General features: G+C 50.5%; 1 long non-coding RNA gene across 1 annotated transcript; it reads right to left on the reverse strand.

Moving 5' to 3' along the window:
* Nucleotides 1-19,093: 19,093 nt before the first annotated feature.
* LOC125098342 (uncharacterized) lies at nt 19,094-37,113 on the reverse strand. Its single transcript, XR_007126801.1, has 4 exons — nt 37,017-37,113; nt 34,064-34,222; nt 33,774-33,954; nt 19,094-19,204 (listed from the first exon to the last, which is right to left on the reverse strand). It is a non-coding gene; the product is annotated as an uncharacterized LOC125098342 (long non-coding RNA).
* Between the last annotated feature and the right edge of the window lie 34,976 nt (nt 37,114-72,089).

Genomic DNA, 72,089 nt, shown 5'->3' on the forward strand with positions numbered 1-72,089 from the left:
TGGTTCCTGCCCTCTGAGAGCTCACAGTCTGGCAGGGGAGGCAGACAATGAATACACCACCAGTGAGTGAGCCCTGACACCTGAGGCGAGTGGGAAGTGCCCCAGGGAGTGATGAGGAAGCCAACTTTGGGTGGTCAGAGGGAGCCCCACGAAGAAAGGCCATGTATACCGAGACCTGAAAGATGAGAAGAGGCTGTGCAAAGAGCTGGGAAGAGTGTTTGGGGCAAAGGGGACACCAGGGGTGAAGGTCGTATGTCACTGCAACTCACCAGCCTGAATTGGAGAGACAGACAAAGGACCGTAGGAACAACAACAGAAAGAGCCAGTGTTTACTGAGCATGTACTTTGAGTTCTTTGAAGCCCTTTGCTTAAATGATCTCATTTAATCTTAACAATATGCCAAAGAAGTAGATGTATTGGTCAGAATCCTTTTGAAATGTTGGAGACCCGACTCAAACTGACTTAACTAGCCAGGGAAGTCCTACTGGGTCAGTGGATCTCTCTCTCACTCGTCTTTCCTCCTTCCCTCCGTCCTTCCCTCTAATTACTGGACTTTTTTTGAATGGAGGCCTCTCTCTCCCTTTGCAGCTGGACCTCTCTCTTCAAGAGGAAGCAGGGAGAGAAGGAAGAATTAGAACCACTGATAGCTCCACGCTCCTGCCATCCCACTCGGTGCCTCTAGAGGGTATGGAGAGCTGGGGTCTCGGGATACCTGTGTGTACAATCCCAGAAAGGAACCAGATTGGTTATCTGCTCACTCTTGAATCTGTGATGCGATTAGTCCAGCCTGGGCCTTTTTACTCCCTTTTACTAAGGATATACGGTAAAGGGCGGGATGGGCAATCCTATCAGAATTGTGTAGTCAAGTAGTGGAGGTGAGTAACTCCTTCAAACAGGGTGAAGGGGCTCCAGTTGCCAGAAAGAGCAGGGAGATACCGAGGGAGCACAAATGCACAAAGAGTAGCTATCACTATGACAGTTTAACAAACAAGAAAGCTCAGTCTCAGGGAAGTCAATAAATGACATTAATCAGCAGAGCAAAGCAGAACCCCAAATCCATCTCTGCCTGACTCGGGAGCCCCATACCGCTAGCCATCAGGCTCTTAAACACTCAACCAGCCCCTAAACCTGAGCCCCAGTGGGCTTCAGCTCAGGATTCTGACCCAGACAGGAAGACTTCTTAAAGCTCAGAGACCCTGGAAGCTCGAGAGAGTACAAACCCATTCTTTCTGATGGCTTTGATTCAAGGCTGCTTTGCTTTGCCTTCCAAGAGGTGCAGAACATGCTGCGGCAGGCAGTCTCCTGTTGTCTGAGCAGCATTGAGAGTGAGCATCAAAGAGAATAGAGACCACAGTGGTCGTTGCCAGGGGCGATATTAGCCAACAGTTATAAGACACATTAAGGGCACTGAAGTATGATCCGTTTGTCATTTGAACATGCTCTCCAGGAAAGTGCACCAGCCAGAACTCCCAGGCACAATGACAGCCTCTTCCCACCCCCTGGACCTTCCCCTGGGCTCCATCCCAGCAGCCTGATCCTCCTTCTACCCCTCCTGCCAGTCCCAATCTGTTCACTTCATTTAAGGGGTGATTCACAGCCATACAGCTCATCAAATCTGGAAGGACTTTAGGGAGCCTCTAGTCCAACCTTGTTCATTTAACAGATGAGAAAACAGAGCCCCAGAGAGTTTCAGGTACTGATTCAAGGTCGTTGAGGAAAAGATAGGCAGACCTCATTTCATTGTGCTTCATTTTATCGAGCTTCACAGATACTGCGGTTTTTACAAATTGGAGGTTGATGGCAACTGTGTGTCAGGCAAGTCTTGGGGGCCCTTTTTCCCACAACATTGGCTCGCTTTGTGTCTCTGTGTCACATTTCGGTAATCTTGCAAATGTTTCAAACTTTTTCATTAATATTATATTTTTATTGTGATTTGTGATCAGTGATCTTTGATGTTACCATTGTAACTTTTTTGTTGTTGGGGGGACCCCCAAACTGTGCCTACATGAGACTGTGAATTTAATCATCCATGCTGTGTGGATTCTGACCACCCCACCCACCAGCTGGCTATTGCCTCATCTCTCTCCCTCTTCTCAGGCCTCCCTAGTCCCTGAGACACAACAGTATTGAAATTAGGCCCATCAATAACCCTACAGTGGCCTCTAAGTGTTCAAGGGAAAGGAAGAGTCACAGGTCTCACACTTTAAATCAAAAGCTGGAAATGATTAAGCTTAGTGAGGGAGGCATGTTGAAGGCCAAGATGGCCAGAAGCAAGACCTCTTGTTCCAGTTAGTCAAGTTGTAAATGCATAGGAAAGGTCTCAAAGGCAATTAAAAGTGCTGTTCCACTGAACACATGAATGATTAGAAGGCAAAACAACCTCATTGTTGATATGGAGAGAGTTCGGTCTGGATCGGCGATCCAGCAGATCCAGCAGCCACAACATACCCTTAAGCCAAAGCCCAGTCCAGAGCAAGACCTAATTATCTTCAATTCTGTGAAGGCTGAGAGGGGAGGGAGCTGCAGAAGGAAAATCTGAAGCTAGCAGAGGTGGATCCACGAGGTTTAAGAAAGGAAGCTGTCTCCATAGCATAAAAGTGCAAGGGGAAGCAGCAGGGGCTGATGGAGAGGCCGCAGAAAGTTCTCCAGAAGATCCCCTCAGATAACTGATGAAGGTAGCTATGCTAAGCAACAGATTTCCAATGTAGATGAAACAGCCTTCCAGAAAGAATATGCCATCCAGGACTTTCATAGCTGGAGAGGAGAAGTCAGACCTGGCTTCCGAGGACAGGCTGACTCTCTCTCATTAGGGTTGAATGTAGCTGGTGACTTGAGGTTGAAGCCAGTGTTCACCTACTTTTCTGAAAATCCTAGGGCCCTTAAGAATTGTGCTAAATCTTTACTCTGCCTGTGCTCTATCAGCAGAACAACAGAGCCCGGATGACAGGCCATCTGTTTACAACATGGTTTACTAAATATTTTAAGCTCACCGTTAAGACCTACTGCTCAGGAAAAAAAAGATTCTTTTCAAAATATTACTATTTGTTGACAATGCACCTGGTCACCCACAAGCTCTGATGCAGATGTATGAGATTACTGTTGTTTTCATGCCTGCTTAACGCAACATCCGTTCTGCAGCTCATGGATCAGGGAGTGATTTTGACTTTCCAATGTTATTGTTTAAGAAATACATTTCCTGTGGCTGTAACTAGCATAGAGAGTGATTCTTCTGGTGCGTCTGGGAAAAGTGAATTGAAAACCTTCTGGAAAGGAGTCATCATTCTAGATGCCACCAAAAACATCCATGATTCATGGGAAGGGGTCCGCATATCAACACTCGCAGGACTCTGGGAGAAACTGATTGCTACCCTCCTGAATGACTTTGCGACGTTCCAGACTTCAGTGGAGGAAGTAATTGTGGATGTGGTGTTAATAGAAAGAGAGCTGGAATTAGAAGTGGAGCCTGAAGATGTGATTGAATGGCTGCAGTCTCATGATAGAAGCTGAACAGATGAAGAGTTGCTTCTTAGGGATGAGCAAAGAACAGGGCTTCTTAAGGAGGAAGTCTCCTCCTTGTGAAGATGCTGTGAAGATTGTTGAAATGACAACAGAGGATTTAGAATATCAAATAAACTGAGTTGATAAAGTAGCAGGGTCTGAGAGGATTGACTCCAATTTTGAAAGCAGTTCTACTGTGAGTAAAATGCTATCAAATGGCATCGCCCGCCACAACGCTAAGGAGAAATCATTCCTGAAAGGAAGAGTCCATCGATGCGGCAAACTTCATTGTTGTCTTATTTTAAGAAACTGCCCTGGCCACCCAGCCTTCAGCACCCACCTCCCCTATCAGTCATCGGCCATCCACCTGGAGGCGAGACCCTCTGACAGCAAAAAGGTGACAAACTCATTGAAAGCTCAGATGATAGTTAGCACTTCTTTTGCAATAAAGTACAGTTTAATTAAGGCACGTACATGGCTTTTCTCGATATACTGCTATTGCATACACAGACTCCAGTATAGTGTAAGCATAATTGTATGTGCATTGGGAAATCAGAAAATTCGTTTCTCTCGCTTTATTCCAATATCCACTTTCCTGCAGCCGTCTGAAACCAAACCCGCATACTTCTGCGGTATGTCCATCCAGTGTGTATTTAAATTACTGATCTCATTTGATCCTCATACAGTGACCCTGGCAAGTGGCTGTTAACTACCTCCCAGGTTTCTTATGGGGAAACTGATTCTCAGAGAGGCTGAGTGCCTGCTCAAAGTCACACAGCTAGTAAGCAGTGCTGGTTTTCAAACATATTCATTTTTTTATAAAAATCCAAGCTGTGCACCACGGTGCAGATCATTTGCCTGTGTGAAGTTTCTCTTCCCTCTGTTATGGCTCTCCTGTGTCTTCTGGACCTCTGCAGCTTACAGATGCCAGGCTAACCTTGTCATCTGGTTCGCAGTTACCCGCAATCAAAAGGAGGCCCAGAGGAAAATTGGAAGGTGCAAGGAGAGTAGGGGCCATTGGGTGTTCTTTCTCTCTTTCCCCCCCCCCAGCATATCCAAAAGGATATTGCTTCTTGCTTCTATGGTACTTCTCTCCATGTGTGGGGGGCTTCTGGCAACTAGAGGTTCAGCAGGGGCAGCAGCACAGACCACCCTGGAGCCAGTGAGAAGTGAGGTCCTGAGCCCCATTGGAAACACCTCATTCCTCAAGTGAGACCAGCTTCCAGAAACATCTGACCTCAGGCTGACTCATCTTCTCCTTTTACTCTGCTGGCTCTTTTAAGACTGTTATAGACAGATCCCTGATTCAAATCTCCTGCACTTGAAATCTCTCCTGCGGTTTTCCAAAATGAACCCTGAAGGTTACAGCACTTGGCCCCAGGAGTGATTGCAGGTAACAAGCCATCAAGAATGGGACTTCGTTGTCAATTGTCTGGGGGTGCTGATGACCTCATTACCAGTGAAAAATGGGATTCTGGGACTCCCTGGATGCAGTGGCATCTAGATTCCTTCAACTACCAAAATTCCTCAAGTGATGTGGTTGTGTGGGATGCAGTGCCAACTGAAGACAAAACCTTAGGTAGAGCCAGTGGCTGCTAACTTGAGGGTTATGGTGGTTTTCATGACTAAACACAAGGAACGTGGGGCTTGGGGTTACCTATGGCCGATGACTGTACCCAAGAGTTTAGAGATGGAAATTCACAGGCTCAGGGCTTTAAAGCATCAGTTCAAAGTCAGGTCATGGAACTAGGGATGTTCTATGATGACTCTTATGTTTGGGACCAGTAGATCAGATATAGATGAAATCAGACCCCAAATTCATTCATGTGTGGTCCAGAATTTTGGTATAAATTGGACTCACACTTTGGCAGTTTTCATGTGTAGAAGTTAGGGCATTTGTGGGGGAGCAGAGGGTCCCCGAGAATTGGCATGAGAATGCAAAAGAACCTGCATGTCTCCCTGAGGCCTTCTTTGTCATCAAGGCAGACGTTCCTCCGTTGTCTGAAGAAATTAACCTCCATTTCTTAAAGATCTTGTAATAACAAACGCTCATGGGCGGTAAACTCCAATCGCAACCCGTTTGACCTACTGGTTTGGCCTGTACGGACAGCAGTTCTAGCTCAGAAAATAGCCACGGATGACCACAGAATGAATAAGGAGGTGAATTTAGTCGCAGCTGCTCTTCAAGGTCAACACCACTCTAGCCCCCAGGAAAGGAAATACTGTTTCCGGTGCTGATTGCCCTTCATTGAGCTGGCAGATGCTTACCTCTCGGTACTAATTTGCAATCACACCAGAATTGGTTCACTTTCACCCAGAAGACAAGGCAGAGCTTAGCTTGTGTCAACTCTCCAGATCGGTCTTAACCTAGTCTGAGTCACCTTGGTCATTTTGGTGTCTCACGGAATGTCATGCTGATTTGCCAGGGGGATGACATCCTGCTGATCGGGAATGTTCATCGGGAGGTAGAAAGTACCATACGGGCCTTACTAAGGTGTGTGCATGGCCGGATGGATGGGAAATAACCCCATGGACATTCAGTGGCTTGTCCCTTGGAGAGGTTTCTAGAGTCCATTAGTATGTGGAATTTGGGGATATGCCATCCGTAAAGAGAGAAAACTGTCTTTCTTGCACCAACTGCCTTCACTCAGAATCACTCAGCAGCAGGTGGAGTCACCCACCAGGGAGTGGGGCGCACAGCAGGAAAAGGGGCTGCAGTGGGGCTGGGCTGCCATGCAAGATGATTTACCATCCAGACCTTTTATCCAAGAGATGTCATAGCACCTGAAGTTTATATGACAAAGAGGGATCGCTGCCATAGCCTCGCCCAGGAGTGTCCCTGAAAGGCAGAAATGAAGGGACCCTCTGTTGGAGACGGGAGCTTCAAGGAGCATTTCTGTCTGTTCACTTGGCTTGAGTGGACAGAGGGCCAGAGGCAGAAATCTCCCTTGACTCCTGGGCTGAGTCTAAAATTTGGCCCAATGATTAAGGAAATCACAAGACAGAAGTCCTGAAGACAAGGAGATTTGGCAGAGAGTTAGGTGTTTGGGTCTTTGGGGGTGGCAGAGTATACAAAGGACATTAATGCAAAAGCTGCAACCAATAAGCCACTGACAAGACAGCCATCCTGTGGACATGACCTGACTCGTGTCCTCAGATTCTCAGGAGCTTGTAGCGCTCCCAAGTGCCATGGTCATGCAATAGATGTTGAACAATATGGACTCCTTTTACCCTAGCCTAATCTAGCTGCAGCCACTCTGAGCCCAATTTTTCAATATCAGAATCTAACCCTGAGTCTTTAATATGGCAACATCACCTGGGATGACCAGCCAGCCACCTGGTGGCAGGTGGATTACTTTTATCTCTTTCACCAGAAGGGATAAATTAGAAACTCATGTTTCTGTCAGCTGCTCCATAACGATGGATCTGTACCTGACTTACTATCAAGCTGTCCTTTCCAACATTGCTTCTGTCTAAGGAATTGATTTTCCAGAACAAGACATGAACAAGTGGCTCATATCTGTGGAATTCATAGTGTGCCATGCTTCCCCCCTGAAGCAGCTACCTTGATTGAATGGGAGAATGGCCTACCGATGATTTGATGAGAACACCTTGCTAATTCTGCATGGGATCCTACAAGATGGGGTACATCATGTGAATCAACCACCAATACCTGGTCCTTAGGCCCAAGAATTGAGCAGTGGAAGGGGGAGTACTTCCTTTCACTGTTAAAACTAATTGCCCATCACAGAAACTTTTCTTTCTGTCCCCACAATTTGGGCTTTGATGGGTAAAATACAGTCATTCCCAAGGAGAGACTGTTTCCCCCTAGGAATCACGGTGATGGGGCCTTTGAACTAGGAGCTTAAGATGGCCAATCAGCCAATCTGGGCATCTCCTCCCTCTGAATCTGCAGGCAAAGAGGAGGGTTCTGAACTGGTTGGGTGATTGTTCCCGATTATCCAGAGTGACCTGGGGTCACAGCTATGGGAAAGAGGGCAGCGGCCTCTATGTTTGAAGCCCAGGGGATTCTCTGGGATGTCTCCAGTAGTAAAATGTGATGGAAAGCTAACTTTAACTCCATAAAGATAGGCCCACAGAAGACCCAGATCTTTTTAGGAAAAAGGATTAAATTACCCACAAGGTAAATAGCATGATCTGAGGGACAATGGACCAGGAAAAGGATGGTAGAAGAAGAAAGTTACAAATATTAACTATTGTCCTTGGTCAGTACAGGAAAGAAGGATGGTAGTAGTTATGAATATGTTTATTTCTGTGCTTGACAATTATATATATGTTAACTATTTGCTGCACACTGAATACGTTCCCTCAAAATCCCTGTGTTGAAACCTAATCCCCTGTGAGGGTATGAGGAGGTGGGGCCTTTGGGAGGTGATTATGTCAGGAGGGTGGCGTCCTCGTGAACGGTATCAGCACCTTTGTAAAAGTCAGCCCAAAGAGCTCCTTCACCCTTCCTCCATGTGAGGACACAGAGAGAAGACAGTTTTCTATGACCTAAGAAACAGACCCTCACCGGACACAGAATCTGCTTTGATCTTGGACTTTCTTGTCTCCAGACCTGTGAGAAATACATTTCTGTTGTCTGTAAGCCTCCCCCTGGTTCCCAGACTGTGGCAATCTTATTACAGCATCCCAAATGGACAAAAACACCACTTATGTTTTCCTGTTCTCTTTCTCTATTATTTCAAATTAGGATCTAGATTATAAGGATCTAATAAGGAAGGATCTACTTAGAAGGATCTTGACAACCACACTTTTTCCATCAACACAATATCCAAGTGAGACAGTGATGCAATTGGAATAAGAATCCTCATCACCTAGAGCTGGAAGAAGTGGCTGGTGGAATTTGGTGTGGCCCATCTCTGGAAAAGGATGAAGGATGTGTTCCTTTATAGGAGGGTTAATCATACTGGGTGGAAGCCTGAGGCTGCGGCTGTTATGCATGGAAGCTGTTGTTACTGAATATGGGTGGAAATGTTGGGATGCAGGCTGAGCAGGGAAGATGATGAACAGGGGATTTCCTGCTTGCTACCAGCTTCATTCCCACCTCCCCCCCCCCCCCCCCTCTAACCCATAGTCCAGGGATGTACCTCTGAAAACTACATTGCCCAGAATCCTTTGCCAGCAGCCTTCCTGTTACATTCAGCCAATGGGAGGCATCAGTGGGCCAGTAGAGGGCCAAAGGAGGAGCAAAGCTATTCTTCCATTCTCTCTGGTCCTAGCAGCTTCTCTGCAATGAGGGGTGACTATGGGCTCTGCAGATGTGTTCCGAACAGATTGAGAGTAAATTAATTCATCCAAGTACCCAGATACAAAGCAGTGAAACACAATTTCTGCCCTGAAGGAGCTTCCATTTTAGAGAAGAAGCCACTGAACTTTATGACCCATGAGCCAAATCCAGCCTGCCATGTTTTCATGTGGCTGGCAAGCTGAGAATTATTTTTAAATTTGTAAATTGTTGACCAAAAATCAACAGAATATTTTGTAACAGAAGAGAAGTATATGCAGTTTATGTTTTCGGATCCATAAATAGTTTTTGGAACACAGCCAAGCTGGCAGAGTTGAGAAGTTGCAACAGAGACAATATGGTTGAAAGCCTAAAATATTTACTATCTGGCCCTTTTCAGAAAACGTTTGCTGGTCCCTGACCCAGAGCGTGAGGCAGAGGGGAATGAGGAGGTGGGTTGAGAGCCCCAGTGTGAGGTGAGCCCTGCTGGAGCACAGAAGGAGGGGTCCACTTTGACAAGAGCAGTATCCAGGCAGAGGGACTGGCTGGTAAAGGCCAAGGGCTCTGAAACCCTACAGCCTGTCTGGAATGCTCGGTCATTAGTGGGTGGTGAGAGGTGATACAGGCAGATCAGGAGGCTGACAGGTCAGAACCAGACTGGGAAGGGCACTCAGCACACAAAGGCAGGGCAAGACTCCTTCTGGAGGGAGTGGAGAGACACTGCAGGCTATGGACTAGGCGATATTTAGGAAAGGTTCTAGCTACAGAATGGAGTTAGAGGGGAACTGATAAGCAGCAGGTACAGTGATTAGGAAAGCAACCTGAAGCAGGAGCAGGAGCTTGGGTTGTCCCCTTCTGCGCTGCCTTCTTCTAGCTGTGTGAACTTGGGCAGGCATGAACTTCTCTGGTCTTCCCCATCAGTCTAGCAGGGATCACAGTGGCCCCCTCTGAGATCTGTCAGGAGGATTAGGTGAGCAGATACATTAAAGGGTTTGGTTCTCAGTGAGTCTGAAAAATGGCTGTGGCGATGATTGTAATCATCATGGAACCGTCCTGGGATGTAGACCTCCTACCCCAACTTCTAGATGCTCCCTGTGGCTACCCCCTGCTAGGCTGCTCTTGACCATGAATCCTGAAGAATGGACAGAGCAGAAGAGCTGGTTCCTGAAGACTGAAGAAGGAAGGATCAGGAGTGGCTTGCGCCACTGTCCTGGGACTCAGGAGAGATCCTGGGAGGGAAGTTGTTGGTAGCAGTGAAATGCACACTGTTAGGTGGTTTGCCATGTTGCTTTCAGGCAGCAGGTCTCTAACTGGCTGTGGGAACTTGTGATGGTCTCCTCTGGAAAATCAGGAGGTTGAAACGGGTAAACACCGAAACTTTTACTAGCAGCTTCCAGGCACCCTTCACAACCTCCCAGGCTCCCCCAGACCTGGCTCTTGGGAGCCAAGTGCCCTGTTTCACCAACCAGGCCATGGATACCTCCAGCCCAGAGCCTGGCCTTCACTGTACCCATTTCCCTTTCCTTCATGCTCCCTGTATCTTGGGCTGGACCCCACTTGGGGGAGGTCTGCCCACAGGGCCACCTGGCCATGCAGTGAGGCTCCTCGGGTTCGTGAGAGCCATAACTCTGGGAACACAGGGCTGGGTGTGTGGGAGAGAGATAGTGGGGCCGATACTGCCATGGCACCCAACAACTGGTGGGAACCGAGTGCCCATCCCCTTCAGGAGGTGAGACCACCTTTCTAGATCCATCTCACTTCAGAGCCAGAAAGGGCATCAGACCACCCAGCCCCAGCCCTCCTGGTTCATGGATCTGCCGCAAGAAGTCCATGTCAGGACTTGAGCCCGGGGCTCTGGACTCCCCATCCAGTGCTCCTCCCACCATGCCCTTCTGCTCTCCCCCAATTTGTCCTTCACTCTCAGGCTGGTGTAGACACAGCCCCAGACAGCATCTTCCACTGTGGGCAGGTGTGTGTTTCAGTCATGGTGTGATGTCTGGTTTTTATTTAAATGAACCAGCATGGGGAGGACAAAATTACGACCCAGGAGAGATGAGAATGCCTTGTGAGCTGAGGTGTATCCGCCCCACCCCCTGACTCCCCTGTCAGCTCTGAAGCGAAACTCAAGGGCAATTAGATTTTACATATTTTCCCTTTTATACTTCAATAAATATTGCCCATGAAAACCAATTGGCATTTTCTGTACTTAATGCATAATAACTATTCTTATAAATCTAAGTTATTCCTATAAATCTGAATTAAAGGCCTCGTTTTCAATGGATCCATGGCATGTAATTAACAAAGCGCTAGCACGTCACCATTACTAATCTGTTTACTTCAGGCTAAACCTTTGTTTTCAAAAGAATTTTCTTTGCCGTGTGGGGGCGAGAGGAAGAGGGGAGCCCAGAGGACCCCAGACAGTTTCCAGGCTTCTCTGGCCATTGTCTGCCTCGTTCCTTACAGTGGCCTGCTGTGACCTTAGCACAGCCACTTTAGGACAGCCAGATCCCCCTCTGGCTCCAGGCCCTCCAGGTCAGGCCACTGAAAGATATGAATGGTGACCCAGTTAAGGGGCCTCTAGGAGGCTCTGTCAGTGGCCTCCCTGTCCCCCAGGCTGGAGACTGGTCATCACAGCCTCACACCTGCATTTCACATGGGTGTCCCTTCTGCATGCTCACATCTAGTGATCACCCAGTCTCTCTTCAGCCTTTCCCAGTCTTGTCTCCAAACAAGTCCCCTCCCTCCATCCCAGCTGTCCAGGCTCCGGGACAGGGGACTGCTATGTCACCAGGCTAACATTGAAACCAGGTTGGAGCTGTTCAGGAGCACCTTTACCACCTATGAGGCTTTGGGGAAGTGGCCACATCTCTGGTGCCTCAACTTTCCCTTCTGCACAATGGAGATGATACAATAGCTCATTCATCCCCTGGAGGGCTGTTGTGAAGATGCAAATGGGTTCATATGTGTAAGGTCCAGATGCCAGCTCTGGGCACACAGCAGGTGCTCAATAGATGCTCAGCTCTTCTGAGAAACCCTGATTAGTGTGGCAAAGAGGTGACCCACTGCAGCTGGAAGGATGAGCTCTCCAAGGCCCCTCCCAGCTCCCACTGGATGTGTTCCGTGTCTCAAATCCCATGTTACTGGCTCTCACTAATGTGGATTACACCTAAGATGCTGACATGTTGACTGAGATTTCCATGAGCCAGGCGAGGGCCCCACTCCAGAAGTCACTTTGAGTCATGGCTTAGTCCCCACCTCTTGACCTGCTGCTGGCCCGAGGACCGCCCTCTCCCTGCTGTCTGTCATTTGCTTTGCACTTAGTTCCCCTGTTCATCCAGCAAACACCTGCTGTGTGCTGGGCGCCGCCCTAGGAACTGGGGCAGACAGGTAAGGGAAAAGCAGACCTTGCCTTCCCAACCTCACAGTCTAGTCACACAAACAAACGTGGATTGGGGACATGATGCATTCCAAGAAGGAGAGGACATGATGCTCCAGGAAGTTAAAATGTGTGTGTGATGGTGATTCAGGCTAGCGGGGTTGGGTCTGTCCTCTCCCAGTGCTGGAGGGAGCAGCCCCTGGGGCTGGCAGGTGAGAACAGAGAGAGGGAGATGGAGGGTCCCTGTGGCAGAGGGCACGGGGCTATCCAGAAATGCCCCCAGTCTGCCACCATGATTGCTCCTGCTCCCCTCACACCGGAATGCCCCAAAGAGGACTCACAGGCCACCAGTAGCTGCCCAGTTTGGCAAAGGCGCTGAGGTCTTGGAGGGATAGTTGATTCTGCCATGTCCCTGGCCAGGATGACACCTGTCAACGGCTCACCTGTGCTGGGCTGGGATGAGTCAAGCCGGGTGTGGCCTCTCGTTTTCTCATCACAGGGAGGCCACCCCCAGCAGCCCTGTGCTCTGAGCTCAGGTAGTTTTCCTGTTCTACTTAACATCACTGAGAATTAAACTCTCTACCCCGACATGAGCTCGCTCCCCTGAGAACATTCGGGCTCAGATACTGATTAAATATGAAACGCGCCCGTCCTCTGAGCTGGAGTCAGGGAGGCACAAGCCAGAGCTGGAAGCTGTAATTACCAGCTGATTATGCAGTGTGAGTTATTAAAAGATAAAATAAAATGAAAACCAACATCCTCCAAATAAAAACAATTAACAACACTCACAGCTATTTCTGCTCAATTTAAAGGGACACGGGCTTTTTCTTCTTTGCTCCCTTCAGAGCTCACACCTCCACGTGTCCATTTGGGTCATTTCTGCAGCACCTACTCCACTCCAGGAGACACTGGGCCAGGGATGGGAGAGGCACAAGCCAGGCCATGTGCTGGCCTCCTGGGGCCCATGGTCCAGAGGGGGCCAGGGTCTTTCAAGGAAAAGTCATGCAGACAGTTACACCTTTGGATGGGGCCAACCATGCCATGATTAGGAGGTGATGTGGGAGGATTACAAGGGGGACTAACTCAGACAGGGGAATCAGGAGCTGACATTTTGGCTGAGACTCTAGGGGGCTAGTTACCTGAAGAGTGGGGAGCAGTGTGATCCAGGTAGCATAGACAGCATGTGCAAAGGTCCTGGGGTGAGAAGGAGCATCAGAGGCCTATAGAAGGCTCCTGGGCTGAGTGTGGTGGGGAGGGAGGACAAGGAGGGGACCAGGAACAGCCAGACCTTGCAGGGCCCTCACTGTCTTGGTGGACAGGGCTGTTTACGCGACGGTCCCTGATTAGCATGGAAGGGTATTAGGTGAGGGAATGGTCTGAGCAGTTTGGGGATTTCAAAAGATCCTCTGATTCCTCTGTGGAGGGTGGAGTGGGAGCAGGAGTCCGTGAGGAGGTGAATGGGACGAGAGCCATGCTGAGGGAATGGATGGCAGTGGGAGGATCAGAAGGTTTTTGGAAGAAGAAACACCCACTCTTGGGGTTGTATGGGTGTGGGCTGAGGGTTTTGTAGAGAGGATACCTGGGTTTCTGGATGAGGTGGCTAGTGGATGGAGTTGCCATTTCCTGAGTGAGAAGGACAAGGAGTGGGCTGGAGCATGTGGCTCTGAGCTGGGCAGAAAAAGGGGCTGGAAACAGCTGGACATCCAGGTGGCAGAGTGCAGGGGAGAGCCCAGTGGGAGACACCTTGTAGGCACCCCTGGGGGCAGCACCATTCCTCCTGGGGAGAGAGAGCAGAGCGGGGAGAAAGGCCATGACAGAGTAAGGAGACCATCCTCACTCCCCATCCCCACCAGCTATAGACAGGCAATGGCCAGGAGGAACCCCTGACTGCCTGGATCCCCACTTGGAGGAGGTGACATTTGAGCAGAGACATGAAGGGAGTTAGAGTGTGACTCATGAGCATGTCTAAGATGTATGGGCAGAAGGAACAGCAAGGGCAAAGGCCCTGAGGTAGAAACATACTTGGGATAATCTGAGAAACTCAGATGACTGGAAATTCCAAGGCCTGCCTAATGGAGGAGGCACAAGGAGGCTTTGGAACAAGGGAAAAAATCTCCGTTCCTGTCAAGGAGAGCATGGAGGAGAGTTCACAGAGGGCTACCAGGACAAGGCACTCTTGCTCTGTGACCTGAAAATGAGGAGAACGTCACACCTCTTCCTGTGTCTGTAAGTTACATGAGGGCAAAGATTTCTGCCTGTTGTATGCACTGCTGTCTTGCTAGCACTGGGAATGAATCTGAGACATAGTAGTGATTTGGTTAATACTTGTTCAGTGAATGAAAGAACAGGTGAAGGAATGAACAAATAACTTTAAAAGTTGTACTATGAGGTAGATTTTATCCTTAGGGCAGAAGGATTTTTGAGGAGGGAAGTGTCAGGGTCTGATTTGGGAAGATCTTCTGTCCAAATTCAAGGAAGCTAAGGGCTAGGGACAGAGATGAGGCGGTGTTGCCCTTGGGATGTGAGCTGATGGGTCTGGCCCAGGGCGGAGGTGGCAGAGGGAGCAGAAGGGGATGGGATATAGGGACACTAGGGGACCTCTGTGCATGCTTGGCCTTGGGCAGTAGGGACCTGGGGGCGGTGAGAGGCACTGAGGTTGGGGGCTGACTAGGAAAGCGGAGGAGGCTTGAGGAGATGGAGAAATTCAGAGGTAGCCAGGCTGTACTGGAGGGGCCTGGGGACATCTGGGTCACACAGCGGGTCCTGGGGATAAAGAACATGATGCTAGTGAGCTAGGACAAGGGCAGGCAGGGGAGGAGTAGGCCAGGAGGGGAGAGCTGCATCTCTACAGAAGGATAGGGAAGGTACAAAGGCTGCCCATTGTGGGGAAATGGGGGATGGTAGAGGCCCCACGCTCAGGCTGTGTGACCTCTGCCTGGCTCAGACTGGAGACAGCATGGCGGACCTTTCAGAGCTCTCCAAAGGAGAGGGAGAACCCAGGGTGTATGTGCTGGGGAGCAGTCCTAGAGAGGGGGTCAGACTGACAGCTCGCAGAGACCCAGGCAGTAAGTGGGCTTCTGGGGACGGGGCATTCTGGGGACCAAGCCTCAGGCGCAGCGACCTGCCAGGGTAGGTCCATCCCTATGGCTGTGCCCACCTGCCCAAACGGTGGCCATGCCCCAGCCAGGCTGGAAGCCCCTTCTCAGTCTATGGCCAATCCAGCCCGTCCTCCTGCCCAGTGAGAGCCCAACCTCGCTGGTGACATTTCAGGATTCAAAGGTGCGGCCTTTTGCCCTTGTGGTCAAGTGCTTCCTTGCTTTCAGCGCAGCTCTGCTCTCAGGCAGAAGGATGTCCCTGTCAATAGCTCTCAATATAGACGACTTATCCTGGCTCCTCTGAGAGCTGGCCCGGCCCCAGGAGACCATCCACCTGAAGACAGGCTGTCCAGGAGAGGGGGCACCTCCGTGGCCCAAGCCTACATCCATCAGCCTGGGGGGGCGCAGGGTCGGAGGACAGGGCTGAGCCGTGGACAGAGATGGGAACGGGGTGCACTGTTCTTCTCAAAGGCTACCTCTGAATTTCTCCATCTCCTTGTCACTGCCTCCTTGTCACCATGCCTCCCAGATCTGTGACCCTGGGCGGAGATCATTCCTGCAAAGACCTAAGGCCACAGAGCAGGTCAGGACCCCTGGCTCAGGCCCCAGGATGGGGGGCTGGTGGCTGTCTGGCTCTCAGATCGGGGAGAGGTGGGCAGGGGGAAGGCCGCCCCCACTGGGGCTATTCTGTGATACCTCCATAATGTGCATTTAACCCCCGAGCTCCCTAAACCCACCCCTGGTCCCATCCAGTGTCCAGACTTGTGAGTGTCCTGGGGATGGGCTCCCCTTCGGGCTCAGACAGTGTGAATACCACATGCTAGGCTCCACACCCCCTACCTGTGTTCTCCTTTCCCCAGGACCCCACTCCTGGATCAGGGAACAGGGAGGGGAGCGATCTGCCTGAGGTCACACAGCCTGGAGGAGCTGGGCCAGGTGGCAGAGGCCTGCAGCTGCCGCCATGGAGTCTGGCCCAGAGCGGGTGCCTGGACTGTGCCCTGTCCTGCCCTTTATGGAGCTGTCCTCATGCCCCACGTTATACCTTGGACCCACCAGGCCTCTGCTTCCTCGTTCCACTCTACCAGTGAGGAGAAAGAGCTCAATGGAAAGGAAGAGATTTGCATTAGGCCTGGGACTGGAACGGGGATTTGAACCCAGGTTTACTGCCTCTAAAGACTGAATCTTACTTGGGCCCCCTTTCCGTGACCCACTGGCTACCTTGGAGGCATCCACAGGAGGTAGTGGGAGGGGAACAGGGCAGGGTCAGCCCTGAGTGGAAGCAGGAGAGACCTGGGAGGTCCTGCAAGCTGCCCTCAGGCACCAGGACTCCCCCACTGGGCCTCCGGTCCCTGCCCGGCCCACCAGCAGCCTCCAGACCTCCTCTTGGTACTGCTTAGAGCTCTGGAGGAGCTATTCTGACCAGGAGGCCTATTCTGACATCTTGGAGGAGGATGGTGCATTCAGCTTCAGAGGCCAAGAAAAAGCAGAAACACTTGCCTCCCTGTTCTAAAACCTCCCTGATTTGGACCAGAACCATGCAGGGCAGAGGATACAAAGACAAAGGAGCCGTCATGAACATCACGGCCTGGCTGACATTCCCTTGCGCCTGCTGAAATGATGGTGTCCTTCCACCTGCTCTAGGGACAAGGGCACACTCCCTTCCCAGGGGCAGGGGTGGGGTGGGGTGGGGGTCAGCCTGGCCTGAGGACTCTGGTTGCCCTGGAAACAAGGTGGCTGGGAGGCGGCCCTGTGACAGAGGTCCAGAGTCAGGCTCCAGCCTCTAGAGCCAGGTGTCCCTAAGCCCAGGCAGGGTCCACCCTCCTCCCACCATCCCCCATGTCAGAACTCCCAGGGCAGAGGAGGTCACCTGGGCTCCTCGAACAGCTTCATCTGTCCCCCCCAGGTCCTGCCAGCAGAGATGAGAAGTGCAGAGCTGTGCTCAGTGCCTTTGGGCCAAGACCAGAGCTTCGGGGGCTGCCAACAGGCTGCTGGGGGTGGGCTCAGGGGCCAGAGACTTGGGCTGGGTCTGTTACTCCCTGGATGGAAGGGACCACTGATCCTGAGGCAGCGGGCAGGGGCCCCCAGCACCAGGGCGTGGAACCCGACTTCCCGCAGATGCTTCTTTCTCACAGGTTCGGCTCCAGAAACCAGGTCAAGGGTGCTGGCGGCTCAGCCCTCTCCTGCCTCCTCTGAGGAGGTGGGCTCCAAGCCTGACCTGTCATTGCTGCCCTGAGCAGGAGCTGAGGGAGTATCATCTGTCCTGCCGATGGCTCTTCTGTACAAGCTGACCCTGCAGAGCCACAGCACCCCATCATTTGGGCTGTCAGTGGTGGATATCGATTTGGGCAGAAAGCTCGTGAGAATTGGCTGGCATTATGCAGCGATGTGGGCCACACTTGCGCCCGCTGTTTAGAGTGCTTTCTGGCTAGGTGTGTGTTGCGACCATCCAGGAACTTGGGGTGGGGACACGCGGCTCCCGTGACGGCCCCAGCTGAGGGGAGCTTTCCAGGGACAGAGTCGAGGGAGGGGCTCAGGCTGAGTGTCAGGCTCCGTGTTGGTGGTCCAGTGGGGCAGCAAAGGTTGCGGGGGTGGCCTCAGGGGATACATGCTGGTTTCCCCTGCTCAGAGAGTTTTGTGTGGCTCCAAATGGCACAGTTTCCTCCTGGGTGACAGGCAGAGTCCTGGCCTGTGGCTCAGGGGTCCCCAAATCTGGAGGGTTTTGGGGGGTAGGCCTGAGGACTGAGCATTTGACTATCCAAATCCATGACCACTGACTGTGGGTGTGGCCATCTAGCTGACCACACACATTGCTCTCTGGTGTCAGAATCCCATCTTTCTTGGGAATGTCTCTCCCGAGCCCCTTTGTTCATGTGCGTTTGTGGGGCTGAGCCAGGCAGGCCCTTCTACTCTCCCAATTAAGTGATGGGATCAGCAGTGGGTGTGGGACCCAGTGAGCCAGTGGAAGTCATTTCTGAGATTTCTACTGTGGTGAGGGAAGAGGCCCTCTGGGTCTTTGGCACGGGGTGGGCCAGGGGGATAGATTTGTTGGGGACAAGACTTGGAAGATGACAACAGAGAAATGTTGGCCACCAGAGTCCGATGGCTTTGATGGAGCCCTAGATCCAGAAGCAACTAAAATGTCTGCCACTTCTAGAACTTTCCATCACAAGCCAGTAATGATGTTCACATGGGTGCTCTCAGATGATGGTGGGGGAAGGGGGTGGGTGCTCAGTCCAGTCACTGCACCCGAGGCAGGGCCCTCCGACAGGGCGTGGTATGCCAAGTGAAGCTGAGGCAGTGGACCCAGAAGCCCTCCTGTTCTGCTGGCCTCAGTTCCCAGATGGGACAGGCCAGGTGCCTACCTAGGGAGCCAGGGGGGCCAGCTGTGTTGGGTCGTGAACACCTGCCTGCCCTTGAATCCATTTTGGGGATCCGTTTGGGGATGCCCAGGGGCCATGTGAGATGGCTCCGTCTTCCATGACCTCGTGAGCTGCCTTCTGCTGCACCCCACCCTCTCCCCGAGCACCCACAAGCTTCTCAGGATGCTTCCTCCCACTCCCATCCCCAGAGCCGGGCCCGCAGCCTCTGAGGCTGTCACAGCACAGAAGGGGCTCCCTTCCCACGGGTCCATCTTTCCCATCACAGTACGGCATATGCAGCAGCAGAGACGAAGGCCGATTGCTTTTGCCCCTGAAACTGGCTTCGCGTGATATAAACATGCCCACACTCGATCTCACCAGATGTCCGGGCATGAGATAATCACTGACATCCCCCCCTAAACTAGACACCATCAAACCCTGGGGGGATCCGCAGGTCTAACCCAGGAGGCGCAGTGGAGTCACCTGGAAGGACTAAAAGACTAAAAGGACTAAAAGACTCCAAATGAAGCAGCCTGGCAGACGTGTACCATTCCACACACGGCCCTCGACTTACATTACCACATTCAGCCCCCATGGCAGCCTGCGGAGAGGATGTTATGTTCCAATACTGCAGATGAGAAAACTGAGGGTCAGAGAGGCTCAGAAGCCTGACTGAGCCCACACAGCCCAGGTCTCCTGACCAGACTTTGGGGCAGATATGTTGCAACTGGGGGGTGGGGGGGGGGGTCCATGTACACTTGTGAGAAGAGCAGAGGCGTTGGCGGCCAGCCATCGTCTGTCTGTCCGTCCATCCATCCATCCGTCCATCCATCCAAATCATTCATTCATTTAGTCACTCATTAAACCGATATTGATTGAGCACCTGCTGTGTGTCACGCCCTGTGCTAGGGAACCAGCAACGAGCAAAGCAGCCCAAACCCACTCCTAAAGGGCTTGCAGTCTGGGAAATGGGGGGAGACAAAACTCAGGGATAGAATCATGACAGTAAGTGTAAAATGGCTTCTGTGGCAGGGCCGACAAGGCAACACAGATGGAGCCAGGAGAGCCCGTGCTGAGGCTGTGATGTCTGAGGGAGGGCTCCCTGGAGGTGGTGACACTGGTGCATGATCCAAGGCCTCAGCTCCACCTGTTGGCACACCGTGGAGGGGACCTGCCTGTGGGCTGGACATTTGAGCAAGCTGACGATTACAGCCCTGGAAATCCTAAGAGTCTGACCTGAGGTTCACATTCGAGGATTCCAATTCAATATTTTGCACTTCGAAAATTCCGTTAAAGTACAAGGTTTAAGACAAGAGGATCTAGGATCCTAAGATTCTGACTCAAGCTCTTGTAGTTTTAAGATTCTATTAAGACTTGGGAATTTAAGAGGAGGAGTCAAGATGGCGGAGAAGTAGCAGGCTGAGACTACTTCAGGTAGCGGGAGATCAGCTAAATAGCTTATCTAAAGATTGCAAACACCTACAAATCCAACGGGAGATTGAAGAGAAGAAGAACAGCAATTCCAGAAACAGAAAATCAACCACTTTCTGCAAGGTAGGACTGGCGGAGAAGTGAATCCAAAGCGACGGGAAGATAGACCGCGGGGGGAGGGGCCAGGTCCCGGCGAGCGGCGGAGCAACGGAGCAAAATCAGGACTTTTAAAAGTCTGTTCCGCTGAGGAACATCGCTCCAGAAGCTTAACTGGGGTGAAGCCCAGGCGGGGTCAGCGCGGCCTCAGGTCCCACAGGGTCACAGAAGGATCGGGGGTGTCTGAGTGTCGCAGAGCTTACCGGTATTAGAACAGGGAGGCTGGCTACAGAGACAGAGCCGAGGAGTGAGCTCTAAACTCGGGGTTGCCTTGAACCAGTCGCAGGCTCGGTCAGCTCGGAGCGCGGCCGGAGGCCAGGGTGACGGGAGTCATTGGGCACTGTTCTCTGAGGGCGCACTGAGGAGTGGGGCCCCGGGCTCTCGGCTCCTCCGGGCCGGAGACCGGGAGGCCGCCATCTTCACTCCCGTCCTCCGGAACTCTACGGAAAGCGTCAGAACAAAAGCTCCCAAAAGCAAACCCAGCAAACCCGAGCGGATTACTCAGCCCGGCCCCGGGTAAGGGCGGTGCAACTCCGCCTGGGTCAAAGACGCTTGAGAATCACTACAACAGGCCCCTCCCCCAGAAGATCAATGAGAAACCCAGTCAGGACCAAGTTCACCTACCAAGGAGTGCAGTATCAATACCAAGGAGACCGGCGGAATTCAAAGGAGAAGAAAGCAAAGCATGGAATTCATGGCTTTCTCCCCATGATTCTTTAGCCTTGCAGTTAATTTAATTTTTTTCCTCTTTTTCAATTTTTTTCTCTTTTTCTGCTAAATTTTTTTAACTTTTACCGTTTTCTTTTTTTAACGTTTTTTAAATAGTTTATCTAATATATATATTTTTTTCCTTTTTATATTTTTTATCGGCTTTCTTTTTTTAATAGTTTCTTTTTTTTTCTTTTTTCTTTTTTTTCTTCTGAACCCCTTTTTATCCCCTTTCTCCCCACTCACGATTTGGGATCTCTTCTAATTTGGCTAAACCATATTTTCCTGGGGTTGTTGCCACCCTTTTAGTATTTTACTTGCTCCTTCATATACTCTTATCTGGACAAAATGACAAGGCGGAAAAATTCACAACAAAAAAAAGAACAAGAAGCAGTACCAAAGGCTAGGGACCTAATCAATACAGACATTGGTAATAGGTCAGATATAGAGTTCAGAATGATGATTCTCAAGTTTCTAGCCGGGCTTGAAAAACGCATGGAAGATATTAAAGCAACCCTCTCGGGAGATATAAAAGCCCTTTCTGGAGAAATAAAAGAACTAAAATCTAACCAAGTTGAAATCAAAAAAGCTATTAATGAGGTGCAATAAAAAATGGAGGCTCTCACTGCTAGGATAAATGAGGCAGAAGAAAGAATTAGCGATATAGAAGACCAAATGGCAGAGAATAAAGAAGCTGAGCAAAAGAGGGACAAACAGCTACTGGACCACGAGGGGAGAATTCGAGAGATAAGTGACACCATAAGACGAAACAACATTAGAATAATTGGGATTCCAGAAGAAGAGGAAACGGAGAGGGGAGCAGAAGGTATATTGGAGAGAATTATTGGAGAGAATTTCCCCAATATGGCAAAGGGAACAAGCATCAAAATCCAGGAGGTTCAGAGAACCCCCCTCAAAATCAATAAGAATAGGTCCACACCCCGTCACCTAATAGTAAAATTGACAAGTCTTAGTGACAAAGAAAAGATCCTGAAAGCAGCCCGGGAAAAGAAGTCTGTAACGTACAATGGTAAAAATATTAGATTGGCAGCAGTCTTATCCACAGAGACCTGGCAGGCCAGAAAGAGCTGGCATGATATATTCAGAGTACTAAATGAGAAAAACATGCAGCCAAGAATACTATATCCAGCTAGGCTATCATTGAAAATAGAAGGAGAGATTAAAAGCTTCCAGGACAAACAAAAACTGAAAGAATTTGCAAACACCAAACCAGCTCTACAGGAAATATTGAAAGGGGTCCTCTAAGCAAAGAGAGACCCTCAAAGTAGTAGATCAGAAAGAAACAGAGACAATATACAATAACAGTCACCTTACAGGCAATACAATGGCACTAAATTCATATCTCTCAATACTTACCCTGAATGTTAATGGGCTAAATGCCCCAATCAAAAGACACAGGGTATCAGAATGGATAAAAAAACAAAACCCATCTATATGTTGCCTACAAGAAACTCATCTTAAACCCGAAGACACCTCCAGGTTTAAAGTGAGGGGGTGGAAAAGAATTTACCATGCTAATGGACATCAGAAGAAAGCAGGAGTGGCAATCCTTATAGCAGATCAATTAGATTTTAAGCCAAAGACTATAATAAGAGATGAGGAAGGACACTATATCATACTCAAAGGAACTGTCCAACAAGAAGATCTAACAATTTTAAATATCTATGCCCCTAACGTGGGAGCAGCCAACTATATAAACCAATTAATAACAAAATCAAAGAAACACATCGACAAGAATACAATAATAGTAGGGGATTTTAACACTCCCCTCACTGAAATGGACAGATCATCCAAGCAAAAGATCAACAAGGAAATCAAGGCCTTAAATGACACACTGGACCAGATGGACATCACAGATATATTCAGAACATTTCATCCCAAAGCAACAGAATACACATTCTTCTCTAGTGCACATGGAACATTCTCCAGAATAGATCACATTCTTGGTCCTAAATCAAGTCTCAACGGGTATCAAAAGATTGGGATCATTCCCTGCATATTTTCAGACCACAATGCTCTAAAGCGAGAACTCAATAACAAGAGGAAATTTGGAAAGAACCCAAATACATGGAGACTAAACAGCATCCTTCTAAAGAATGAATGGGTCAACCAGGAAATTAAAGAAGAATTGAAAAAATTTATGGAAACAAATGATAATGAAAACACAACAGTTCAGAATCTGTGGGACACAACAAAGGCAGTCCTGAGAGGAAAATATATAGCGGTACAAGCCTTTCTCAAGAAACAAGAAAGGTCTCAGGTACACAACCTAACCCTAACCTAAAAGAGCTGGAGAAAGAACAAGAAAGAAACCCTAAACCCAGCAGGAGAAGAGAATTCATAAAGATCAGAGCAGAAATCAATGAAATAGAAACCAAAAAAACAATAGAACAAATCAACGAAACTAGGAGCTGGTTCTTTGAAAGAATTAATAAGATTGATAAACCCCTGGCCAGACTTATCAAAAAGAAAAGAGAAAGGACCCAAATAAATAAAATCATGAATGAAAGAGGAGAGATCACAACGAACACCAAAGAAATACAGACAATTATAAGAACATACTATGAGCAACTCTACAACAAATTTGACAATCTGGAAGAAATGGATGCATTCCTAGAGACATATAAACTACCACAACTGAACCAGGAAGAAATAGAAAGCCTGAACAGACCCATAACCAGTAAGGAGATTGAAATAGTCATCAAAAATCTCCAAACAAACAAAAGCCCAGGGCCAGACGGCTTCCCGGGGGAATTCTACCAAACATTTAAAGAAGAACTAATTCCTATTCTCCTGAAACTGTTCCAAAAAATAGCAATAGAAGGAAAACTTCCAAACTCATTTTATGAGGCCAGCATCACCTTGATCCCAAAACCAGACAAGGATCCCAACAAAAAAGAGAACTACAGACCAATATCCTTGATGAACACAGATGCAAAAATTCTCGCCAAAATACTAGCCAATAGGATTCAACAGTACATTAAAAGGATTATTCACCTCGACCAAGTGGGATTTATTCCAGGGCTGCAAGGCTGGTTCAACATCCGCAAATCAATCAATGTGATACAACACATTAATAAAAGAAAGAACAAGAACCATATGATACTCTCCATAGATGCTGAAAAAGCATTTGACAAAGTACAGCATCCCTTCCTGATCAAAACTCTTCAAAGTGTAGGGATAGACGGCACATACCTCAATATTATCAAAGCCATCTATGAAAAACCCACCGCAAATATCATTCTCAATGGAGAAAAACTGAAAGCTTTTCCGCTAAGGTCAGGAACACGGCAGGGATGTCCGTTATCACCACTGCTATTCAACATAGTACCAAAAGTCCTAGCCTCAGCAATCAGACAACAAAAGGAAATTAAAGGCATCCAAATCGGCAAAGAAGAAGTCAAACTATCACTCTTTGCAGATGATATGATACTATATGTGGAAAACCCAAAAGACTCCACTCCAAAACTGCTAGAACTTGTCCAGGAATTCAGTAAAGTGTCAGGATATAAAATCAATGCACAGAAATCAGTTGCATTTCTCTACACCAACAACAAGACAGAAGAAAGAGAAATTAAGGAGTCCATCCCATTTACAATTGCACCCAAAACTATAAGATACCTAGGAATAAACCTAACCAAAGAGACTAAGAATCTATACTCAGAAAACTATAAAGTACTCATGAAAGACATTGAGGAAGACACAAAGAAATGGAAAAATGTTCCATGCTCCTGGATTGGAAGAATAAATATTGTGAAAATGTCTATGCTACCTAAAGCAATCTACACATTTAATGCAATTCCTATCAAAGTACCATCCATTTTTTTCAAAGAAATGGAACAAATAATCCTAAAATTTATATGGAACCAGAAAAGACCTCGAATAGCCAAAGGAATATTGAAAAAGAAAGCCAAAGTTGGTGGCATCACAATTCCGGACTTCAAGCTCTATTACAAAGCTGTCATCATCAAGACAGCATGGTACTGGCACAAAAACAGACACATAGATCAATGGAACAGAATAGAGAGCCCAGAAATGGACCCTCAACTCTATGGTCAACTCATCTTCGACAAAGCAGGAAAGAATGTCCAATGGAACAAAGACAGCCTCTTCAATAAATGGTGTTGGGAAAATTGGACAGCCACATGCAGAAAAATGAAATTGGATCATTTCCTTACACCACACACGAAAATAGACTCAAAATGGATGAAGGATCTCAATGTGAGAAAGGAATCCATCAAAATCCTCAAGGAAAACACAGGCAGCAACCTCTTCGACGTCAGCCGCAGCAACATCTTCCTAGGAACATCCCCAAAGGCAAGGGAAGCAAGGGCAAAAATGAACTTTTGGGATTTTATCAAGATCAAAAGCTTTTGCACAGCAAAGGAAACAGTGAACAAAACCAAAAGACAACTGACAGAATGGGAGAAGATATTTGCAAATGACATATCAGATAAAGGGCTAGTGTCCAAAATCTATAAAGAACTTAGCAAACTCAACACCCAAAGAACAAATAATCCAATCAAGAAATGGGCAGAGGACATGAACAGACATTTCTGCAAAGAAGACATCCAGATGGCCAACAGACACATGAAAAAGTGCTCCATATCCCTCGGCATCAGGGAAATACAAATCAAAACCACCATGAGATATCACCTCACACCAGTCAGAATGGCTAAAATTAACAAGTCAGGAAATGACAGATGCTGGCGAGGATGCGGAGAAAGGGGAACCCTCCTACACTGTTGGTGGGAATGCAAGCTGGTGCAACCACTCTGGAAAACAGCATGGAGGTTCCTCAAAATGTTGAAAATAGAACTACCCTATGACCCAGCAATTGCACTGCTGGGTATTTACCCTAAAGATACAAACATAGTGATCCGAAGGGGCACGTGCACCCGAATGTTTATAGCAGCAATGTCTACAATAGCCAAACTATGGAAAGAACCTAGATGTCCATCTACAGACGAATGGATAAAGAAGATGTGGTATATATACACAATGGAATACTATGCAGCCATCAAAAGAAATTAAATCTTGCCATTTGCGACGACGTGGATGGAACTAGAGGGTATCATGCTTAGCGAAATAAGTCAATCGGAGAAAGACAACTATCATATGATCTCCCTGATATGAGGGAGAGGAGATGCAACATGGGGGGTCGAGGGGGTAGGAGAAGAGTAAATGAAACAAGATGGGATTGGGAGGGAGACAAACCATAAGTGACTCTTAATCTCACAAAACAAACTGAGTGTTGATGGGGGGAGGGGGTTGGGAGAGGGGGTGGGGTTATGGATATTGGGGAGGGTATGTGCTATGGTGAGTGTTGTGAAGTGTGTAAACCTGGCGATTCGCAGACCTGTACCCCTGGGGTAAAAATATATGTTTATAAAGCTGTAAAAAAAAAAAAGAAAAAGAAAAAAGAAAGGATGAATACCCAAGTTTTGTAGCAACATGGACGGGACTGGAAGAGATTATGCTGAGTGAAATAAGTCAAGCAGAGAGAGTCAATTATCATATGGTTTCACTTATTTGTGGAGCATAACAAATAGCATGGAGGACAAGGGGAGATGGAGAGGAGAAGGGAGTTGAGGGAAATTGGAAGGGGAGGTGAACCATGAGAGACTATGGACTCTGAAAAACGATCTGAGAATTTTGAAGGGGTGGGGGGTGGGAGGTTGGGGGCACCAGGTGGTGGGTATTGTAGAGGGCACGGATTGCATGGAGCACTGGGTGTGGTGCAAAAATAATGAATACTGTTATGCTGAAAAAAATAAAAAAAAAATTTAAAAAAAAAAAAAAAAAAAAAAAGATACAAACATAGTGATCCAAAGGGGCACATGCACCCGAATGTTTATAGCAGCAATGTCTACAATAGCCAAACTATGGAAAGAACCTAGATGTCCATCAACAGACGAATGGATAAAGAAGATGTGGTATATATACACAATGGAATACTATGCAGCCATCAAAAGAAATGAAATCTTGCCATTTGCGACGACGTGGATGGAACTAGAGGGTATCATGCTTAGCGAAATAAGTCAATCGGAGAAAGACAACTATCATATGATCTCCCTGATATGAGGGAGAGGAGATGCAACATGGGGGGTTAAGGGGGTAAGAGAAGAGTGAATGAAACAAGATGGGATTGGGAGGGAGACAAACCATAAGTGACTCTTAATCTCACAAAACAAACTGAGGGTTGATGGGGGGAGGGGGGTTGGGAGAGGGGGGGTGGGGTTATGGATATTGGGGAGGGTATGTGCTATGGTGAGTGCTGTGAAGTGTGTAAACCTGGCGATTCGCAGACCTGTACCCCTGGGGATAAAAATATATGTTTATAAAGCTCTAAAAAAAAAAAAAAAAAAAGAAAAAGAAAAAGAAAAAAGAAAGGATGAATACCCAAGTTTTGTAGCAACATGGACAGGACTGGAAGAGATTATGCTGAGTGAAATAAGTCAAGCAGAGAGAGTCAATTATCATATGGTTTCACTTATTTGTGGAGCATAACAAATAGCATGGAGGACAAGGGGAGATGGAGAGGAGAAGGGAGTTGAGGGAAATTGGAAGGGGAGGTGAACCATGAGAGACTATGGACTCTGAAAAACGATCTGAGAATTTTGAAGAGGTGGTGGGTGGGAGGTTGGGGGCACCAGGTGGTGGGTATGGTAGAGGGCACGGATTGCATGGAGCACTGGGTGTGGTGCAAAAATAATGAATACTGTTATGCTGAAAAAATAAAAAAATAATTAAAAAAAAAAAAGACTTGGGAATTTAAGACTCTGGGATTTAAAAGCTATCTGCCAGGTCCCTAGAGGCTGGATTCCAGCATGGCGGCCTTGTTGCTGGAGAAGCACCTGCCAGAACCTTCCATCCACTGGATGGGAGTTTCCCCTTGCTCAGAAAGTGGAAGTGTATGCCGCTCTCTGTGGCACGGAGAATGCCAAGTTGTCCTGCAGTCCCAGAGTCAGGTGCTCCTCTTATCTACATGTTCCAGTTTCCAGAATAAATATTAGAAGACAAGTCTGGGGAGAATTTCTGTATGTATGTGAGCTAATTCCTCCAGCCAGCGGCTGATCCAGACACGGATTTTAACAAGTTGCCAATCCTTTTCTCTCTGCAAGGCGGGGCTGGTGATGGTGCTGCCGCGAGCCCAGCAGAGGCAGAAGGGACGAAGGGCCTCTGTGTGCAGAGGCTTCCAGAAGATGGGAGGAGGCAGGAAGGACAGAGCATCCCCCAGCTGGTGTCAGCCACGTGGGCACAGGTGGGGCCCTTCTCTGCGGGGCATCTGGAGGCTCCCGGGAACCCCAGGGTCTGGGCTCACTCGGGCTGGTGCAGTAGGAGCCTCCCCAGAGGGTTGGGAGGGACAGGGCGGCTGCCGCATGGGGCAGACACTGCGCTGGCCCCTGGCTGGGCTTCCAAGTCAGACCGACAGGGGGGGTACCTCAGCTCCCACGCACCAGCTCAACCATGTGACCTTGAAGACACCACTTCACCCCCCTGGATTCAGTTTCTTCAGTGGGACCACTGGTCCTGACTTCCTGCTGCCCAGTGGTTCCCGGGACTGAAGGGAGCCCCCAGCACAGGGCCGGGACCTGGTATCAGTCCCAGCAAACACCCTCATGCCCCCTGCTGGGCACCAGGCCCCACTTGGAGCACTTTACACAGGTGCATCCTTGCCCAGCCTGAGAGAGGGGCTGGAATGACCCCCTTCACAGAGCAGGAAACTGAGGCACAGGGAGCTTGAGTATCTAGCCTGACAGCAGGTAGTTGATCTAAAGGCCTGCGAACATGTGTAAAAACACTTAGGTTTTCCCCACAACCCTCCTTGCTGGGTGTCAGGAATTGGCCACACGACAGCACCGACAGCCAGGGATTGGCCTTCATTCTGCTGCAGAGACCGATGCTGGGGTCACAGCCCGGCAGCAGGAAAATGCAGGGGATGCCTCCAGCCTTGGCTGGCGCTGCCATCTCCCTAGGACACCGCCAGTCCATCCACTCATACTTTGAGGCCCGGGACCTGTGCTCTCCGTGCGCAGCCCCACCCCACCGTCCCATGCACCCCCTGCCTCCTCCCTCATTGTGAGTAGGGGCTGAAAAGCAGGATCTGACCTCAGGACCTGCTGCTTCTCCTCACTCCTCCCTTCTTCCAGCAAATTCCACCAAGGGTAGCCCCTGCCAGGTGAATCTTATCTCACTTTCCAGGAGGGAAGACCAGCCCTAGGACCTTGGTATTATTAACCCACCATAGGAAGACTCCCAGTCACAAAGGTCTTGTAATCTCCTGAGGCCACAGGCCCCGCTAGCAGGTGGCAGTCCGGGACCTCTGACCCCAGTGATCTGGGATTGCTGACCCCACTCTGGTCACCAGGATCACCTGGTGGGGTTCACGGAGCATTTGGTCCGTTTGGAGGCTCTCCAGTGCCCCCTCAGGTCCATCCCTCCTTCCTACAGCCCTGAGGGTGGGAGTCACGCCTCGTTCCCACCGCCCCACACCACTGCCGGCGAGGTGCGTGCACTGACCGTGAGCAGATTGGACGTGCCTTGCTTGAGCGTTACAGGTGACGTGCTCAGGCTCCGGGTAATTCACTCACAACAACTGGCGGTAAACACGGACCCGCTTTATTGCACTCACCCGGTAGGCATCATTTCAACTCCTCTGCCCTTCACTCTGAGACTCACCGGTGCTGGCTGCCTGAGGCCTATCGATTAGCAAACTGTTAACATTTATGACTAGTTGGAATTAATTGGCCAAATTGAGGGGTGAGTTTGTCTCAGGCCAAGGCTCTGTGGTCCGGGCTCTGTGAGCCTGGAAGGGGGGAGACTCTGTAACGGAAACACCAGCCACAGAGACACCTGGGTCCCTGTCCTTCAGATGCTCTGACGGGGTCTGTCCCGGCCTGGGTTCAGACTGCCGTCCTCATGCACCTGCCCTGTGGCCCCAGCCCCCGGTCTTGCCGCCTCAGACAGCCTTAGCCTGACTTTCAAGACTTTTCAAGATGCCTCTGTCCTTCTTCCACCCTGAGTCCCTCCACACACTTGCCCTGCACTGGGGCCACACCACAGTATCCCCAGCACCAGATGGAACTGGGTTCTGTCAGGCCACTGGACTTTTGTACATGCTGGTTCTCTTACCCTCTCTTCTTCCTCCCTTGGCCAGTTCCTGCCAAGGTGAGGTCGCTCTGTGCTCTGGCTCTTTCCTTTCCCCCATTCCACCCCCAAACTGCTCTGGGACTCTGAGTGGCTCCCCCATTAGCCGCCACAGGATTCAGGAGCAGAGACAGGCTCAGGCATGTGGCAAAGGCCTGAGTCAGGGTGTTTGGCTGCAGGAAGGAAGCTCATCCTGGGTTTGCACCCCTGATCCCAGGCCCCGCCAGGAACAAGGACAGGGATGCTTGAATGCGGAACAGCCCTGCAGCCCAGCAACGCTCCTCGCGGTCCCTATGCTTCACCACAGAGACACCAAGACCCAAGAGGGCAGGAGGACAAAGAGACAAAAGAGCCAGGTGGGGCTGATGAGATAGACGCACAGAGCAAGGTGATGGGAAAGTGGGGGGCTGCACCCTAGAGAGAGGAGTAGCTGTCTCCACTCACCTGAACCCAGCCTCCTGGTGATGTGGGCAGTATGGGGAGTAGAGGGGTTGGGAGAAGTGTGGGGAAGGTAGGCAGTATGGAGGCAGTGTGGGGGGCATGGGCGGTGTGGGTGGAGGTGGGGGGTGTGGGGATGTAGTGGGTAGTGGGTGACATGCAGGGTTATGGAGGGCATGGATGATGTGGGTGGTGTGGGGGGTGTGGGGGATGTGAGGGTGGGAGTAATGTGTGCAGATGGTACAGGGGGTGGGGGCGGTGGGGGAATGAGGGTGCAGGGGTGTGGAGGGGTATGAGTAGTGTGGGTGGGGGCGTGTGGGGGAGTGTGGGTGCCACAGGGCAGTGTGGGGGGTGGGGATGTGGGAGGTGTGGGGGTGATGTGTGTGGGATGGAGTGTGGGGTTTGGGGTGTGTGGGAGGTGTGGCGTTGGAGGATACGGGCGGTACAAGCACAGGCTGGGGTCAGACACCCCAGGGTTCAAGTCCATTTCTGCCCCACACTCAATGAGTGCCCGTGAGCAAGTCACTCAGCCCCTCTGTGCCTCAGTTTCCTCATCTGCAGCATGGAGATTAGGACAGCACCTGGCTCTTGGGACTGTGGTGTGGGAGAGTGAGATAATGCCAAGGCAGGGCCCGCTGGGGGCTGACAGCATGTCAGTGCCACCTCTGGATGCCCACATGACCAGTGGGCCAGTGGTGACATGCTGGCATCAGCGTGTGGTATGCGGGTCCACAGACACCTTCCCACACGTGTTCTTATCCGATCCCCACAGGACCATTTTGAAGATGCGGAAGATCAAGCTTAGAAAGACGAACAGTTTCGTGTCACAGTGAGCACGAGGACCTGATCGAGGGGCCCTGGGCTTCGCACAGCCCAGGAGCGATGGGGCTCTGAGCGAGCTTCCACGCCCTCTCTCACACATGGCAGTCTGCACTAGAGAAGCGTTCTTAGTCCCAGCTGTCAACAGGGAGTGGTCACGTGTGCTGCCCACGCAGGCGTGAGCCCCAACAGAGCGACTCCGGAGCCCTTGCTTCCCACCCCAGCATGCAGGCCGGCCCGACACGGTGACTGACCCATGCCGGGGACTGGCCCAGCTGCGCCCTTGGGGAGGAGCCATCCTCCTGCAGGTAACCTTGGTCCATGTTCTTGAAACAGGGATCGGTGTCCAGCAGAGGATTTGGCCTGATTTCTGCTCAGCCTCAAGTGACTTTCATAACACACGGCCCCCTCTGGTGAGTTAAGTGTCTAAACCACAGACCTAAGTGGGTAACTGAACATTTGCAGGGGTGGGAGAGGGCCCCTGTGGCACATTCCTCATGGGCCAAAGGAGACCAGGGCACCTTCTGAGCGTGGATCCCAAGGAGAGGCAGAGGCTGGAGGAGAGAGAACTTTCAGAGATGGGGCAGAGAGCAGCTCACTGGAGACTCGCAGGTCATAGGTGCCGAGGGCAGAGGCTGAGAGACAACAGAGACACTGGGTGGTGCTAGGGGAGGGGTCTGGTCACCTCCAGGTTCTTCCTGCCTGAACTCAGCATCCCTGGGCCACCTCTGACCAGCACCCCGATCTCCACTCCAGCACGGGGCCTAGGGACACTCTTAGTAATTATCTTTAAAGAGTGTTCGAGAATGAATCTTCCTATAAAAACTCGGGTCAACAGTAATGAAAGGAAGGAATTCCTCTTTCCAGGATGACTCTGTGTTCTCTAAGCCAAATGGCTACAGACCTATCACGCCAGCCCCAACCTCTCTGAGCTCTTAAACATTCAGCTGCCTGCTCTCATTTCACTGGAGGCCTGGCCAGCATCTTAAACCTTCCTGTCCCAAACAGGGCTCTGCACTTCCTCCCCCAAGCCACTGCTCCCTGGCAGACTGGCTCAGGGCAGGTCACAGCCACCCTCGCTCTGGGCTCAGACATCCACGCCCCCCCACATCGGAGCCATCAGCAAGTCCTAGAGGAGTGAGTGCACATGTAGAAGTCCCCTTCTCAGATCAGCCCACTTACCTTTACTCCACGGACACGGCCCAGGCCCACTTCCCACCCTTCTGCCCCCAGCTCTGCCCAGTTCTCTGCTCCACTCCCCGTGGATGAGCCAGTTCCAACCACCTGCCCCACATCTCAAGCCTGGAGCCGTCCGGGAGCACAAACACCAGACTCCGCACATCCCTTGGCTACCTGTCTGCTGAGGCCCTGCAGGTGCAGAACATTCCCACAGTCGCAAAGAAAGTTCAGAAGAAGAAGCTAGCATTTACTCTCAAATTCCTTTTGGAAAGAAAGTTTCTCTCCAAAAAAGACAGAATAACACATCATAAAACACAGCCCCTCCCAAAAAAATTAGTTGGCAATTTTATGGCACCAGAAAATACTGACTTTTTTTTCCCCTCATTTTATCAAGTGCCTACGACAGGCTTACCCCAGGCTGCCATGACATTGGGTTCAAGTCTGTCCACCGGTCTCATTCAGGACTGTTGCATCATGTCCCCTCCAGAGTCTGGGCTAGTGAGGGTGGGGGAGTGGCAGGGAGGGTGGGCACCAGCATGAGGCATTCACTCCACGGACACAATTCCATCCCCCCACCGCCCATGCCCCTGCCTCCTGCCCAATTCCCCCTCCCTCGTCTGCTTCAGGCTTGGGATTCCAGATTCGGGCCCAGCCAGCCCCAGCCTGGGACTCCGTGGCTAAAGGAGCCAAGACAGCACCAACCATGGGTCCACAAAGCGAGTCCTGCTCGCTGCTCTGCCCCCCGATCATTCAATGATCTGGGCCTCAGTTTCCCCAACTGTACCATGAAGGGTTGGATTGAATGTTCAGCTGGTGCCTCCCCCTCTGGTGGTCCAGGAATCTCTGATTCTGGGCAGCAAGATCTTGCTGAGATATTCGTGGGAAATGGCACAAGTCCTAGTCTGATGGTCTCTCTTCAGGAGGTGAGAAAGGAGAACAGACCTCATCACGATTCCGATCCATGAACACCACGACCAGAGACCAGAGGACCCAGCTGTGTGCCTATAATGGCTGGCCTGGCTGCCAGGGGAGCTTTGGTTTCTGTGTGAGTGGAACAAGATGAAACTGTGAGCAAAAACAATGCGCCCCTTCCCAGAGATGGGGTTTAGGAGGAGCTGAGCCAGGGACAAGGAGTGAAGCCCTTCCTGGATGATAGAGACTTGGGGAAGACAGGCCACAGTGGGGCGGGGGGGCAGGGGAAGAAATCCGATGGCAGGAGAGGGCATAGGAGATGGGGCAGGGAGGGTCACCATCAGCGACAGCACCAGAATAACAGCCAGGAATGAGAAGCCTACTATGCACCGATGTCCTCAGCAAAGCCGCAAGCCCAGGGCCTGGCGCACAGTAGGTGACACGTGGATGCGCTGATTAATCCCGGGGCTTCAGGGAGGTCCATCTGTGATCCTTTTGAAACCACATCTCCACGCATTTCTGATGTCTCAGGCCAGCTGTCAGGTACCACTACAAGTGAAACCTCTGAAGGAAAAAGACAGCAGTTCTCCAGAGATAGAAAGTGTGGGTTTGATCCAGAAAATAAATATGGTCCCCACCGTGGAGAAGCTCTCATCCCACGAAGGAGGCTAACCTGGAAACAAAGGGGGAAGAGCATGGCTGTTGTCTCTGTAATCACTGCCTCTGTTTTACAGGGAGAAGATGGCATCCCAGAGAAGTCTAGTGATTTGCCTGAGGTCACACAGCTTGGGAAGGCAGGCCAGGTCCAAACCCCAGGCATCTACGTAGCACCCTGGAAGGTAAGAATCCCCATCATGGCCACAGTTGGGGAGATGAGTCTGCCTCCCTCCCTGCCTCACCACAGACACCCGTTTCCTTGTACTGAGCCCGCAGAAGGGTGACAGCGGCCCCGTGTGCAGGAAAACACGGATCTGCATGGCTCTGTGTGTGTGTGTGAGGGGGGGGGGGTTCTTGGTGAGCCTGTGAAGAAGCAGGGACTATCTCCGGAGCAGAGACCTGTGGGGGTGAGAGCCACACCCCTTCCCCACCCAGGCCAGCTTTCCAGACAGGGTGGGAGCTGAGCCAGCAATTCTTCCAATCTCAACTCCCTGCCCCCTCCTGCCCACCCTTCCTCCCTCCCTTCCTTCCAAAGATGCCAGTTAGGTACAGACCCGGCTATGGGGACAACAGACAGGTTCTTGCCCTGCGTGGACAGCCCATCTCTTACAAGCGTAGGGACAGAGGGAGACTGGGGTGACAGCAGTCGTGTGTCTCTTAAGCAGACATGAGGAGCACCTGCCAGGTGACAGCCTCTGTATAAGGTGAACTGACAGTCAGCAAAGCCACATGGTTGCTGCCCCACGGAGCTCACAATCTAGAAGACAAGATGAGCTTATTCTAAAGCCATACAATCGGGGCGCCCGCTTGCTCAGTCAGTGGAGTGTGCAACCCTTGATCTCGGGGTCGTGAGTTCGAGCCCCATATTGGGCATGGAGCCTGCTTAAGAAAATAATAAAACTGCACAATTAACAACAGTAACATTGGCCTAAAGAACAGGCTCCCGGTGGCCAGGAAGCATGTAATGGGGTGTGGGGGTCAGAGGAGGCTGGACAAGGCTTTCCTGAGTATGGATGCCTGAACTTGGGTCTGGTGGAGGGAGCAGGAATTATCCATCAGAGGAATAGTGCTCCCTAACCTGGTCCTCAGCTCAGGTTTGGCTGTTTTCCGCTTAAAAATCAACAGTCGAGGGACAAGTGAGAAAGGGAAGGTTGCTTTATTTATTTATTTATTTAACATTTTATTTGTTTATTTGACAAAGAGAGACATAGCAAAATAGGGAACACAAGCAGGGGGAGGGGGAGAGGTAGAAGCAGGCTTCCTGCCAAGCGGGAAGCCTGATGTGGGGTTCGATCCCAAGATCCTGGGATCGTGACCTGAGCCAAAGGCAGACACTTAACAGTTGAGTCACACAGGCACCCTGAAAGGTTGCTTTATTTAAGAAGTTGGCAATCTGGGTAGATGATGGACTAATGTCTCAGACCCTATCTCCCCTGTACAGGCGAAGCCAGAGGTTTCTAAAGGGGAAGGCGCAGGACAAAAGGAAGGGCTTCTGCGCAGAAGCGGGTGCCCACGCGGTGAGTCTTATGTGGGCATGACCCTGCAGGCTTGCTGGCATCCATGGGATGTTTGGGAAAGGAGTCAGGCCCCATCTTCTGGGAAAGATACTTCCTTCTCTCCTCAAGGCCAGTGGTCTGCAGGTCTCAAAGAAAGGAAGTTAGTTCTGCTACAGATCAAGGGACTTAGGTCAGCAAGCAAGGAGTACATAAGCTTGAAGCAGGTTAGCCTTTAAGATGGGCTGGAGGTCCTGTGGCTGGAAGCAGGGCAGTGTACTTAGTGCACATGAAGAGCTTTAAGACCCATGTAACTGAAAGGCAGGTAGGTGGGGACCTAGAGAAGGGGGCCCAGGCCAGGCCCTATGTGGCCTCACATTCTGGGCTAAAGATTTGAGTCTTCAATCCCTAGAATGGCAGGACCCTTGGAGTATTTAAAGTGGTAGCACCAGAAAGGAAAGTTTGGGTTGGGTTCATTAAATGCTCACTCATCCATCTAACAGATATGACCTTGACACACTCTGACCTGGTGTTCATCCACCCTCTTCCTCATGGTCACACCTCACCTGGCTCTGACCCACAGGATAAACCCACACACACTTCTGTGCCCTCCCCCACACCCCAGCAGCCTGGGTGCTTCCCTGCAGAGACATTGCCGACTTATGCACCAGGCCCCCAGCAGCACCACCAAGTCAGTACAAGTCAGACTTGGACTCTGGAGGGTGGCAGGAGAGGACAGGTTTTCATCTCCTCCCTGACATTTCCCCTCCAGACCAGAAGGTCCAGGAGAGCAGGTCAGTGTTGTAGTCATCTCACGCACAGCTATCTTCCTGGGACCTCGTGCGGTGCAGCACAAGCAGCAGGACTGGGAAGCCTGGGTGGGGGGGTGAAGGGGAAGAACTTGTCCAGTGTGAGGACAGAAGATGAAGAACACTGGGAACACATGGGTGGTGAGAAGTGAGGAAAGCAGAACAGAGAAAGTGGTTCACACTGTGACCTGTTCCATTTGAAGCAAGTACAAGTTGCTCTGGGCCTCAGGTGCATGTGAGCACTAATCTACATCTCGGTAGAGCTTTGGGGAGTGAAATGTTTCTTATGAGTGTCATTCACACTAAGCTGGGGACGTTGTGAGAGGCCAGAGGCCAGAGGGCAATCTCAGGTCCACAGCCTGGGGAAGAGCAGAGGCCCTGATCCCAGCTGGGCTTGGGGTGTCTGGCCCACCGCTGCCAAGGCGGAACACTTGGGCTGAGGTCCCGGGATGCAAAGAGACCTCCAGTCGTGCCCTCTCAAACACTTGTCCCCAGGTCATGGCCTCCTGGGACCCCCGTGTGACCTCTGCTTGTCCCTCCCAGACTCACCTCACCCATCGATGGGTGAGGGCCGAGCCGGGGCTGGCCAGGCTGTCCCAGGTTCCCCAGCATGTCACACTCAACCCCCACCTGAGTGTCCCTCCTGAAATACCCAAGAAACGCTCACCAAGATGTCCTAATACCCTGGGAACCCTCGGTACGTGGCTGGGTCTCTGCTGCCCTCACTGTCAGCTATCAGCTGCCTTGTCTATAATACAGGAATACTTGACTCATTCAGCAAATATGTAGTAGGTACCTGGAGGGTCCCAGGCCTTGTCCTAGGTGCAGAGCGGTACGGACAAGCCAGGTCCTTGCTTCCATGGCTTTCCATCTAGTGGACAGTCCTCCAGTGCTCCAGGCTTGAGGAGATCAGGGTGACAGACATAGGACCCAGAACCCAGGTCCCAGGAAAGTTGTATAGAATGAAAGCCCCCAGCAGGGACAGGACCTGGGCTCTGGGGTTTCAGAGCCATGGACACATCCTTACTCTGGCTCTGAGGGTTAGTGCTGCTTCCCCACAGACGTGAGGAAAGGCTCGGAGAGGTCAAGTGCATTGACCAAGGGCGCACAGCTAGCCCGGGAGGACCCGGATCAGATCCTGTTCCCATGCTCTTCCCATGAACCCCGTCTGCGTTTCTGGTCCCAAAGACGATTTCTGCAGCTGGGATCAGATCCCTGGTCTGTTTCCATGTCTGCCTCCTGCCTTAGGCTTCCCCAGTACCAGGTTGCCGTGTCTTGGTCTCAGTCGCATCCCAAAGCCAGTCCGTGCCCCATGCACAAGAGGGAGGTCAAAGGAATGAGCAAACCAGATTCTCTTGGTTTCAGTTTCCTCCCCTGAAAAATGGGTTGACTGATTCCTCCCTCACAATGTGGCTTCAAGGATTCAAAGTCTGATGTGAACACACTAGGTCATTGGCAAAATTGTCTGCAGTTATCTCAGAGCCCTTAGCCAGCATGCTGGCCCTCTGCCAGGTGACTCTGCATTTCCTTCCATGGAGATGTGGCCTCACCCCACACCCACCCCCTTGTATCTGGCCTGGTCTCGTGACTTTCTCCGGCCCCAAGAATGTGCCAAATTGGCATTGCCCTGGTTCTGCCCCAGACATCAGGATACTGTGCTTCTCCCTCTCTCCGGGACCCCAGGACTGCCACGGGCGGAAGTCCAGACACTAGCCTATAGACCAGAGCCATGCCAGTCCATCAGCAACCGCAGAGCCCCAGGGCCAGGCAAGAGCCCAGCCAGACCGGCCAAGCGTACCCCTGTCCACAGCCCACTGCCTCCAGTCATGCGAGCTGGAGGTCCTGGGCCAGCTGGCCTCCGAGGGTCCCCAGCCTCGTGAGCCACATCAGCGTGTCTCGTTCGAGGCCATTCAAGGTCTCTGCAGGTTGGGCGAGTGCTACCCCCAACAGGTGGCTGACAGAGCAGGCAAAATGCCTGAAGGCAGCTGGCTTTCAGTGAGTGTCACCCCCTCACGCCTTCCCACAGGAGGCAACAAGGAAAAATCCATCACGAGCGTTCCAGGGCACTGCTCATAATAGAACGGGAAGCGTGGGGGAGAACGGCTGCTATCCCAGGACAGATCAGGGGCTGGAAACTTCCCCGCAGTCTGAACGCCGGGAGTGGGAGGAGGTAGACACGGAGCCCTCTCTCTGTGCAGACACTCTGAGAAGATAAAAGAAACTTGACTTATCAGCGGCGCTCACGACATCGGCGGCAGGTGAAGATGCATTTTTAACAATTCAGCCTTGCAGACTCTCACAATTTATCTCAATAAATGCCAGGGTGACTTGCTCCTTTCCCTTCCCCCTGCTATGAAATGCTCAGGGAAGAGTTCTGGGAAAAGATGAAGGATTGACATGCAGAAAAACTCACATTGAGATTTTCTGATAACATTTCATCAGCCACGCTCTGTGCTGAGCAAGCCGAGCAGACCGGCGGGCTGAGACGGACAAGGCTGAGCTGAGCCAGGCAGGGGTGGGGTGGGGATGAGTGGCTCTGGAAGCCCTGGGGGTGAGGCAGATGGGGGAGGAAGGGGACCCACATTTAAAGGAACCCACCCTTAGGCCAGGAGCAAAGGGCCCCTGCTCCATATCCTCCCACGGGAGGAGGCCCTGCTCTGGTCCCACAGCTCAGCCACCCCATAGGGATTCTGCAGGGCCCAGAGGATGTGCCCCCCGCCCCCGAGCCTATGCCTCCCCTGTACACCACATCCTACCCGTTCAGGCTCCTGGAGTTCCTGGCCCAAAGGCCCCAAACCTGTTTTAGACCCAGGGCAGGACTCTTCCTCCTTTCGCTCCCCCAAAAGAAGTCCACACTGCGTGTGTGAGCACCCTGAGGCCCCTGGGGGCCACAAGGCAGCTGTCTAGAGAGAGTAGAAGGTACAGATGGCCCTTGGATGTACAGACTATGGACTCAAGCACAAGTCAGGCCTTGGTAGTTGAGGACAGATCTGGGGGAGGGAAGAGGAGGGGTAAGGCATGAGGATCCCAGGAACACACTTGCCCTGCAAGTGACTCAGGGTCGGGGCCCCAGCCGTAGGGCTCCTACCCTTGCATCAACCCTTCCCGCTCTCCCTAGCTGAACCCTCCCGCAGTCCCAGGGGAGGCAACATTACTCCTGCTCCGTAGATAGACAAAGTGGGGCTCAATAGCCCAAGGGCAACGGCCAGCCCAAGATCACACTCAGGGGGCAAGGGACAGAGCCAGGATTAAAAGCCCATCTGCCTACTCCCGGACCTAGTCGGGGTTGGGGAGGCAGTTCAGGGCAAGAGTCGGGACACGGATATGTACCAGCCCACTTGGGGGGTGCACCCTTCCCTGTCCTTGCCAGCTGGGTGATGCCGCACAATTACATGGTCCTTGGCACCTCAGCCTTCTCAACTGTACATTGGATGAGGATTCAAGTTCACAATCCACCTTAGTCTGCTTGGGCTGTTATAACAAAATACCATCGACCAGGCGGCTAGGACACACAATTATCTCCAGCAGTTCTGAAGGCTGAGAAGTCCAAGATCAAGGTGCTGGCAGAATGGTTCCTGGTGAGGGCTCACTTCCTGGCTCAGAGACAGCCACCATCTTGCCGTGTGCTAACGTGACCTCTTCTTGTGTGAGCAAGGAGAGAGAGAGCTCTGGTTTCTCTTCCTCTTCTTACTGGGACCCCAGTCCCATTATAGGGCTCCACCTTGATGACCTCACTAAACCCAACCACCTCCCAAGGCCCCACCCCCCAAGAGCATCACACGGGGGCTTAGAATTTCAACCAGGGACACAAACATTCAGTCCATAACACAATCCCTTACTGGATCCTGCAGGACACCCCAGTATGCCCCCATCCATGTTTGCCTCCACTTTCCACCCTCCCCCGTGGCAGGCAGGGAGAACTTCGCAGGACTTAATTTTTGATTGAGAGTTTTGCTAAGACCTCCATGTCTGCGGCGGGGGAGGATGTCCTGTGGAGGCAAGAATGGATGGGGGACACTCTACGGCCACCGCAGGGGCCAGCAGAGTTTGCTGAAGCAGTGCAGATGGGGTTGAGATCAGGCAGGACAACTGTACAGGATCTGGGAGCCCCAGACCAGGGAGACAAAAGGATGAGGAGCAGGACGCCGGCTGATCCACAGATGAGATGCTGGGAGACCAGCAGGACAGAGAAGGCTGCACTGGGCAGGGACTTCCCAAGTTGAGGAAAGATAAGGATTGGGGCACGAGTGGGAGCTGGCTACCCTTCAGGATGTTCTTTAGCGGGACGTCAGGAAGCCCCCCAGTCCTGAAGCTCCCTGAGGGGCCATTAGGGCACGAGATGAGCTCGTAATCCTCCCCTTTCCCCTCCTTCCAGATGCCTGTTGCTCCTTGCCCTCTAGTGTGGGGACTGAGGATGGGGCAGCCCAGGCCTGTGTGACTCTGTGGGTCTGGTCTCCTCTGCACCTGCACCAGGCCAGTTCTGGGACACAGGCAAGTGACAGGAGGTGATCCGCAGTGGCACTGTGACCGTGATGATGAAGAAGGGGCTAGTGGGCAGGAGGGAGGGAGGTGGGAAGATCAAGAATGGACATTGCACACCTGGGGACCCCTCAGGAGCAGGATGCTTACCTGGGAGGCCTGGGGACAACCAGCGTGGGGTGCATGAAGGCTCAGAGCAGAAGGCAGCACTGGGCATCAGCCTGTCAGCACCGGCAATAATTAGAATCCTAAAAAAGACCTCATTATTTCTTCCAGGGCCAGGTGCCCTTTGGAAAAAAGATGTTTCCTGCCAGAGTGCCCCCTGAAGATGCTCGTCACAGGCTATTGTGTAAATCCATGCCTGGCCCATTTAAGAGACGTGGTTTATCCACTTGACTGGCCTTCACGTTCCTTCTCCAAACTCTCACAACGTGATTGCTGTGAGGAGCCCAGGGAAGAGCCATAGAACACGCCGGGTAAGGCCGGCTGCCAGGGTCTGCCGGCTCTGAGCTGCCTCCCGCTGCAGAGGAGAGCCGAGGGAGGGGCCAGGGGTCGTGCTGCTCCAGACAGGGGTTGGTCCCCAGAGAGAAGACGTGTGACACCAGAGAGGGCAGCTTCGTCTGCCCCTGCCACCGGGCTCACTGAGGCCCTGCTGTGTGTGGGCCTGTGTGGGGTCTTGGGGTGTAACGGTGAACAGAGAGGAGCCTGTGTCTGGAATGGGGAGGCAGGAAGGACAGGTGAACAAGGCGGGATGGGAGTGCTCCAGGCGGAAGAGGCACTGGGAAGAAGGTAACATAGTAACACGGGGTGAGGTGTGGAGACTGGCTGTGATGGCCTTGGGCTGCTGAGACTAGAAAGGCCTCTCCAAGAAGGGGACCTTTGAGGTGAGCCCGGAAGGATGGGGAGCCAGACCTGGGAGATGGTGGGAATGATGAAGAGAGAGACCCACCCCACAAGTCTACACCGAAACCACCCTGTGGTGCCCTCTGCCCACCCTTTCTCCTAGTTCCTCTCCTCCTCCCTTAGATATCAGTTGAAATGTCTCTTCCTCCAAGATGCCTTCCTTGACTCCTCAGACAAGTTTGGCAAGGTGGGGCAGCATTGTTTACAGTTTTGACTCTTGTCCTTTTTTGCAATAGGTAAATGTCTTGCTCAACTTTTCTTTCTGCTAGACACCAACTACCTCCTTCTGGACTGTCAGATGCTCCCTGCTAGATACTGATGTGGGTCTGTCTTCGGCGCAGCAGCAGCCCCAGCACCTAGCACAGTCCTGGCTCACAGTGGGCACTCCAGTGTTTGTTGAATGACTAAATAGATCCATTGAATCCAACACAATTTTCTCCTCCTGGCTCTTAACTCCTTTGTTAATTACTGTTTTTACAAGCTTGTGGGCTGATGTGATGTCAGTGCTCTGGGATGGTGAGCTATTGGTCAGTCCTTGGAACAAGCAGCCTTTAGATAGTCCCACGTGATCCTCCCCTCCGCACACTTTTGTGTAATTCACTTTCCTTGAGTGTGGACTAAACTTACTGCTTCACATCTGTCAAACAGAACATGCTGGGAAAGCATGGGATTCATTTCTAACAGCAGATCTGGGAGCTCATTCTCACTCTCTATTAGATGGCTAGTCTTGGGGTAGGAAGCAGCTGTCGTGTCGTAAGTGGAGATATAGGTATGCAAGAGTGAGTGTGGAAGCAGGCCCTCCCCCCAGCAGCTCTGAGGATGGGGATGGCCCCCACCAATGCCTTGATTGCAGACACGTGACAGACCCAGAGTTGGAGGCTTCCAGCTCAGCTGTGCCCAGATCCCTGACCCACAGAAATTATGGGATCATTGATGTCTGCCGGGGTTTGAGATCATTTGTTACACAGCCATATCTAATGAACACAGCCATACAGCGGCTTAACATTCCCCTGTGGCTCCTCATTGCGCACAAGATAATTTTCAGAATCTCTTTCAGTAGGATTATCAACAGCATGGGTCACCATCTTGTCCTAATCTTATGTGTGCTTTTAATACCTAGCACAGAAGCTGAATTATAGCATATCTGTGTGTTACTTGTTTGGGATGCAAAAGAAGAAGAAAGGAAAACTGAAATTTGTATTTTTAAATAGCCCGTTAGGTAGAGCCTCAGAGGCTGGGTGGGACCGACTATCCTGAGAAACTGAGGTAGAGCATAGTCGGTCTAAGCCACTCCAGAATCACATTCACCTTGCCACAGCAACTGATGTACAGGGATTTAAATCAGTGTCATTCTTGATTTTTTTTTTTAGTTATGATCTGATTCAAGAATTATTGAACATGTTGTTCTCTGGCTTTTTGAATGGCTAGAGTGAGGACAGGAAGTTGAAACCTGGTGTAGCCACTTTGTCACCATGAATGACACCAGTCTGAGGCCAAAATCAATATAAGAAGATGGCTACAATAGAGAACACAATAAAAAAAAAATTAACCTGACACCATGATCAAACCACTCCTGAATCCCTTATCTGGAACCCTTTAGTTCTGTGAGCCAGTATACTCCCTCTATTATTTTGGGAAGTTGATGTTATGTTTCCTGCTTCTAAAAACTGAGAAGGTCCCATTTGATACAAGTTTCTATTTTTAAAATCTTCTTCCTCTTGTTCCCTATTCAGCTCAGTTGCCTAATGAGTCTCACTCGAAGCTTCTATATGCTAGGCTCCTCTGCCTGTCCTTCCACAGGGACTCACACTCAGAATGGAAATATATAGAACAGACAGCCCCCGATTTAAAGTGACTCACTCTCTCTGTGGGAAGGAGTGGCAAACGAAAGACAGGAATCAGGACCCCATATTTTCTGACAGAGGTGTTTGAAGCATGGAAGATAGAGCAGTTAGTTCTTCCTGGTGGGATCAGGGAAGTCTTCTGGGAGCAGGTGACACCTGAGCTTGTCTTTGGGGAGGGCTGACAATTTCACCAGGTGGAAGAGGGGTCAGGTACCGCAGACATAAGAGACACTGATGGAAAGGCCCAGAACTGGAGGGTGGAGGGGTGCTAATATATTAGGACAATATATACTATGATTAGGGATAAGGGTCCACACAGGGCAGAGACCATAGGCAAGCCTGAAAGTGTGCTGGGGGTCAGCGTGTGCCTGACCTTGAATGTGCTCTGAGGGTTCAGGATCTATCCAAACATAAAGTGTGCCCATCAGAAGTGTGTGAGCAGTCCACAAGTCATGGTCTCTGAAAGGCTAGACCCTATAACATCTGAAGTCCCCTCGGCTCTAAAATGCTGGGAACCAGCAAAGCCAGCAATGGCTGTTGACTTTATTTGACAAAAATTAACAGGCTTTTTTGAGTTGAAGTTACACAAATAGTTTCATGAAATCCTGGGGGTACACTGGGGGCAGGTCACAGAGACCTGAGCTCGTGGGAGAGATCTGAGCTCTAGTCGCCAAGGCTCACTCGTGCAGGGGTCCCACAGAGAAGACACAGATCATCCTTCTGGGGACAGCGTCTTTTTACCTGCCAGATGTGGCAGCCACTACCAGACCTCCCACTGCTTCTGTGGGAGTTCTCACACGAGGCTCTGAGGAGCAACCTCCCCCAGACCAGACCCCCCAATCTAGCCCCAAATGAAATCAAACCCCTTTCCTGCTCTCCTTGGTAGTTTACATTCAGGTTTCTCCTTCGGGAGGGAGCTTATCTCATCAAATTGGTAGAAACCAGAGCAGCCGTTGATAGGGGACCTTTGAAGAAGAAAGGTCAATCAAACATCAAAGGCAGTTTGGCTCCCTGGGTAACAATGAATAATGGTGACAGCATCCCAGTTCCCCCAGCAAGGCCAAGCTTCAGAGATCCCCAGTGGAATGGAAGAAAATGCTGTTCTTGAGTATAACCAGGAAAAGCATCCTCATATGACCCAATGTGACAGATCCTCTCTCAGCTGCTGCATGGGACAGACCAGGAAACTAAAGTGTGGTAGGCTAGCCCCCTACTTGAGGCCTCTGTGGGGGAGGGCCTGGCCCCCGGCCTGCCAGACTTCAGCCACATGCTACCCACCTCTGCTCAGCTAGTCAGACTCATGTCAGCAGGATCCTGGAGTGTCAGGTCTTCCATGACCTTCAAGCTGTGCCAGTTGTGGGACTGGGGTCTAGAAGACCTGAGGTTGAATTCTGACTCATTCAGTGCTCTAGGAAAATGGGATCATCCTTCCAAGGTCATGTTTGTTTTGTTGGGCATTGAAGGGCAAATGTGCACTGTATGCGTAGTACCAGCTCATGTCCAGTGAAACAGAGCCTCAGTGAACACTGCCCTGAGTGGTACTAAAGGCAGTGTTTGCTGCCCTGAAAACCAAGCCCTGGCATGCAAGGGTCCAACATGACACATACTGATGTCTCTCTCAAGCAGAGAATAAATCTCACTGATGAGCAGATCTTATGGCTCTGCTGTTTTCAGCACCTGACTTTTGAAACTGAGGTCTTCCTGCTCATCTGTGTCAAGCTGGCAGAAGAGAAGATTGAACAAGGGTCCCAAGGAACAGACAGTATCAGCGTGTGTCACTTCCACTCACATTCTATCGGCTGGAGTGCAGCCACATGATCCCACCTATCTGCAAAGGAGTCTGGGAAATGGAGTCCTGCTCTGTGCCCAGGGAGAAGGAGAACCATATTTGGTGAACAGGTGGATGGTCTTTCTGCCATCCCGGGAAAGGTGAAATGATGTCCCAGGAGACCCAGAGGGTTAATAGAAGAATCCAGTCTCCTGAGTGTGCAGCAATGCCCCAGGCTCTTCCCTCTAGATGTCACACCAGAACGAGGCAGAGTCACAGGACTGGCCAGTGGACCAGAGTCAAAGGCCCACCCGAGTAAGGGGAAGGGAGGGTACAGATGATCAACACATTGTCTCTGTCCCCCTGCTGGCATCATGGGTGGGGACTAGAGAGCCACAGAACAAGGGCTCTTGGCTGTGAAGTTGGTTCAGATGCAAAGTTGGCCTCAGGGTCCCCTGGGAGCCCCTTTATTCAGGGACTTGGGTTGTTGCCTTTACATTTCCCACTGGACTGTCTTTGTGAGCCCTAAGTGCATAAACTTCAATCCATGTCTCTGGCACTTTCCACACATTGACACCCTCATAACTTGCCTTTCCCATTGCTTATTCTCCTCAGGGTCCTGATCTGTGGCTAGGCAGATCTGATAGAGTCAGGCTACCATACCTTGGATGATGCTGTTCAAGGGGTACTTCTTTCTCAGGAGGTGGACTCAACAGAAGCCCATGGGAGGGAAGATGATCATGCAGGTCACCAATTTCAAACCCTCCCATCAGACCAATGAAGACACTGACACTTAGAGGTAAGATGCTTTATAAATGCACATAGCCCAATCCAGTTAGCCCTTAGAAACAGTCAGAGATGTACCTGGATATTGAATATATACAATGTTGCTTATGATAGCTAAAAACTGGGTGTAATTTACACATGTTACCCCAGGAGTTGGGTAAAGTTATTTATGGCACATCCATTCAGTGGACACCTAGGCAAGAATTCCACAATTAGAAATGATTCTGCAGAAGATATTAGATAGTAAGGGAGGATGTTTATGATATAGTAACTATAAACAGAAGATTACAGAGTGGAAGATATAATATGCTCTATTTTTCCTGGGAAAAACGTAAACATATAGAACCACATATATGTGTGTATACATTAAGGTTTGACAGAGGTTTGATAGTATCTTGATAATAAGATTAAGAGTGCTTTTGGGATGCCTGGGTGGCTCAGTTGGTTAAGCAGCTGCCTTTGGCTCAGGTCATGATCCCAGCGTCCTGGGATCGAGTCCCACATCGGGCTCCTTGTTCTGTGGGGAGCCTGCTTCTCCCTCTGCCTCTGCCTGCCACTCTGTCTGCCTGTGCTCGCTCTCTCTCTCTCTTTCTGACAAATAAATAAATAAAATCTTTAAAAAAAAATAAGAGTGCTTTTTCTTTATATTTTCTATAATAAACACTTATAATTTTTGCAAGAGGAAAAATGATGTACTCTTACCCTGAGATGCTTAGAGGTTTTCATTTTGGCATCCCCAGGAATTTGTAATACCTAAGAATAAGGAGGTTATTTTCCTCTGTGACTTTAGGTCTTAGGAACCAGGGGCATGTGAAATGGAGCCAAGTCTCCTGACGGCATGGTCTGGGCTTTTTCTTGCCTTGGAGATCCTTAAGAATTATTTTTTGTTTTTTGTTTTTTGTTGTGAAATGTTCTAGATTTCAGTCTTCTCATGTATAATTCTAATCAAATTCCACCTTCCTGATTAAATCTGAGCACATGTGAAGCCGTTCAGTAGCACTGTATTACTCAGAGCCTCGTAACAAACAAGCCCAAATCTATGTGATATTCTGCAGCAAGTAGGCATTTCTCACACATCTAAAGGTTGACAGCTCTAACCTGCGGAGTGGACGCAGGTCCGCTCCATGTGTCTGTCACCCTCCTGGGACCAGCGGGCTGGCCAGGGCATCCTCGTCTCATGGCAATGAGGGAGGCACAGCAAGGCATGCAAAAACATGTGACTCCTCTTAAGACCTTGACTCAGAATTGACAACTGTCCCTTCAACATTGACCAAAAGAAGACATGGGCGACCCCAATGTCAAGAGCCCAAGAGACCGAGGCCCACTCTGCCTTCTCTAGAAGAAACAGTGTCACGTGGCCTGTGCGTAGAAAGGGGGTGAAGGACGGGGACCAGTTCTTCAACCCAGCAACACATACCCACAAATGGTCACTGTGGTCAAGTCGTGGTGTGAGAGGGCTGAACATACCCTGATCTCTTTAAAAATAACATAATTTCCCCCACAGACTCTAAAAACAATATGTGCTTATTGTGGAAAAAATACAAGGGGGGAAATTAAGACCACCATTGATTCTGTTTCCTTGGATGGTCCCTGTTAGGATTTTGCTGCATTTTCTTGCAGGTGGCACATCACATGGAGAGGGGATGTGCCTCCAGGGCAGCAGGAACAGCAGGTGCCAAGGAGAGGGAAGAGCCAGGAGGCTCCACGGAGGAAGCAGAGAGAGTTGGGGATGGGGCAGATCAGGAGAGGAGGGCAAGGATGCGCTGCTGGTCTAGAGCGGACAGGGTTCCATGGGCCCAAGAGAGACAGGGAGCCTTCCAGAATTCCATGCAGGGGGATAACATTGGGGGCCTTATGCTGAGCAGGACCACTCTGCCCAATTCGTTGGGTATGAGGACAAAGGAGGAAGGAGGGAGACCAGTTGGGCATCTCTTACAGATATCTAGGCAAGAGGTGATGGTGGTGGGATCCAGGGTGGTTGCCAGTGCAGGTGGTAAGAAGGTGACTAATTCCAGATTGATGGTAAAATGAATCCAACAAGGTCTGTGGTTCAGTTTGTTGTGGGGTATGAGAGAAACACAGGAGTCGGAGGGGACTTGAGGTACTGGAAGGATTAAATCGTCATTCACTGAGATGTGCAGGCTAATTTCTGCATATGAACGTCCTTGAAAGGTCAGACAGTGACCTCTTGCTAGGGTGATTTGGGGTGGAGTTGTGGACAAGGAATGTGGTACCCAGATTCAACATGGAGGGGCAATGGGTGAAGGAGACCTCAGGCTGGCAAGCTGTGGCCACCGCCCTCTGGACTCTCAGACACGAGCACAATGGAGATGGCAGTGTGGACCACTGGGTCATAACTCACAGAGAGCCTGTGACTTGCTGGGATTTGTCAAGAGCCATGCTGAATTCTTGACCATGGAAACCTGGGAGGATGTTACACTCGGACTTTGACAAAGGAAATGACATACTTGGGGTGAGGATGTTTGAGATGACAAACACAAACAGAAGCAAATGTGTGCCTATATATCTATTTTTTCCCTTCCGCTCCAATGCAACTGGCCAACTCTTCTTCAAAAGCGAATACTGACCAGCAAGGAATGAATACAAGACCCTGCGCACAGAAACAGCCCCTTGCCAAGGAAAAAGATGTGAGAAAAAAAGGAATATAAGTCCATGGATGGAGCACTTCATAAAAAGAATTACCCAAGATTCTGAAGAAAAGTTCAGATAAGCTAGGAAGTTTTGAAGCACAAAACAAAAACCTCAGGGTCAAGGGCTCAAAGAATAGTTATGATAATTACAAAAAGAGCGAGTTGAAAAAAGAGCGGGTTTATCTTAAGGAAGAGATAGAGGGAATGAATGCAAACATTACGGGGATAAATGCCACAAAAATCAATAAAAATAAGTAAGCATGAACGGAATTCCATTGGGGACACAGAACAGCAGTTTCAGGAAATCACTCAAATCAAAATGGAAAAGAACAAAGTTGGATAAATGAACATAGACGCCACCCCCCCATCACCACCCTGCAGGGCCCATGTCCAGCGGGACTTCCTGTAGGTATGCTTGGCGGGGCAGTGGGACACAGTGACCACAGTGGCCGAGGCGTGTAGACCTTGCTCAGGCCCTCACCTGCCTGGCCTGCTCCATGGCTGCTGTCTGTCCTCTTAGAGACACTTTCTACTCTCGCTCCCTCACCCACGGGCCACAGGGGTCATTCTGGGGCACCTGGCTGGCTCAGTCAGAAGAGTGTGCAACTCTTGACCTCAACTCTTGAACTCAACTCTTGATCTCAGAGATTATTTCATAGCTACGGCAGCACTGGGTGGCGGGCGTTTGGGTTACACGATGGGTAAACCAGTCTCCGTAGCTGTGGAAGATGGCGCATGCACATCACAGCCTTTTCTGTTGTTCTAGAATTTCTGTGCCTTGGTTTCCCTGCTAAATTAATGGAATTCTTAAAGGATGTTTCAAAAGAAAGGGGTGGTTCTGTTTAATTGATCTCTTTGTAAGAGCTTCCAATCAAATTGCAGCCACATGTATAAGCAATTGATCTGGCAGCGTGCACATGACCTTCACTGCCTACTACTTCTCCTGCAGCGAAGATGCTTGCCATATGAGGAAAGCATCTCCCAGAGACACAGAGAAGAGATCCAGCACACCACCTGCCTCACCCTGGGAGCCCTCAAGACACTGTGCAACCATGTGCAGTGGTCTTGCGGCAGACGCTCCAGACTGTGCACAGGCAATATCATTTTCTGGGACAATCTTTGGGTACAATAATCCTTGGTTCTCAAAGGTTTCAAGAAAATACAGGTTACATAGGTCTTTTCATTGTTTCCAATCAGCATTTTTGAATCTACTAACACTCTTTTCTGGGATGAAATGTGATGAAAAGGCAGCAAGATCAAAAAGGACATTCCACTGTCATGATTCATACTAATAACTACATGCTAGGTGAAAAAATAGATATATAGACACACATACTCCATTAATGCAATACTTTATAATGTATACTACATATTACTAATATATACTATATACAATATTACTAATAGATAGTATTATTATGCATATATTATATTTATATATCATATACTATCTTTAGTATACACTATATGTTACTAATACATATTAGTATATTACTTGCATACTTTATAAGTATGATATACTACAGTGTATATATAAACAATATTATATATAAACAATATATATACAGTATACATAACATATGGCATATATATTATACAACATATATAGTATGTATAGTAATATACTATATATTACTAATATGTACTATATAATATATATTACTAATATATAGTATAATTATTATATACTATATACTATATATTATAGTATACACTATATATAATAGTATACACTGTATATTAACAATATATACTATATATTATACACTTTATAAGTATAATATATTACAGTATACAATATCTATAATATACTGCATATATATTATATATAATATATATTATACACATTTAATATACATGATATATACAGTAATATATACACTATATAGTATACATATGGTATATAGTATATGGTATATATATACTATATATACTATATATTATTAATAAGTACTATATAATATATACTATATTATTATATATTTCTATATATACTATATATATGTTATATATTACTGTATATACTATATATTGTATATATAATAAATATTAAATACTATATATGATGTGTACTATACATACACTACATGTATATACTATATATACAAGCATTTATTATTATGTATGCAATGTATACACCATATAGTATATTACAAAGACTAAATACAATACATAAATATTTTTCACTTGAATTGTTGATGTTTTAAAATAATATAAGAGGTCTAATTGAACACCTTGTGACTCCAGGGAAAAATGAATACAGAGGGTGATAAGCATAAGGAAAGACCATGGAAATCTGAGACACATGTAGCGCTACCAAGGGAAAGAACAAGATTGGGACAAAGCAGGATCCAAAGAACTGTGCTGAGTTCCACTCAATCAGGCTGCCTGGACTGCACTTGCTACAGGGTGGGCAGGCACTGGGCTTGAAGCTAAGAGCACAAGAAATGACTCCTGCCCTCAAGGAGGTCTTGAGCCTAAAAGGACAACAGTAAATAAATAGATGATTAAAATACAACAGGAGAAATTCTAGAAAAGAGGTTAGCACCAGGGATATGGAGGCAGGGGTGGACCTCGGTTTACTGTGGCATGTGTCAGACACGGGGTCACATTGTCAGATGGCTGCTATGGAGAAATCTGTGATCCCAGGGTTGAGAATGACTTCTGCAAGGTCACATGACCAGCAGATGTTAGAACCAGGATCTGAAGCCAGGTGTGTCTGCGGCCAAGTTCATCCCCTTTCTCCCTGAACACACTGCCCCCAGCCTCACATCACTTCCAAAGGGACGTACCAGGGACAAGAAATCTTGAGTGTCTTGTCATAAGGGCTTGTCACAAGGGGTCTGGAGCTTACTGGGGTGGGGAGGACAGCAGGACCGGTTTCCGTGGGATGGGCACAGGTGGGTTTCCAAGCCTACGCAAGTAGGGCTTCAAGGAACAGTGAGCATGTCCATCAGGCACACTCGTGCTCCAAGGCAAAGGCTCCTTGCAAGCTGAACAAGGGAGTGTCCCTCAAACTGCAGGCGGGGGCCAGATTGTGTCTGCCAGGAGAACAGCACCGCAGGACAGTGAGGAGGGCAGCGGTGCCGGAGGAAAGGGTGGGGCAGGTCTGCTGCAGAAGGGGCGTGCTGGAGAGCAGCATGTGCTGAACAGAAGAGCCATGTAGGCTGCCACCTGGGCCGGAAGTGGTCAGCGGGGGTTCGGGCCCTCACTCAGACCATCTGCTGTAACCACAAGCACAGAAGAGACAGTGTTGGCATAACCCGGCTGGACCTGTGAGTGGACATGGAGCTGTAACACCTAATAGTTCTTTGAGTCCAGCACTGGGTCCCTGGGAACTTGCCTGAGGCCCTCTTGAAGGCTTTGTATTATTTAAAATACCTGTTGGCATTTTCATGGTCTGACTGGCTTCTATGCCACATCTCAGACCAACCTGCCTCCGCTCCATCACCCACCTGCCCTCCTTCTACCTCGGAGCTGGGCTTTCCTCCTGGAATATTCTTCTCCCCTCTCACCACCAAACCCTGTCATGATTTCACTTTTCAAGACATTAAGGAGGTTTGGTTACAAGTCTGCTGAAATTTCTCCATCCTCAGTGTACACTGAATATGACATGTCTCAGGTTTTCCTTATTTTTTGCCTCCTAAAATGTCAAGGTGCCCTTTTTTTTTTTTTTTTTTTAGAAGCACTGCGTGGAATAAAGGGGACTAGAGTATCATTTTATCCTATTTATCCCATTTAAAGGCAAGTTGGAGCGAATAGGAGTAGAGACCCACTTGAGTCCATCATCTATCTCCCTCTCCCTCCTGGCTCTGGCTCTCCGGCTACTTCTTCCCACCCCTTGAAGGCTCCCCAGGAGCTCCAGAATTGGGAGCCAGGGTTTGCCTTCCAGAAATCATGTGAGCAGGTCTAGGATGGCCTGGGGGAGGTGGGCATGATCTGGAAGGACTCATAGCAAGAGGTGAGTAGAGGCCTCTGGAGAACAAGATGCAGGGTGGGGACTGCTAAGCATGGAGGAGGCCCAGAGTGTGTGGTCCCAGCTTTCACGCTCCTGGTTCAGGGGCCTGAGGGAAGGTGCAGGGCCTGGGAGAGGCTGGGTCTGACCCTGACCCTGCCCTGAATTGGGCAAGAAGACCTTACCCCCCAGGAAGTCTCACCTCCGCAGCTGAGTCAGGTAGAGGACTCCACACTTCTCCTGCAGATCCAGGGCCAGAAGCCCCAAGGACTCATCTAATCCCACCCACTAGCTTTTTGTCTGGGCAGGAAACTGAGGCCAGATGGGGGGAGGGGCTTCCCAGGCATCCCTAGTTCCCCGTCAGCAGGTAGCAGAGTAGAACTCGGGGCTCAGCACCTGAACAGCCCTGCTTCCATCCTTCTTCTCTGACAGTTCCTGGGAGCATTTCCAGGAGCCTGAAATCCAGAAACAGCCTTTTGATATTGATTATGCATCTCAGTTCTGGGACATACATTTTAAACTTTCCAAAACAAGATGCCTCTTTCAATCAATGTAGGCATTTTATTTCCTCTTTCTCTGTTTCCTTCCCCCATCAAAAGCTACTGTTCAATTGATGGGGTATCTTCCCATACGTGGCATCTTAGAATAAAGCAAATAGGTTAATGGTGAAAAATAATTCTAGTATGAATAGTGATTATTTTAGTTGGTTTCTGTGTGTCCAACACAGTGCACAATGCTGAACTTGCTTTTGTTTTCAGTTAATCCTATCAACACCCCAATGAGGTGACGGGCAGCATTCCCCATTTCATAGCCGAGGACATGGAGCGTCAGGGTCAGAAACTGAGTCCAGGTCTTTACCCACAGTCACATGGAAAGTGGTGGGGTTGCTGTTCTACGTCAATCCAGCCTGCACGGTTCTGGAGCCCGCACAGGACGCTTCCCACCACTGTATACGTTCACCGTCACTACCATGTTCATTCAGGCATTCGCTCCTTCCCCGATCCTCGCTGGACAGTGGTCCTGCCAGCATTAAAACCCTGGGCCTGCCCTTAAAGAGCTGACCATCTAATGAGGGACATCAGTGTCCACTTCCTTCCACCAACTTTCCATGTAGCCTTAGAACAAGTCACTTTTCCCCTGAGGGGCTCAGGACCCACCTGTTGAATGAAGGCTGGACCTTCAGAGCCCTCCCGACCTGTGCAGCCAGAGAGACAGCTGCCCCGAAGCAGTGGGCTCTCTTGTCCCCTCTGGCTTCCTGGAGAGCCCCACTGCCCACTTCCCCGGGGACAGATGGTGAGACAGAACGCTTGGCTCCTCCTTTCCATTCTGCCCGGGAGAGGCTGTTGCTGTTCAAGAACAGTGTTTTCTCTCTTTAAAGCCTGTAACTTCCACGGGGTCTGGATGGAGGGTCCCGGAGCTGCAGCCCTGAATCACCCTCCCGTGAACTGCCCCTATGCAAATAATCTGGTGTAAACTCACCCCGAGAGGCCAAAGGCCCCTGTAAAGAGCTTGCACATGCCTGAAAAGATCTCTAACACTCCACTGATGGCCCCTCCCTCCATCACTCTGGGAAGAAGTGGAGGCACTAAAAGGCATCAGGTTTCCAGGTCTGCTCTGTGAGCCCAAGATCTAGGTAGGCAAAGGGGTGGGGACCGCAGCGCAAGGGGGCGGGTCCTGCTATGCACCTGTGCTTCCGGTCCCACCGACCCCCGTGGGCGCATTTCTCCTGTGCCTGCAGGGCAGATGGCCATGCGAGGAACAGCAGATTTGTATTTCGTGAGGACGCTTTAGTCCAAAGATCAATGATACTCTCGGCACCGCTCTGCCAGTCCATGGGGGCGGATGAGCCTGGAGAGAAGCCCGCAAAGATCCAGCTAAAATTAGGCAGCCGCCCGCAGAGGCCAGGTCCGCAATCACAGCGCATCGATTTCCAAAGCGATGCCAAAGCCAAGTGACTTAAATTGGTCTCCTTGTTCTGTCTTTGTGAAGAGGGATCTTTTGTAATGAAGTGGTTCTTCTTTTGTAATGAAGTGGTTCCTTCTCTGGAGAAATGGAATTATTTGAAGGCAGGCTCTGGGTTTATCAAAGTATAGGGTGGGTGGTGAGCAGAGCATGGGAGAGTCGGCTCTGTCCTTATCCGTGTGACCTTGGGCCACATTATCTCACCTCCGGGAACCTTGTTTCCGTGAAATGCTGGGAACAAAAACAGAAATAGAATTATTTTTGATATCTATATAATATATAGGTATGTATATAATGAATAAAGTTTATGTCATGTATGTAATATGCATGTAGTATATATAAAGACATAAAGTTTATTTCTGATTATATATATATATGACATAAAGCCTGGCACATAATATATAATTAATATATTTTTTGAGTTTTTCTTATAATAAGCTTCAAAAGCCTGGGGTGAAAGGAAGCATAATGCCAGCCCTTCTCTTAGTAGAAGAGGAAACTGAGTTTCAGAGAGGTTAAGTGGCTTGACCAAGGCCACACAGCTCAGCAGCACTAGGGCTCGGCAGGTCAAGGCTGTTTCAGGCTCCACCTCCCCACTGGGTCAGGAGGACCTGTGGGGCCAGGTCTACATCTACAAATACCTGGGGTGAGACATTAGGACCCTTGGGTTCTAGGTTCAGGTCTGCCAACAATTTGCCATGTGGCCTTCGTCAAGTCAAGTGCCCAGGTCAGTTCATCACAACGGTGCCTTCCAAGTGCTAGGGCGCTAGTCTGCCAGCCCGGCTGGGTCTGCCCAACTCCCTCTGGGGCTGTGCACAGCTTGCAGGCACCTGCGAGCCCTGCAGGCAAGGAAGCAGCTGCACCGGGTCTCTCCTGCAGGCTGGTTGGAGAGATGGGGGCCGCAGAGTACCGGCGAGGAGGTGGGAGCTGGTGGTGAGATGCAGAATACACAAGGGGGAGTAAGTTCATGTCGATGGGGCCCAGGAGCAGGAATAAAGCAACGTGTAATACAGGCTGTTAGAGCGCAGGCTCTCATCCCATTTCATACACTGGAAAATCAGGCTTGGCGAGGTCAGGTGGGCTGCCAGAGTCAAGAGCAATTCTCCGGAGTCCGAGTCAGGACTTGGTCTCGCAATCAGTGCACTCCCTGTCCCAAAGCTGCCTTTGCAGGTGACCAATATTAAGATGCCGAGGGAGTGGAGACATCAGCACAGAATAGATGATCAATGAGGGCATGAGAGAGGGGGCTTGTAGGTCCTGGGACATCCAGTTCCAGATGGATGAGACAGCCTTGTGCTTCCCACCTCCACCCGGATATCTCCCAGAGAGAATTCCCCGGCGGTGGCTTGCTCCTGTCTTGGGGACAGGCAGGGACCTGAGGGGCCGATTGCCACTCTTTAAAGAGCGGTGTTGGGAACAGATCAGCAGCCAATGTCAGCAGCTGGGGAGTCAGGTGGCCTGGTTAGGTGAGGCAGGGGTCATAAGGCTGCCAGCACTGTCCCCGCCACTGCCTGGACACACCAGTGAGTACCAGGCGGGCAGCCTCTCTGCACCTGCCACTCACTGCAGACGGCAGGAGTCACAGAGAAGGGAGCGCCGGGCGAGGCAATGGCAGCCCCACTACTGTGTATCTCTACACATGCTGAACACACACAGCACAGTACACACACACTGCTACACACATGCACACATGCGTGCACACACTGCTACACACACGCACACATGCCACTACATACATGCATGCACACACACATATATACACACAATGCCCAGTCCCCACCTCCTTCAGTTTCCAGTGGACTCGAAGGGCAGTAGGTGACACACGTGGCATGCACACAAGCCTGGGTTCTCATGTTTCTTGCACACCTGGACCATTCTCCACGGGTCCTGTGCTGCTCTTTCCTCTCCACCTCCACACTCCTCAGCCTTGTCACCTGGAATGATGGTCATGGCCTTGTCTAGTGTGTTTTTTAATCAGTGAAATTCCGTCCCAGGGGTGGAGAATTCCCGACCTGGGGACACAGAGCAGGAAACATCAGATGTGCACTTCCCCAGCATCCTGGCGGCTTGAGTGAGGTCGTGTGATGAGGTTTCTCTGATCAGATCCCCGGGCTCCCAGTCTGCGCTTTGGTGGGAAGCTCACCAGGTCATGGGGACGGAGGTTGGGACAAGCCCACCTGTTGTGCATGAGCTATGGTCCAGCTGCGGCCTGTGGCTTAGGCGGTGGTGGGGAAGGTGGCCCCAGCTGTGGGGTCAGGGCTCCACGGACCAAGACGCTGTCGCCACTCGGATGATGTGGGTCTTGCTCCTGGTACCACAGCCCCTGAGTCTGGCTGTCCGGCTCTCTCGGGGAGTCTGCAAATCATATCTAGCTATTTCATTACCTCCTTTTCTGCTTTGATTGCCCAGAACTTGGTTCTGCTATCTGCAGTAACCACCCTGGTGGACAGGTCACCCCATAATTGTCCCAGCTGGTTCCACTCAAGGACAGGTAATAAGGGGCACTATAATGGAAGATACAGGCCCAAAAGGGCAACATCTAGGCCAAGTCACCAAACCAGCGCTTAATTCCTAATCTAATCCCACTTTCCACCTCCCTCAGAAATGTAGCCTTAACTGGTCAGTCGGGAACTCTCTAGGCAGCGCTGGAGAGGTCCTCATCCCAGGCATCCTCTCCATCCCCCCACCAGAAGATGAGCAAGACCGTGTAAGACTCCCACCCCTGCCCCCTGCCCATCCTTCTAAGGGAAAGTGACCTTGCCTGGAACAACTCTTTTTGTTGCTAGCAACTTTCTTGCCCCACCCTCGTTCCTATAAAAACCTTCCATTTTGTACACCTCAGAGCTGCTCTCCGCTTGCCAGACTGGATGCTGCCTGATTTGTGCATCATTTAATTAAGTCAGTTAGGTGGCCAAACGTACCCTGTACAATTTTGTTTTTTAACGGGGCCAACCCCTCGCTGGGGGCTAGGGCACGGGGATGAATCAGGCAGGGTTCCTCCATGAAGAAGTTCCCACTAATCAGGGAAGGATCCTATTATAAATTATATTTTGATACTTACCATGAAAAGAGCAAAAAGGAAAATATGTGGAAGATACAGAAAATGCAGAGGAGGAAGGGGTGAGCTCCAGTTTGGCCAGGGTAATCAGGGACGGCTTCTGGGAGGAGGCAGCAGTGTCAGGAAAAAGTCAGGATCCACTCCCTGCCCACCCAGGGCTCTTTCTGCTTCTTCCCAACCACCTCTCAGTTGGCAGGTGGTGGTGGGGGGAGCGGTGAATTCAGGGTGCTTTTTCTGGAGTGAAGGGCTGGGGTTCACCTAGCTGGGCTGAGAGCAGAGCAGCTGTCCTTCCCATCTCTATCACTCCACCAGGTCCACCCTCGTCACACCCTGCCATCCCCTCCTTCCCTTGAGTCTCTGCAGAAGCATGGCCACATGATGTCGTGGCATCATTGGGACACACCTGCATTCATTCGCTTCCTCAATCACATATTCATTCCGTGTGTGTCCATTGTGCCTGGCACGGCCCTGGACAGAGAACAGGACAATGAGGAAGGACTTAGTTCCTGCCTGTGCACTGCTCACAGCTGAGGGAGGGAAACGAGGCTTACAGACATGCACTAACATGCGTGTAATTTCTGGAACTATCTGGAATACTGAAGAGAGCTCTGTGGAGCCACAAGTCACCCTCTCTGCAGGCATGGGGACTGGAGATAGACGAGGAGTCAGGGAGAACGTCCCAGGGGTGAAGAACTGCACAAGGAGTAGATCTCCTGATGAGATGAGGGGAGCATGAGCACATAGGGCAGAGAGGGAGCATGTGCAAAGGCCCTGGGGAAGCAGAAGCAAGGCAAGAACAGGGAGCAGGAGAACAGAGTGCAAGGGGAAGTGCTGAGCAACAGGAACGGGCAGGGTTTACAGGCCCCAGCCAGGCTGGCTGTGTCCATCCCAAGAATAAGCGGGAGCCCTGGCGGGTTTTAAGTGGGGCTTGGTGTGATCAAATTGGCTCTTCATGTAGATGCCCTGGGAGCCGGTGTCTCCTCAAATCTGTCTCCCACCCCCAGGCTGGGTCTCCCTTCCATACCTGGGGCCACAGTGGGGAACAAGGCCAACCAGGCCACAGGTGCTGAGGGGGTGTGGACACTCTGAGGTATGCAGGGGGGTGAAAACGTGCAAATAAACACCTACGAAGTGTGCAGAGTGAAAGGGGCCATGAGGGACAATGAAACAAGGGGAGAGGGCAGGACAGAAATGTGGGACTATTGCATTAGGTGTAGGGGTTGGGAAAGGGATCTGAGCTGCTCAGCAAGGTGACATCTGAGCCGAGATTTCATGAGGGAGTTGAAGAAGGCGACATGTCATCCCTATATTCTGTTCAGTGTCACCAGAGTCCCCTCCTCAGGGTCAGGTCCTCCAGCCCACCCCCAAGAGTGCCCAGAGGTCGGCCAAGTCCCCACCTACCCCAGGTCACAGGGAGGCACCTTGCAGATCAGCCCCTCTCTGCAGGCCTTGGCAACACCCCCGCCCCCGCCCTTCCCTTCCCCTCCTCCATCTCTCCCATCCTCCTCCCCTCCCCACTTCCAGGTCCCGTTTATTTTCAGAGCCTCTGAATCCTTCCCAAGCCTCTGACATTTACTCTTTAGAATCAGAGTATTTTCTATTTCTCTTTCTCAGGGCTAGTCTGCTGGGCGAGATTTCCCTGGGGTTCCAGCCTGCCCTTCCGGAGGTAAAGTGCGGGGGGCAGAGCTGGCTTATGTCAGCCCGGCGCCAGCTGTGCCAACCAGAAATTGTGAGGCGCCCACTGTGCACCAGGCCCTTCTCAGAACCACCACAGTCAGCGCGTTTAAGAACCCTGCGGGCTGGGTGTTACCATCTGTGCACATCAGGTGTGCCGGGCAGGGAAATCACAGGCTTGGGGCAGGTAAATAACAAGTCTGAGATCACCTGGCAAGTGAGAGGTGGGACAGGCATGAAACCACACCTCTCAGGCTCCAAAGTCCATTTCCTTCCTCTGTGCTCTGCCTTCAAGGTCCGCCGGGGCTGGGGCCCTAAAAGACGGGCAGCATTTGGGGGGACCAAGAGTAATTTAGGGTACGCAGCAGCCAGGCAGAGGGAACAGCAGGAGCAAAGCACAGAAGTCAGAACACACCAGGCATGTCTGGAGGGCCCCTCAGGAGGGCTGGGGCGGGGGGTTCAGCGCCCCCAGGTGTGGGGGAGGACCAGGACAGCTTGGCGGCAAGTGAGAGAAAATCGAGTTCATTCTGGCTAAGCCTGAAAGACACATTGGCTTCTCTGAGCGGTCAGTGCAGGGATGAAGTGGGCGGGGGTAAGAGGAAAAAGTACTGACCTGAGCAGACGCAGAGAAGCCACGGGCCACCAGAGCTGACACATGCCCAGAGCACGTGCACTGCCGACGCTGCTCCAAGCACTTTGCACAGGCTGTCTCCTCTACTCTCGGAGCCATCCTGCGGGGATGGGCATTATCTCCAGTCTATACATGAGGAAACTGAGGCTCAGAGAAGTTGAGTAACATGCCCAGGGTCACACAGCGAGTCAGGGGCACAGATATGACTTGGATGTTGGCTCTAGGGTTTGGGTCTTAACCCCTCACTGCTCCCCCCAAGGCAGGACTCTAAGTTCCTGGTCCTGTTCTGAAAGCAGGAGCACAAGTATAGTTGTATTTGTTGTATTACGGGCGTAGCTCTGGGTTCTGTTTTGTTCCCTACTTAATTATGCTTTACACACAGCTTCAGCTCGTGCAAGATCAGTCACGAACTTCGGCTTTTTATCCCTACGCCCTGTTTACCCACTGATTGTAGAAACCTAACAGGAGCTCGGCAGTAACCTGTGTCTTGAAGTATTTGATCTTGCAAAGTTCCAAAGAGAGTCTCATTGTCCGGAACATTGCTTACCTCCAGATTATTTCAAGCAGCCCCACTCAAGATTTTGAGAAACTCCTCACCTTCCTTTCATATAGATAAGCTGTCCCTAGGCTCAATGGGGCAAGGTAGCTTCGGGAAGTATCTTCTTCCTTCTCACTGGGCTGTCCTTCTAATAAATCTTTCTTTACTTCAAAACCAGGGTCTGAGCCATTGGCTCACTGCATCTTGGGTGCACAGACAAGTTTGAATTGGGTCACATGCTCTCCTGCTCTGTTGTTAGAGGCCTGATCATGGCAGCCTGGCCTGTGACACTAAGTGGCTTCCCTAAATAGGAAATGAGGGGCCATCGAATGTCATAGGGGTAACACCAGCAGATCTGGGCTTTTGAAACACACAGGGAGGCAGTACCGGGACAGGTCTGGGAGACAGAGGACGTGTCCAGGCAGGACCCAGGGAGGGCTTCACTTGGCACAGCAGTAGAAAAGGAGAGGGGAACCCAAGTGAGATGCTCAGTGCTGGCCCCCGGGCCACTCAGCCTGGCCTGGGGGAACAAGAGTGCAGGGTGCAGGCCCCTGTCGGGGGCACGTGGGTGACAGATGGCATGGCTCCAACGCTGCTTCTGGGTTTGCATCACTTTCTGGTTCATCCGTCTCACTGCAGGCAAGAGGCAGCTGGGGTCTGGCCTTGAACACTCAGCCCACGGTCAGCTTCTAGAGCAGGCTTCTGGAGTGGTGGGGAGTGCAGCCCTGCAGGCTCACACTGATGGTTTTGGAACCCCTTGAGGTACCCTCAGCTTGGTCCTGGAGGCCCCAGAGAGCCATGGCCTCCCCTCCAAAGAGAACAGGGCAGGGATGGGTGCGGCCCAAGGTTCTCTTAGGCTCTGACAGTTGTTGGGGACACAGCTGCCTCCTCTGGGCTCAAAGCAGCTGACCAGATGGGTGGAGATGCTCTTCACAGAGGAGAATGGACCTTGCCAGAGAAGGAGACCAGGTGAAGCATCCATTGGCTCCTACCCCATGGCTTGCCTGGGAGGAGCAGGGTCTGGCTCCAGGAGGAGCAGACACAACTATTTCTAGGGCCAGTATGGAGTGCGGGGCTGTGAGCCCCCATCCCGTGGGGATTCCATTCTCAGGGAACCTCACAGCCCTGACCCTCAAAAGCCAGTAAGGGCCATGGTCCGATGATGCCCCTTTCATGGGTCTCATGGGGGCTTTAAGTGATGGTCCCAGCAGCATTGCAGCAGTGCCTTTCCCCATCATGCCTTCCCTTAGATCAAACCCATCCCTGGCTTTCATCCAGCACTGCCCAGCTGGAGGCATTATCCCTGTAGCAAGGGAACCCCAGGCTCCTTCCATCCCAGGGTACTCCCCACCCCATGGCCTCAGGTCAGAGGGCATCTTCCAGCTGCAGAAGGGACAGAGAGAAGGCACAACTGCTTCTTAATCCTCCCCTCAGGCAAAAGGTGACGCTCACATCACTTCTCCCAAAGTATAGCTGAGAGCTGGCCCCGCCCAGACGTAAGCGGGAGCCTGGGGAATGTCGTCCCACCTCACAACCTCTGCTGCCCCTCTCCCTCACCACTACCTGTCACCACATCATCACCCCCACGTGCTTAGTGACACCACAGCCACACTCACCACCATCGTTCACCTCGTCACATCACTGTGAGGACCTGGAGGAAGGGGGAGGATGTTCAGCAGTCCAGGCAGATGGCGGTTCAAATCCCAGCCCTGCCCCTTGGTGACTGTTTGGAAGGGGCAGGTCCTATCCCCCACAACCCCTACCCTCAGGCTGTGCATCTGTAAGAGGGGGTCCTGAGGCCCAGCTCACAGGGCTGCCACGAGGCTCTGTCGTGGCACCTGCTGGACAATGGTCAGCACAGGGTCTGGTCCTTCACTTAGTGGGAGCGGCTGTGGTGGGGGGACAGGTCCCCTGGGGGTGGCAGGAGGGCACCAGGGAAGCATATGGGCTCAAAATATGGCCTTTCCAGCTGGCCTTCCACGTGGCAGTTTTTGAAATTTGATTCAAAAACAAGCAGAAAGACTCCACAGAGAGGGAAATGAATTAGGACAGGTGATACAGGAGAGAACAGAGCCTGTGCGTCTGCAAAGACGTGGCTTGTGTCTCTCCCAGAAGGAAGTCCCCTAATACAGCAGCCCTGGACACAGACGTGGAGGTGAGGGGACCGGGCTCCCGGGTGGAAAGATGGCAGCAGTGATGGGGCTGATGTGGCAGTCATAGTGCTCGGGACATCGCCCCGGGAAGAGGGTCTCACGGTGATGGTGGGGAGCCTGGGAGGAGCTGGCTGGCACCAACCTGCCAGGTGGGCCTGGGGGCACCACTCAAGGACTCTAAGCCTCCCTCCTTGCCTGCCTCCAGCAGCCACACTCAGACCTAACCTCCCGACCTCCCCATCCCCAGGGCCGAAGGCAAAGGGCCACAGGGCAGCCACAGTGGTACAGAGAAGGAGCACCGAGATTTAGCAACATGGCAAGCACCTGGAGATGCCTGGCTGCTTCATTTCCACAGGCGTTAGCTACAGGTGCACTGCACCCCACCTCCCATGGGAGCCCCCAGGTCCCAAGGCTCACCTCTGACCTTGACCCCAGCAGGCAGCCTCCTACCAGGTAGCAACCAGGGCCCAGGGTTGAGGGTGACCCTTCCCGCCTCCTCCAGTCAGGAGTCTCGTTGGACAGATGTGAAATATTCAGCCAGCAGGGAATTTGGTTTTGGGGTCTCCTTTGAAGATGTTCCCTTCCAGAAAACACCCCAGAAAATTCCCCAACTCAGCTGTCACAGCCTCAAAACAGATTCGTGCATAGTACCTGAAGAGCAGGGAAAAGGGAAGGAAGGGAAACTTCTGGTACCACTGATGGGATGATGGTTATGAACAGCTGCCTGTCCCACCACCCCCTGTTACAGCCACGGGGAGAACCCCAGGGTTGGCAACTCAGGGCTTGAGTCCTCCTCCCTGCAGGGCCCGCTCAGGCCTCAGCTCCAGCCTGGTGGAGTCATCAAATAAATCCAACATTTAGAAAAGAAGGGGCTCTGGGGGTGTTGGGGACTTCAGCAGACACTTTCCTGAAATTCAGCAGTAATAAAAGGAAAAAACGGACCAGTGCCAGGGAAGTAATGACATGGCTCCTTTCCTCAGGGAGGATGCTGGTGGCAGAGGCACCTGCCCAGGTAATTCATCAGCCGCAGATTAATGGACTCCTCCTGGGGAGCCGCTGCACATGTCTCTGTCCAGGTGCTCGGGACACTTCTACGTAGATTACATCAAGACTGTTTTTCTCTGTCATCCCTGAGTGGGGAGGTGGGGGTGCCACACTGGGAGGTGCAACTGAAGATGAATTTGCTGACACCTAACCAGCAGAGACACAGTCCATTCAAGTGAACCCGTTGTTTCCAACAGCTCCAGCCCTCCCCGGGGCTTTGGTTTCCCTTGGAACTCAGTGAGTTGAAAACCTTGTCGCAACAGGTGAGCAGAGAGCCCAGCTGTGTGTGCACCGAACTAAAGCTTGGTCTTGTGGGAACTATGGCAAGCCTCGGTTTTCTCATCTGCAAAATGGGGATCATAGGAATGGAAGATGGGGACGGCTGCTTTCTGGTATCTAGCTATCTCTGATATTTGAGTTCTTTAAAACAAGCATATATTTCCCTTGGGAAATTGGATGCCTCACTGGCTTACAGGTGAGTGTTGGAGATGGTACAACACCCACAGCACACGGCTGGGCATGTGCTGGGCATGCGAAGCCTGTAGCTGCCATACGGCTCTGATCATTGTGTGGCTCTGGGAAATCAAGGTTTATGTCCTAGGTATTTGCTGTGTGACTTTGGGCAAGTGTTACTACCTCTCTGGCTTTGGCAAATATAACTCTAAAATTAGAATGTTGGGAAATTCCTCAGCCTATTAAAGGACATACTAAAGGAAAAACCCACAGCTAACATCATCCTTAATGATCAACTGAATACTGCCTTGCCACTTCTATTCAATATGGTCCCAGGGGTTTTAACCAGGGAAATTAAGCAAGAAAAAGAAATAGAAAGCATCCATTTTGGAAACAGAGAAGTAAAATTGTGTCTTTGTATGGGATAACATGACCTTGAATATAGAAAATCCTAAGGAATTCTCAGAAAAACACTATTAGAACTCAAAAATGAGCTCAGCAAGATTTCAGAAGAGAACTATACAAAAATCAGTTGTATTTCTTTTTTTTAAAAGATTTTATTTATTTATCTGAGAGAGTGTATGTGAGTGGGAGAGGGAGAAGGAGTAGAGGAAGAGGGGAGGGACCAACAGACTTTGAGCTAAGCACAAGCCTGATGGGGGGCTGAGCCCCGTGACACTGAGTTCAGGACCTGAGCTGAGAACAAGAGTTGGTCACTTAACCTACTGAGACACCCAGGCACCCCAGCTGTATTTCTATACAAGAGCAATGAGCAGTCTGAAAATGAAATTAAGAAAAAGATTCAATTTACAACTACACCAAAAACAATAGAATGTCTACAAATTAACGTAAGGCATTTTGTGATCAAGTGATTTCACCAAGGACACCAAGGCAATTCAACAGACAAAGAATAGTCCTTTCTTAATTTCTTTTTAAAGATTGTATTTATTTATTTGATACAGAGAGAGAGATGCAGGCAGAGGGAGAAACGGGCCCCCCCATGGAGCAAGGAACCCAATGTGGGGCTCGATCCCAGGATGCTGAGATCATGACCTGACCCGAAGGCAGACGCTTAACCAGCTGAACCACCCAGGCACCCAAGAATATCATTTCAACAAATGACCCTGTTATAACTGGATAGAGACATGACGGATGTTGGATACCCACCTCACACCACGCACACAATTTAACTCAAGCTATAGACCTAATGTGAGAGTTAAAATTATAAAACTCTTAGAAGAAAACATAGGGGTCAATCTTTGTGACCTTGAACTAGGGAAAAAAGCTCTTCCTTATGACACAAAAAAAGCACAAATAACAACAGAGAAAAAAAAATAGATAAATTGACCTCATCAAAATTAGAAATATTTGTACTTCAAAGGGCACCATCAAGAAAATGAAAGGACAACCTACTCTGTGGGAGAAAATATTTACGAGTCACATGTCTGATAAAAACTCCGATCTGGAATATACAAAGAACTTTTACAACTCAACAATAAAATGACAAACAACCCAGTGTTCTAAACAGGGAAGGATTTGAATAGACTTTTCTCCAAGAAGATCTGTCGATGGCCAACAATCACATGAAAAGATGTTCAGCACCCTTAGCCCTCAGGGAAATGCAAATCGAAGCTAGAGTGCGAAGCCACTTCCCAGCTGTAGGAGGGCTGTAATCAAGAAGGCGGGTAATAACAAGTGTTGGCAAGGATGTAGATCGTTCGGAACCCTCGTGATGGCTAGTGGAATGTAAAATAGTGTAGCTCATCTGAAAAACAGTTTGGCAGTTCCTTGAGTTAAACACAGAGTACCGTAAGAACCCAGCAATCCCACTTCTGGATACATGCCCGACAGAAATGAAACGTCCCCACGGAAGCACATACAGTGAGACGTTATTCGTAAGAGTAAAGATCTGAAAACAACCCACGTGTCTATCACCTGATGAAGGGGTAAACAAAACATAGCATATTCACTCAATGGATGAATATTCAACAGTGCATGGAAGGAGGTACTGCCACAGGAATAAACTTTGAAAACAAGGTGGCAGACGCTAGTCACAAAAGAACTTGTATAGTTCCTGCTATAATCTGAAAGTTTCCCCTGGAAATTTGCATGTTGAAACCTAATATCTGATACGATGCTATTTCTTGGTGGAGCTTTGCGAGGAGGTAACAGGATCGCGAAGGTGGAGCCCTCATCATGGGATTGTTGTCCTGACGAGAAGAGCAGGAGGGCAATGATTGCACTCTCTGTCTGCCTTGCTAGGACACAGGAAGAAGGTGAGTGTCTGCAAACCAGACACTCTGCAAAGAGGGCTCTCACCAGAACCCACCTGCGTGGGTATCCTGATCAGGGACTCCCAGGGTCCCACAGCGTGGGAAGTCAATGTCGCCACTGATGCCCCTGGTCTGTGGTGTTGTTAAAGCAGCCTGAGGTAGGACAGTTCATTGACTTGCGATACGGCGAGCAGGCAAATCCAGAGACTCATGAAGTGGGTAAGTGGTTACCGGAGGCTGGGGAGGGGATGGGGAGTGACTGCTAATGGGCACACAGTTTCTTCTGAGGCGATGAAAATTCTGGAATTGGATAGCCGTGCTGGTTGCATGACCCTAGGAAAATGCTGAAAGCCACTGACATGTACTCATTAAAAGAGAATTTTCTGGTACTCAACTTCTGCCTCAATAAAGCTGTTTTTAAAAGAGTCACAGTAACACTCTTTTCCTGCCTAGAGGCAGGCGGATGGACTGAGAGAACTTTCCCTGCCATTTCCAGTCCCAGAAACCTCTTTTTGTGTCACAGCAGGGCTGGTGGCCATGGTGTTGACACTTCAAGAGGACAGGGAGGCACCGAAGCAGCCCCTCAGCTTCCCCTTGGCCCCACTCACATACACATTCATTCAGGCACCGGGAGCATTTCTTTAGCACTCAGGAAGCTGCGGCCCAGGCCCCCGGGAGCTCTGAGCCTGGCAGGTGAGGGACATGAGGGACATGTAAGCACAGGTGAGTCTGGCACAGCTGGAGGCAGCAGCGGGGGGGGGGGGGGGGGGGGCATTGGGCGGGGGCTCTGGATCTTCCAGGGCTTGTCTGCATTGCCTAGGGAGGGAGGGTGGGCAAGCTTCCCAGAAGAGGTGACACTGACCTGAGTGAGAGGGGGGAGGAGGCATTTGTCAGGTGGTCATGGTGGGAAGGGCACTCTAGGCAGGGGGAACAGCACATGCAAGAGCCCAGAGGCTCGGAAGCATTTGGGCTGTTCGAGGAAGAGCACCAGGCTTGGAATGACTGGAGGATGGGGTGTGTGTTTAAGGGCTAGACCCAGAGGCAAGAGATGAGGCCAGGGAACCCAGTACTGGGGTTCTTCTCCCTGTCCCCATCACTGACACCCACAGCACTGCTTCCACCCATGAATTAGGACATGTGCTTAGATAAGGCCCCTGCTTCTCCCTCTGCCAGGAGCCCCGCTCCCTGCTCTGTGGCAGAAATTCTACTGCTCCTCATCCACAGCCCTCCCCTCATGAACTCTGACTATTCATCCCCACAGCTATCAGGCAAGGTGGGTTCCTCCCTCTCCGGGTGCCCATAACCCTGATATGCATCTCCGGCTCATTCTCCAGAGGTGAACACTGCACCTTACTCTTTTTACTTTGTTTCTACAATCTACCACAGGGCCCTGCCCCCCCACTGACGTGCATGTGGTTTTTGATTCAATGAGCCATTTCTACCTGACACATGTAGACTGATGGGCAGATCATGGTGGTGATGAGCACTGGTCAGGGAGTCAGACAAACCCAAGGTCAAATCCAGCTCAGCTGCCAACCTGCTGTGACCCTGGACAATGGCCTAACATCTCCACTCCTCAGTTTCTACAGGGATAAATTGGGGGCGAGCATCCCGTTTTGTATTCGTTCAGCAGGTGTTTATTGAATAGCTCCTGTAGTCTGAGGGCTATGCTAGACACAAGGCCACGACAGAGGACACAGCCCCAGCCCTCTACTCAGATCATCCACGGCCCAGCAGGTCATGGCTCAGAGGTGTTAAATAGCCACTAATTAACATATGATTATGGGGTTCGATGAACTATGTGGGAAAAAATTAATGGGATGATGAACAGTGAGAGCCAGGGATCCAATTTGGATTGGAAGAGGGGTGGCTGGGAGCCTGGTCTGAGAAGCAGCAGGTTGCTGGGGCCAGAGCAGGACAGGATCTTGAGTGGGGGCAGCACTAAGAGGGGGAGCATGGTGTTAGAGCCTCCGGCCGAAGGAGAAGAAGGTGCACTTATGGAATAACCAGAGGGCTAGTGGGATCAGAGAGGGTCAGTAGGAGAGGAACAGGATGTGGGAGGTAGACTCACAGGGGGGCAGGGGCCAGGTCATGGGGCCTGGGCAGAGCTGAGAGACTGGATGCCTCCTAAAGGCAAGGAGGGGGCCTGTGACCCCCCCAAGCCTTTCACTGGTGCATTGACTACAAGCCCTTGGTAATTGATGGTTGGTGTTGCCTCATTGTTGGTGTGTGGCCGCTGTGGTGACTCGAATGTGACCCATGGACATGGCCACCCTGATATGGCCCTGGGCGAGGAGGCAGCTACCCAGAAAGGAGGCCAGAACATCTGCTCCAGGAAAAAGCACATCATTGTCCTCTGTTCCACACCTCCCCCTCTCTGCCTCTTGGGGCCCCTCCTACCCACTCAGCAATAAGGAAGCACAGAGTAGCATTCAGACTTTGAGTTCTGGAGAAGTTCAAATCCCAGCTACATGCTGTGTGGCTTCAGGCAAGTCACTTCACCCCTCTGAGCCTCATTTTGCTTGTCTGTCAAACAAGGATGATGGTTACTGCCTTTTCTTTAAGTTTTTAAAAATTATTTCAGAGAAAGAGAGATCGAACACAAGTGGGAGGGAGGAGCAGAGGGAGAGGGAGAAGCAGACTCCCCACAGAGCAGGGAACCCAATGCAGGACTCGATCCCAGGACCCTGGGATCGTGACCAGAGCCGAAGGTAGATGCTTAACCAACTGAGCCACTCAGATGCCCCCGAGTACTACCTCGTGAGATTAAGTGAGATGAAACATGTGAGCCCCTAATACCATCCAGGCATACAGAAACCACTCAATGGCTGCTCACTCTGGTTAGTGTGACCAATACTCAGCTCTAACCTGAGCCCTTCGTGGGCCCCCCAGGGTGTGGCCAGGTGACTCAGATACTGTACAAACCAGGTATGTGCACACTGACGGTCCTATCTCTTTCTGCCCCCATCACTCCCCATTCTGGGACTGCTGCTTGCCCCCTGCCCCGTGGGCTCAGCCCTGCCCACAAGAATCTGAGAAGCTGCAGCCCAGCCCAGGATGCAGTCAGCAAGCCTAGCCCCAGGGGCTCGGTGAGCATCAATCGGATGCCAGTAGGTGGCCGATGTCTGTTGGACCAGCATCCGCTCTCTGGCTGGCCGACAGCCTCTGTCCCTCTCTGTGGTCCATTCCTCCCTGCCCAAGGCCCCCAGGACTCTGCTGTTGCTTCTACTCCTGAGATCCAGCCCCACATTCGGGCCGTGCTGAGTCCCAGAAAGCTCCCATGATGCTGACCCATATCTGTACACCTGTGTTTCCTCTTGAGCCACATCTCCCTGGAGCCTCTAGGCCTGACTGCTGGGCTGCACCAGGCTGGTGTCTGGGTCCTGGTCCTACTTTGAATGCCTCCCACCCACCCTACCTCCACCCCATTCCCTGCTGGCCAGGCTACAAGCCTGCCCCACTGTGCTGGAAGAGAAGGATATAGAGAAAGGGCCAGGTCCCCAGGGTAAGATGGGCCAGCATAGGGGCCTCTCTTTTCCCTGAGTCTATACTGTCTCAGAACAAAGCAGTTTCAGAAAGAAAAAAATGGAAAGAAGTTGGCTGACAGGTCTGAGTGATGGTCCCAAACCTCAGAAAATTGGAATAAAACAGAACCATATGGGTGTGCTACACACAGATGGCTCCATGAGAAGATAAGAATTTATGGGCAAGTTCTCTGCCTCTGCCTTCTTGGCTTCCCCAGCTCTGATGGAGAGAAGCTTTGGTGGCTTCTCGCTGCTTTGGTGACAATTCCGGCCTGCCTGACTCCTCTTCTCTCCAGCCTCAACTGCCCTAAATGTTTCCACCCCAGTCCAGTCATGCAGGCCCTCTTGGAGAACCTCAGATTGGCCCTGCGTCCTCCCACCTCAGGGCCTTTGCACATGCTGTTCTCCCAAGATGGGGCAGGCGACACTGCAAGTAAGGTGAGCTACAGGGTGCATGCCTGGTTGGTAGGGAACCAAGACTCTGAAAGGGACACCGCTCACCTCTCACTGACCTTCTCCAGGTCTCACTAGGATGCGCTTTCACAAGCTTTTTCCAACTGTTTTTAATCATAGTTTCAGGCCTTTGTCGACCTATAACCTAAACAACTATTCCTAAGAAGTGGCTTCTGTGCAGTATGCACGCTCATGGTGGGAGACGCAGAGGAGATACTCCTTCCCCTCTCCCCCGCTCCCCTCTTCAGGCAGGTGAGCCCCCTAGACACCCCACAAGTCTGCAGTCTGGCTTCTGGGTGGATCTGGGAACAGTAGGGAGGGGCCTGCTAAATTGCCCCCTGGCCCAGCTTCTGAAAAGTTCTTGAAAAGCCTCCTCTGCAAGAGAGTTGGCCTGTGTCAGTTTCCGTCTGGTCCCAGACCTTGTCTAATTCACTTGTGTGCCCCACAGTGCCAAGTACAGAGCCAGCACTTAGCCAGAATGGAGAAAATAAATGGTTGAATTGGGCAGAACTTGAAATGAAAATTGAACAAGCTCTCAAGGGTGGCATCAAAGCATGGAAAGAAACTGTCAGTGAACCCAAATTCTTCTCGCTAGAGAGCACAGCACTTCAATGAAGCCCTTGGCTAGTCCTTTGGTAAAGAGCAGAATTTCTTTCTGTTGCAAATAATCCTCAATCAGGAAGCTGGGTACAGCCTCACAAACACCTCCCTTCTCTCTCTGTCTCTCTTGCTGGATCTCCATCCCCCCCCCACCTCCATTCATCTATATATCCATCCATTGTCTGCCTGTCTGTCTATCTATATCTGTCATCCTCATTATTCATGGATCTCATATTTGAAAATTCGCCTACTAGCTAAAACTTATTCATAACCCCCAAAAACAATACTCAAGGTGTTTTGCAATCATTCATGGACACGAACAAACAGTGAAAATTTTGAGCCCCCCAGTGGATTGTGCTTTGGTGTCAAGTCTAAGAACCATTCATTGAACCCTGGATCCCAAAGTTTTCTTCCATCTTTTTTATCCTACAACTTTCGTTATCTCATGTTTTATGTTGAAGTCGTTGATCCATTTTTGAGATAATTTTGAGGCTGAGGTTGAGGTTCATTTTTTTTGGTTTATGGATGTTCAAATAATCTCATACAATTCATTAAAAAGGCTATATTTCCTCCATTTAATTACTTGCGCACCTTTGTCAAAAACCAGTTGGGCACACATACATGAGTCTATTTCTGTTCTCTAGTCTGTCCTACTGGTACTGTGTCCATCTGTCCATCATTATCACACCCTCCTAATTACTGTAGGTACATGGTAAGCCTTAATGTCAGCTAGAGTGGTTCCTCCTATTTTATTCTTTTTAAAACTTGTTTTAGCAATCCTGTGCCCTATGCCTTTCCATACAAAGCTTGGAGCAAGCTTGTCTACGTCTACAGAATGCCTTCTTGAGATTTTAATAAGGATTGCATTAAACCTGTAGATCAATTTGAGGATAATTTGCATCTTGAATTTGTTGAATCTTCCAATCTGAACATTGTGTGTCTTTCCATTTATTTAGGTCGTCTTTGATTTCTTTCATCAGCATTGTGTAAT

Source organism: Lutra lutra, chromosome 4 (assembly GCF_902655055.1).
Source record: "Lutra lutra chromosome 4, mLutLut1.2, whole genome shotgun sequence".
Classification (NCBI taxonomy): Eukaryota; Metazoa; Chordata; class Mammalia; order Carnivora; family Mustelidae; genus Lutra; species Lutra lutra.